Below are 72089 nucleotides of genomic sequence, written 5' to 3' on the forward strand. Positions count from 1 at the left end.
TTTGGTAATGTGATATTGCCCTTCTCCCCCAACTCCCAACCATGCCCCTGAGGGTGGCAGGGCAGTAGCATATCAAAGAAATATGCCACAGAATTCCAGAGGCTGCCTGGGTTTGTTAGACATGGGGCAGTTGAACTAGGTCTTGAAGGAGTCCAGAGTGGCAAGAAAGTAGAGAGTCAACTGAAGCTGGAATGAAGAAATCTGGGAAAGTCATGGAGCCCTCCCTGGAAGCTACAGCAGAGATGTTGGAATCCAAGGAAACATCCTCTCTGGTGAATGGAGATAGATACTTTGGTACCAGCCCCAAGAGCCCTGACTCCTGTTTCCTGCCACAATGTGGGTCAGATGTATGTATTCCTTATCACATCAGAAGGACAGTGCTACAGCAAAGGAAACAGTCAACAAAACCAAAAGACAACCGACAGAATGGTAGATGATATTTGCAAATGACATATCAGATAAAGGGTTAGTATCCAAAATCTACAAAGAACTTATCAACCTCAACACCCAAAGAATAATCCAATCAAGAAATGGGCAGAAGACATGAACAGACATTTCTTCAAAGAAGACATCCAAATAGCCAACAGACACATGAAAAAGTGCACAACATCGCTCGGCATCAGGGAAATCCAAATCAAAACCTCAATGAGATACCACCTCATACCAGTCGGAATGGCTAAAATTAACAAGGCAGGAAATGACAGATGTTGGTGAGGATGCGGAGAAAGGGGAACACTTTCTCCTTTCCCTTGCATTGGGAATGCAAGCTGGTGCAGCCACTGTGGAAAATAGTATGGAGCTTCCTCAAAAAGTTGAAAATAGAGCTACCATACAACCCAGCAACTGAACTACTGGGTATTTATCCCAAAGATACAAATGTAGTGATCCAAAGGGTACGTGCACCCCAATGTTTCTAGCAGCAATGTCCACAATAGCCAAACTATGGAAAGAGCCAAGATGTCCATCAACAGATGAATGGATAAAAAAGATATGAGATATACACATACACACACACACACACACACACACACACACACACACACACACACACACACTGGAATATTATGCAGCCATCAAAAAAAAAAACCACGAAATCTTGCCATTTGCAACAACATGGATGGAACTAGAGGGTATTATGCTATGTGAAATAAGTCAATCAGAGAAAGACATATATCATATGATCTCACTGATATGAGGAATTCTTAATCTCAGGAAAAAAACTGAGAGTTGCTGGAGTGGTGGGGGTGGGAGGGATGGGGTGTCTGGGTGATGGACATTGGGGAGGGTATGCGCTATGGTGAGCACTGTGACTTGTGTAAGACTGATGAATCACAGACCTGTACCTCTGAAACATAATATATTATGTGTTAAAAAAAAAAAAAGAGAGAAGATAGTAGGAAGGGAAAAATGAAGGGGGGAAATCGGAGGGGGAAACGAACCATGAGAGACTATGGACTCTGAGAAACAAACTGAGGGTTCTAGAGGGGAGGGAGGTGGGGGGATGGGTTAGCCTGGTGATGGGTATTAAGGAGGGCATGTATCAAAAACTAATGCTGTGGGTGCCTGGGTGGCTCAGTTGGTTGAGGACTGCCTTCAGCTCGGGTCATGATCCTGGAGTCCTGGGATCAAGTCCCGCATCGGGCTCCCTGCTCAGCAGGGAGTCTGCCTCTCCCTCTGACCTTCTTCCCTCTCATGCTCTCTCTCTACCATTCTCTCTCTCTCTCAATAAATAAATAAAAATCTTAAAAAAAAACAAAAAAACTAATGATGTAATGTATGGTGATTAACATAATAAAATAAAATTTAAAAAATAAAAGTAGAAAATGTAAAAAAAAAAGGAAGGACAGTGCTAGTGTGTCATTCTTGTGAGCATCCTAATAAATATATTCATATTCCAAAAAAAGATTTAGCAATATTTGACTTTAATTTAAAATACTGATAAGCATTAAAGTTAAGTTTGAGTGATAAGGTCTTTTTTTATTCTCTCTTATATTTTTTATTCTCTTTTTATTCTCTTTTATATCTCTCTTTTATTCTCTTTTTTTATTCTCTTTTTTAATTTTCTTTTTTATTCTCTTTCATATTACAAAATATATGCAGGCTCACTGAAGAAGACTTGAAAGATACATAATAATTTGGAGAAGAAAATTGAAAACTATCCATTCTTTATTCACAGAGAATCTTGAATCTATATTGCTAACCATTCTTTATTCCTCTGTGGATTATTTTACACAACAGAAACTATTATCTGAATACAATTTATATCTTTTATAGTCTGATATTTTATAATCAGAAGTTTTCATACATTTAAATATTTTTCAGAAACATTTTTACTAGGTGCATAATAGTCCATCTGGTGATATAACATAATTTAACTATTGCCATATTTTCAGACTTTTTTTTAGAATTCCCAGTTATAAACAAAGCTATTTTAAATATATTTGTTTATTGATCTTTTCCAGTGCTTTATTATCTTTCCCTAGGAAGAATTCCTGGAAATAAATTAGTAGGCTAAATGGTAAAAACATTATTGAGGCATTTGGCACGTGTTACTAAATTGCTCTCCAAAAAGATTCTTCCAATTCATATTCCCACCAGCAATATATGAGACTATCTCATTTCAATGCCACCGTGCTGACACTGGATTTTTCTCATTATAAAAAATAATTTAAAACTAAACCTAAAGTAAAATGGAGCAGTTTTCCCCAAGATCTTGGACTTTTTCAAATTTTTCAAAATTGGTGACAGGAAGATAACCCTCTAAGGAAATTCTCATAGAAAAGAAAAGATGTAGGCCCTTTCTCCCACTGTTCATACCCTCTCTGTTATCTGTGTATAGAACAGATAGCTGGTGAGATAATTTAGAGGAAGGACACAGAAAAAAGAACTAAATTATGTTATTTCAGTATTCTCCTCAATATAAGAAAAATGTGTGTTGGTGGAGGTATTAGCTAACACTATGGTGGTCATCATTTTGCAATATATAAGTGTATCAAATCAACACATTGTATACCTTAAATTTATGCAATGTTATATGTCAATCTCAATAAAGCTGGGGGGGAAAGAAATGTGGGGGCTGTAAGGGCATTTTGAATTCCGAAATTAAGTAATAAATACATTTGTAAGAGCCAAGATTCTCTGTGGTAATTTGCCTAGAACTCTCCACTTGAGTCAATGGTGACCTTGCCAAGATTATAGGAACATCTCCTTTTGTGGAAGTAGGGGCCAACAAAATAAATAACAGTGGCTAACATTTACTGAAGTCTTCCTAGACAAGAGACACTTTAGTACATCTCATTTAACCCACACAGCAACCCTATTAGCTAACAATTATTCCCACTTTACAAATGAGGACATTGATGATCTGAGGAGCGAACTAGCCCAAGACCCCAGAGCCTGTGTGACTTGAGGGCCAATGTTCTTCACAATGGCACTGCCAGCTCAGAGTCCTGGGTCCTCACCTTGGCAAACAACCATAAGTCAAAAGTGACCTGAAAAGACTGTGCTTCTGAGCTACATACTGAAAAGTTTCAAATATATCCATAGCCTTATTAGTTTGAAAATGGATCTACAAGTTAGAGGCTTTCTTTCTTTCTTTCTTTCTTTTTTTTTTTTTTACCATCACCACTACCCATCACCAGGACGTTTTTTTGATTTTATGTTGAATATATTTGACATAACATAGTATAAATTTAAGGTATACAATATGTTAATTTGATACATTCATATGTTGTAATATGATTGTCATTATGGTGACATTTAGCACCTCCATCACAGTATATAATTATCCAATTATCTTTTCAGTGGTTGGAATAATTAGATTCTAGTCTCTTAGGAAATTTGATTATAGTACAATATTGTTGTCTATATTCATTATACTGTGCATTAGATCTCTACGGCTTGATTACCACTCATTGCAAGTTTGTCCTCTTAAACAACATCTATCTTATCTCCCCACCCCTCATCTCCTGGTAACCACCATTTTACTTTATATTCTTATAAGTTTGACTTTTTTTAGATTCCACATGTAAGTGATACCATATAGTACATGTCTTTGTCTGACTTATCTCACTTAGCATAACATACACAAGATCCATCCATGTTGTCACAAATGGCAGGAAGTCCTCCTTTCTCCTCGATGAATAATATTCCTTTGATATATATACCACATCTTTATCCATTTACCCATTGATGGACATTTTAGGTTGCTTCCATATGTTGGCTATTGTGAATGATGCTGCAATAAACGTAGAGACTGCGCATATCTCTTTGAAATAATGTTTTCATTTCCTTTGGATATATATCCAGTAGTGGAAATGCTGGATCATATAGATGTATTTTGAATATTTTTTAAGATTTATTTATTTATTGGAGAGAAAGAGTATGTGAGCATGAGTGGGGGGAGGGGCAGAGGGAGAGGAGAGAAAATCCCAAGCAGACTCGGCTAAGTGCGGAGCCCGATGTGGGGCTCAATCCCATGACCCATGAGATCATAACCTGAGCCAAAACCAAGAGTTGGACACTTAACTGACTACACCTCTCAGGTGCCCCATGTATTTTGAATTTTTGGAGTAATTTTCGTATTGTTCTCCATAGTTGTTCGGCCAATTTACATTATTACCAACAACGTATAAGTGTTCCCTTTTCACCACATCCTCACCAGTCCCCATTGTCTCCTATCTTCTTGATGACAGACTGTCCTTTTGTAAAAAGAAAAAAAACTGCCCAGGGTAATAAGAGATGTATGGTAAAGAAAGGGTGGGCAGGAGCATTCTGGTTGGGGAGAGAACTGGGGAGATCAAGTGATGGCAAATAAGGATTTGTTCCATGCTGCTTACAAAGACAGAATCTGGACTGATATGTAAAGTTGCAGGCAAGAAAATTTCAGCTCAATATATTTTAACTAGTTTCTAATTACACTTTAAACTTTACAGAATTGTGCAATTATAAGTTATTATTAACAAGAGCTCCTCAAAAATGAGGCAGGCTCTGTCCTGAGATAATAAATAAAAATTAATTTCTGATAATTCTTTTGAGAAAGATTTACCTTCACATACTTGGGTTGCACATGTCTTAAAGCAATGCCAGTCTTGGAGAGTAACAAACATCATTTAATTTCTGTCACCTCCCAGCCTCCACTGTTAGCAAACCACTACAGCTAAAAACTGCTCCATCCTACGTGCTCCCAACAGTTGTCCCCACCCAAATGTACATCAGCCCTGGTAGACGGGCCCCAGGAGAAACTGTGCTCCAACTATGCTCTCCCACACACCCCAAATACATCTTAGGATTCACACTTTTCTTTCTGTATCACCGATTATTTTACGCATGCAGAAAATTATAACAAACCTTCTTAGACCCTCTACCAACATTTGTCAAATCTTATTGTGCCATATTTTTGTTTATTATTTGAGAGAGAAAGAAAGAGCACCTGTACTCGAGGGGGGGAGAAGGGGCAGAAGAAGGGGAGAGAGAGTCTCAAGCAGGCTCCATGCCCAGCGTGGAGCCCAACACAGGGCTTAATCTCAGAACTTTGAGATCATGACCTGAGAAATCAAGAGTTGGAGGCTTAACTGAGCTATCCAGGTGTTCCTTATTGTGCTAATATTTTAAAAGAACACAAATTACAGATACAGTTAGAGCCTTCTGTGAACCTCTACTTGTTCTCTCTTCCCAGGGCTAAACACCATCCTGAATTTGGTATTCACTATCCCCTTGTATGTGTAACTATATATATACTTTTGACTTTATATTTAGACATTAATATATCTGTATTAGTTTCTAAGTGCTGCCGTAGCAAAATACAGGCATCCCCGGTTTTTTATGGCACTTTGCTTTTACAGCGAAAACAGCGTTCAGTGTTTGTTTTGCAATGAGCCATTTTAGAGGCAATGTGAACCCCAAGCAGCAAGTGACACCACCAAGCTCCTTTGCTGGGACCTACACTCAGCGCCTCAGCATCCAGCCACCACAGCTTTGAACTGTGTCTGGGAGCATCTGTGCTTTAGTTCCACTTATTTTGTGCATCTGTTAGCGAGACGTGTCCTAACTATAAGAAAAGCCTCAGGGAGGTTATTTTGGGGGTCCACAAATGCTCAAAATGTTTTCCATTTAAATTAACGGTAGTCTCTGCTTTATGCCCTTCTGGCTTCCAAAAAGTTTCATGGGAATGCTCTAATAGCTGAGGAAACCTGCAACATAAACTTGTGGCTTAAAATAATGGATTTTTTTTTTTTTTCTCACAGTTCTGGAGGCTTAAAGTCCAAATCAAGGTGTTGGCAGGGCCACGCTCCCTTCAGTCCCTTACAAAGGATCTTTCCTCGACTCCTGCAGCCTCTGGTTGTCCCAGGTGTTCCTTGACTTGTGGCAGCTTAAGTTCAGTCCCTATCTTTTCTTACAAAGACAGCAGTCTTATTGGATTAGAACTTTTCCTAACTTAACTAATTACACCTACCACAATCCTATTTCCAAATAAGGTCATATGCTGAGTACTAGAGGTTAGGACTTCAACAAATCCTTTAGGAAGACACAATTCAACCCATAACATTATCTATAAATTATATCTGGAATTGATAGGTTGTTTTAAAACTTACATAAATGATATCATTCTGCAACTGGCTTTTGTTCTTTTATTTATAATTCTGAGATTAATCTGTCTCCATACTTGCAACTGTAGTTTGTTCATTTTCATCATATTCCATTGCATGAACATACCACAATTACATATCCACTCCCCCTTTATGGGCATTTTTGTTGCTTCTGTTATATCATGATCACAAAAGGTACTGCAATAAACTTCTTTATACATGTTGCTTGTGCACCTGTGTGCCTGTTTGTCTAAGGTATAAATATAGGAATGTGAGGACTAGGTTTGTAGGATTTGTGCATCCTCATTCTTTAGATGGTATTTCCAAACTGCTGGCCAAAACCAGTGATAAATTAAACACCCATCAGCTCTATCCTGGAATTCACACTCAGTGTCCTTGCTAATATTTGGTATGGTCCTATTTTTTTAATTTTTTGTCTGTATGGCTGGTGTGAAATTGTTTATTGCTTTAATTTTCATTTTCCTGATTCCTAATTGGTTGAATAATGGGGCATATCTAGGGGCCATCAAGCTTTCCTTTTCTGTGAATTGCTTATTTATACACTTAAGCTTGTTTGTTTTCTCTTGCTAATTTACTGGGATTTTTAATATATTTTGGGTCCTAGCTGGCTATAACTTTTGCAACTCTCTTTCAACGTGTAACTTGTCTTTTCTCCTCACACTGACACAGACACATTTTGAAAATTTTAGTATAGTCAGATTGATGGATCTTTTTCTTTATGATTTGTGTATTTGACATGTGGATTTATAAGTATGATATTTTCCTATATTTACTTTAACATTTCATTTCCAAAAAATTCAAATACAGAGAAGTTATAAGTTGCTTTTCACCCAGATTCACTAATTATCAACATTTTGTCCCATGTGTTTTATTATTCTCTCCCTCTCTATATATAATTACTCCATTGTATGTTAATATAATCAAATGTGTTGTATATTACATATTACCATAAGTAGAAAATAATATAATTACATGTGATAATTATATAAGTATAATTCACATTCTATAATTACATCAATCACTAAATATTACTTTAATTAGTATGTGTTAATATACATTTTTCTAAATCAGTTGAAAGAAAGCTGCAGACATCATGCTTCTTTAACATTTCAGTGTATATATCCCAAGAACAAAGACATTCACTTATGTCACCACAGTATAATTACCAGGAATTTTAACACTGATATAAAAGTATAATCTATAGATCATATTCAAATTTTATCAGCTTTTCTAATATTGTAATTTTTGGAAATTTTTTCTGGTATATGATCCAGTTCAGGATCATATATTACATTTAATTTTATGTCTATTTAGTTTCCTTTCATTTAAACACTTCATCACGCTTTATATCTTTACTGACATTGACTTTTTTTTTTTTAGGTATACAAGCCATCTATTTTGTAGAATGTCTCTTAACCATCTGATGTTTTCTCATGATTAGATTCAGGTTATGACAGGGGCACTTGGGTGGCTCAGTCGGTCAAGGGGCCCACTCTTGATTTCAGCTCAGGTCATAATCTTAGAGTCTTGAGATCAAACCCTGCGTGGGGCTCCACACTCAACATGGAGCCTGCTTGAGATTTTCTCCCTCTCCTTCCGCCCCTCCCCCCAACTCACGTGTGCTTTCTCTCTCTCTCAAATAAATAAATAAATAAATCTATCTATCTGTCATCTATCTATCTTTAGATTCAGGTTATGGCAGAAATGATATGTAACTCTATCTTCTTTTTTTTTTATTTTTGCTTTTCTCATTTAGGTTTATAACCAACATCTATTTTTATATATGGTGTGAGGCAGAGATGTATTATTTTTCCACATGGATAACTATTATTATTAATCAAATAGTGAGTTATTTCCCCAAATATTTGTAATGATAATACAATTTCTGCCATATATCAATTTTTCATATATACACAGTACCATTTCTGGGATTTCTATCCTGATGCATTGATTTATTTGCTCATCCATGTGCCAATATTTCCTTATCTTAATTATTACAGCTTTACAATAGGGTAAGATAACCTACTCTGTTATTTTTTCACTTCAAAATTATCTTGGCAACTTTGACCTTTTGTAAAATTTCACACACACACACACACACACACACACACCTGATGAAGTATTTACTTGACTGCATTGAATTAACAGGTTAATTTCAGGAGACCCGCCATCTTTAGAACTAAATCTTTCCATTAGTGGACTGAACATGATTTCTCTTTGTTTAGACCCTTTTGGGTAAATTTGATAAGGCTATACATAAAGGTCCTATACATCTTTTGTTGTATAAATTCGGAATTATTTTCTAGGTTACGTTTTATTATATTTTTAGATGTTACATTTTCTAAAATCCATTTTGTATTTTTTTAACTGACAGATAAGAACCACAATCAATTTGTGTGTATTGGTCTTATATCCAAAAACTTTACTAAACTTTCAAGTCAAAAAGTTTTCAAGTTTATGTATTTTGAATGTAGATAATCATACTGCCTGCAAACAAAGACTTCCATTATGCTGTAGAATAAAAGCATCTTTGTATGTTTAAAGGACATTTGCCTAACTTTTCACCATAAAGAATGTTTTTTTGCCTTGAATTTCTTTGGAATCCTTGCTTTGATGTTTTAAGACTTTACTTGTTTTTATTGTAAGTGGCCTCAAAATCCCTATCAATGAACAAACATGCTGCATTATGTTCCTTAACCCCACATTCTGCTCCTCTTCTGCCCCATTTCTCACTTCTCTTTACAGTAGATTCTGCAAAAAGTTGTCTATATCGCTATTTCCATTGGTTCTTTGCATAGACTTTCTTGAACCCATTTCAATAAGGCTTTTATCTTACCACTTCACTGAAATTGCTCCTGTCAAGATCACCAGTAATCTCTACCTGGCCAAATAAAGTTTAGGTCTCAACCTCTCAGCAGCATTTGACACTTGCCACTCAGCTTCAGAGACACCACATCTCCTGTTTTTCCTCTCTTATCACCGCCCCCCGCCTTACTCTCCGTTGCTAGATCCTTCCCCTTTTACTCAAAATTATGGGATGTTGTAATCTCAGTCCTCCCCACCATCTATTCTCACATCCTTTGTAGGTAATTTCAGCCCGTCTCCTGACTTTAACAACCAGCTCTATGCCAGCGACTCCCAAATATGTATCTCCAGCCCAGCTGCTCCCCTAAACTCCTGACTTATATATCCACCAGCCTACTTGACATCTTTGCTAGGAAGTCTAAAAGAAACTCATATTTAAAATGCAGAAAACAAGCCCTTGACTTCTTACCAACCTCTCCCAGCAACATTCTCAATCTCAGGAAATAATATTATTCCCTGATTAGAGTTATCCTTGATTCCAACTCTTTTGTTCACAATCCACACACAACCTGTCAGGAAATCCTGTCGATTATACTTCAAAACATATTTGTATAAAACCACATACTAACATATAGATGTGAGCCAGGAGCCAGTAAAAGGGAGACAGGCCACCTCTAGACAGTAAGGGGCTGCTGTTATAAGAAGAGACAAAACTAGCTCTGTTTAAGTAGATAACTCTGTGTCCTATAACTGGAGGATCTGGTAGGGATCATGCTTTTTTCTGATATGTTCTCAAAAACTGTGTGCCAAAATTCCTTTTGCATAGAGACAGATTAAATACCATACAAGCAGAGGTGTTTGCTAGAAGGATTACAGAAATCACTGCAAAGTGCAGATTTCCTGCCAAGATAGTCTACTAAGCTTATATAAGAGAACTTTAGTATATAAGAGAATTTTAGTATAGTCAAATTGATGAATCTTTTTCTTTAGGATTTATGTATTTGACATGTGGATTTATAAGAGAACCACAGGTACAGAAAGAATATAGATTAAAAAATTCTGTGAAAAGTAACTTTAAAATACATAGCCAAGTTTGAAAGAAAGAAAAAGAAAGAGAGAGAAACAAAGAAAGAAACAAAGAAAGAAAGAAAAGAAAAGAAGTGGAAATTTCTATAAATCCTAAATAAGACAAAAATCAGAGTCCATGTTCATTTTGGGGTCTGGAATTTGGGCTTGACTGGGGAAGAGAGTTTAGACCCAGGCCTCAGAAAAGAGCTTTCCTGTCCTTGAACAGAGGCCATCTTCCCACGATCCTAGGATTCTACCCTAAGCAAGCGGCCCCTAAGAAGAATGGCCCACAATAGTTCTCATTCATCACCTAATTTTTCACTCATAACCAAAGTCCAGCAGACCAATGAGGAAAACTGTAGCATGCATGAAAAATGACCAAGATTACAAATCAAACTGGTCCAGGGGAAGCAGAAACAACTCAGAGAACAGTAGAAGGTTTTTAAAATCCCAGTGAATTTCCTTAGAGAGATTTGAGAAGATGCTGAAGCTGCAAAGTAAGTTTAGGCTGCTATGATGAAGGAGCAACTAAGAAACAAGAAAGAAATCTTGGGATTTAAAAATAGGATTGTGAAATTTACAAGTGCTATAGAATAGCTGAAAGAAAAAGAAATCTGCAAAGTAAAACAAAAGACAAATGGAAAGCATGAGGAAAAAGTCAACAGAAATTATTTTTATAATGTGTATTGTATGTCTGACACATATGAAATAATGCATGTAACATAGATATGTTATGACAATTACATGAACACCAGTGAGTCCAACTCAAGCAGAGCATCACCAATCTGTTTATTCCTGCTCTATTCCCACTGCCTGCCTCCCAACTAGAGTTAAGTGCAATTGTGAATTTTATGACCTTGTTTTTGAAATTTTATTTTTTTGTACATATGAATGTATCCTTAAACAATAGTTTTACTTGTTTTTAAACCTAATAAAAATGGCCTCATACGGACAGATTTGTGAGGAGGGATAGATAGATATAAGGCTAGATTGAGAGGCTGCAAAGCACAGAGATTAAAGGTAGGACTGTCATTTCATGCCCTATCACTTCCACGCTGGTAAAGCTACACAAGTTGCTTACTTAGAGACTCAGCTTCCTCATCGGCAAAATGGAGATCAGAGGGGTGTCATGACGATTGAATGAAGTAATACACATACAATGCTTAGAATGAGGCTGCCACAGAGTAACTGCTATGTGAATATTTACCATCATCATTATTGTACTGTACTTTTTTTCTGTGACTGGTTTTTTTCCCACTCAAATTTATGTTTGAAGATTTATCAGTTTTGTTGCATGTAGCTACAGTTATTTTCTTCTACTGCGTAACATTGTATCATTAGAATATGCTGTATTTTACCTTTTCATTCTCCTGTCAATCTACATTTGGGTTGTTTTACTTTTTTGCTATTAAAATCTGTAATGCTATAAACATTCTTATGCCTATTTTCTCGTGCATGGATGCCAAAGTCTCTCTAGAATATACATTCTTATGTCCAGGTGTGGAACTGCTGGGCCATAGCATGTGAGAATGTGCAGCTTCACATAAAACCAAATCACTAAATTGTTTTCTAAAATGATGAACATTTTGCAGAAAATAAAACTTTCCATTGAGTTACACACTCTTGGTATGGTCAAAATTCCTAATTTTTTCCTCTTCAATGGGAGTAAAATGAAACTTCACTATCATAATTTACATTTCTATACTTTTGAATGAGGTTGGGTATCTTTCAATATATTCATCATTTGTGTTTCCTATTGTATAAAATCCTGCTTATATGGTTTGCTTATTTTTCTATTATGTTTTGGCTTACTAATCTTATTGATTTGTAAGAGTTCTTTATATATTCTAGAAAATGACATTTTGTCAACAATTTGCTAAGTGACTATCTTTTCCAAGTTTGGGGCTAAACTTTTCACTTTATTGATAATGTGTTTTGACGACAAGAGGTTCTCAAAGTTAAAACGATCAACTTAATCAATTTTTTAGTCAGCATTTTCTCTATCTTGAGGTAAAAATGTATCTCCTGCATTTCTGATAAAAGTTTCAAAGTTTTGCCATCACATTTAAGTATAATCCATCAGGGACTTTAAAATATATATATTTAGAGATCTAATTCCATTTTATCCATATTCTTTATATGTACACGTATATACGTGTATATATCTCAACATCCTTTATATCATGTTTATGTCTCCGCTCTCCATTGATTGGCAATATAAGTATACTAGATTCTTAGGGCTGCTGTAATAAATTAATCACTTGGTGGCTTAAAAATGACAGAAGTCTATTGTTTCACAGTTCTAGAAAATAGAAGTCAGAAATCAAGGTGTCAACAGGGTTGGTTCCTCCTAGAGGCTCTGAAGAAGAGATCATCCTTTGCCTCTCTCCTAGCTTTTGTTGGTTGCACACAATCCTTGGTGTTCCTTGGCTTGTAGATGCACCACTCCAATCTCTGCCTCCATCTCACACTGTCCTCTCCTCTTCTTGAAAGGACACCCAGTACTGGATTTAGGGCTTAGGATGATTTCCTCTCTAGATCCTTAATTGCATCTGCAAAGACCCTATTTCCAAATCAGGTCACATTCTAAGGTTGTAGGTAGACATGAATTTTGGAGGGTATACTTAGTCAACCTACAATGCATCAATATCAAGATTCCATATAATTAAGTATCTAATTCTGGGCCCTTTCTGCTGTTCCATTCCCCTGTTTTTCTATCCTTGAACCAATACCACACTGTCTTAATTGCAGATACTTTAATACTTATATAGTAATTATTGATATCTGAAAAACAAGTCCCATCTCCTCCTCCTTTTAGAGTGTTTTGGCTACTCTTGGGGCTTTGTTTATGTAAATTTAGGCTTCAGCTTGTCAAATTCCTTTAAAAATCCTGCTGATATTTTTATTGAAATTATACTGAATCTATGGAAAATTGGGGAGAAACTGACATCTTTACATTACTGGGTCCTCCAATACATAAATATGATGTATCTCTCCCTTTGTTTCAGCTTCCTTTAACATTTTTCAATAACATACTATATTTTCTCCCATACCTTTTTTCAGTAAGCTTTTCACTGTGGAATAATTTTAGATTCACAGAAAAGTAGCAAAAATAATACAGAAAATCTAGTGGCTCAGGTGGCTTCCCCTAATGTCAACATCTTACATACATCTTTTGTTAGATTTATTTATGAGTAACTTATATATTATGTTGCTGTTATAAATGGTGAGACATAATCCACATGGTTCAGCAACCAAATAATAGGAGTCTCCAAAAATGAAAACAGAGGGGAAGAAATTATCAAAGAATAAAATTTCTAAACACTGAAGAGGCAACAACCTTTAAATTGAAAGAGCGCACTCAGTCCTAAGCAAGATGAACAAAAAGTAGAATTTCACCTAGGCCCTTCCTTGTGAAATTTCAGAACACCAAGGAAAAGAGAAGCCCTTAAAAGCTGTATAAGGTTGTTTACTTTAAAATGTGTTATCCTGGAGAGCAGCTACTACATAGAACTCCGAGTCTCTGTGTTGAGTTTTTCCTTCTAAAAACACAATCTCCTTTTACGCCTTCAGTAGTTCTGAAGTGTTCTCATGTATGTCTTGCATATTTCCTGCTAAGTCTATTCCTAGGTGGCTTATATTTTTATTGTTATTTACATTACAAATTGAAATTTTTTCCTCATATTTTCTGGTTACCATTAGTGTAGAAAAGCTATTGATTTTTGTTTTCATTTATTCATATACAGTCACTTACTAAACTCATTACTTCAATAAACCTTAGTTAAATCTGTAGTGTTTTCCTATTAGATAATTATATAATCTGCAAACAATGACAATTTTGTCCTTCTTAGCTCTCTTGTTGCTTTTTCTTTTCTTATTACTCTAGCTGGAACATTCCAAAAAAATTTAATAATAGTAATGGTGGGAGTATGCTTGTCACTACTTTTTAGCTGTAATATTGCACTCTTAAAAAGTACCTTTAGTTTCAGAGTCTCTATCATCTTAGAAATAGATGAATCTTAACATATCTTTGGCATTAATTGAAATGGTCTGTTTAACCTTTTAATTTAATGAATTTAATCAAAATATTCCAACTATTGAATCATCTTTACATTTCTGGTGTAAATCCTACATAATTAAAGTGTGCTATGAACTCAGTTATGTCTTCCCCAACTTCCTAAATTGAAGCCCTAACCTCCATTGTGATGGTATTGGGAGATGGGTCCTCTGGGAGCTAAACAGGTTTAGATGAGATCCTGAGGGTCAGGCCCTTATAAGGGGATTAGTGCCCTTATAAGAAGAAACACCACAGAATTTGCTCTCTTACTCTCCTTAACCATGTGAAGACCTAGCAAGAAGACGGTCATCTATAAGACAGAAAGAGAGCTCTCACCAAAAACAGATCATGATGGCATCTTGATCTCGAACTTTAAGCCTCCAAAACTGTGAGAAAAACTTTTTTGTTTTTTAAGCTACCCAGTCTCTGGTATTTTGTTAAGACAGCCCTGGCTAAGAACTCCTCCTGCCTGATTGCCTTGAGCTGGGACATCAGTCTCTTCCCACCATTAGACTCTAACTGAAATATTGCTACTTGGGTCTCAAACCTGCCAGTTTTTGGAATGGAACTTACATTATTAGCTGCCCTGGTTCTTGGCCCTCAGACTCAGACTGGATCGACACCATTAGGTCTCCTGGGACTTCAGCTTGCTGATTGCAGTTCTTGGGACCTATCAACCTCCATGACTGTGTGAGCCAATCCCTTATTATAAATGCGTGTGTGTGTGTGTCCTATTGGTTCTGTTTCTATGAAGAACCCTGACTAATATAAGATGTATTGCCTTTTTAATACATTCCTGAATTTATTTGCCAGTATTTTATTTATACTCTGTTAACTGTTACTGTTCCTTAGTTTTTGTATATATGTATACCACTTTTACTATTAAGCTTTGACACTGGGTTCAGGTCAACCTTGCAAAATTAATTGGAAATTTCACCCTTTTTTTCAATGCTTGGGGCAGTTTAAATAGCAAAAAAAGTAGTATATGTTTCTTGCAAGTGTGCTGAAATTTTCTTTAAAAATCATCTGGGCCTAGGGCCACCTGTGTGGTTCAATTAGTTAAACGTCCCAACTCTTGGTTTCAGCTGAGATCATGATCTCAAGGGTCATGAGATTGAGCCCCATGTCAGGCTCCTCACTCAGAGGAGGGTCTGTTTGAAGATTTTCTCCCTCTGCCCCTCCCCCCTTCCCCTCCCTTCCTCCTTCCCTCTAAATAAACAAACAAACAAATAAATAAATCTTTTCTAAAAAAAATCATCTAAGGGCATCTGGGTGGCGCTGTCAGTTAAGCATCCGACCCTTGGTTTTGCCTCAGGTCACGATCTCAGGGTCATGACACTGAGCCCTGAGTCAGGCTCTGCACTCAGTGGGGAGTCTGGTTCAGATTCTCTCTCCCTCTGCCCCTCCCTCCTGTTCTCTCTCTCTCTAAGATAAATAAACAAATCTTTAAAAAAATCATCTGGGCCTGGCATGCTTATTTTGAAAAATTCTGTGGCAGTTTTTAAAATTATTATTTCTTCCAGTTATTTTTCCACTTAGATTTTCATCTTTTTTTAATCAATTTTGGTAATTTTTTTCCCCAGAAAATCATCCATTTTATCTAGAGGTTTATTAGGATCAGGTTGTACCTGGTGTTTTCTTCAAAAATTTGTTAATCTCATCTTTTTACATGGTGTTATTCCTTAATATTGTGTATTTATGTGAAGTTTCTTTTCTCTCTACCACCCTTATCACAGGTTTGTATATCTGGTTAAATTTGTATAACTGGTTGAGTTTATATAAAATAATATTTAATAAAATTAATTTTTGCCTTTTTTTCTAATGGGGGCAGTTTGAAGTACAATTGACATACAATGTTATATTAGTTTCAGATGTACAACATAGTGATTTGAGAATTCTATACATTATTCAATGCTCACCATAAGTGTAGTCACCATCCATCACCATACAATGTTATAACAATATTATTTACTACATTCCTTAGGCTGTGCTTTCCACCTCTATGAGTTTGTACTTCTTAATCCTGTTTACGCATTTTGCCCAACCCTCCACCACTCCTCTGACAATCACCAGTTTGCTCTCTGTATCTAAGAGCCTGTTTGCTTTTTGCTTGTTTGTTCTTTTGTTTTGTTTTTTAGATTCCACATATAAGTGAAATCATATGATATCTGTTTTTTTCTGTCTGACTTATTTCACTTAGCATAATACCCTCTAGGTCCATCCATGTTATTGCAAATGTCAAGATCTCATCCTTTTTTATGGCCGAGTAATAATCCATTATATATGTATACACCACATCTTCTTTATCCATTCATCTATGGATGGACTTTGGGTTGCTTTCACATCTTGGCTATTGTAAATAATGCTGCAGTAAACATAGTATTGTATATATCTTTTCATTTTCATTTGGGTAAATACCCAGTAGTGGAATTACTGGATCATATGGTATTTCTATTTTTAATTTTTGAGGAACTTCCATACTGTTTTCCACAGTGGTTGCACCAATTTATGTTCCCACCAACAGTGTATGACAGTTCCCTTTTCTCCACATCTTTCCCAACAGTTGATATTTCTTCTTTTTGATACTAGCCATTTTGACATGTGTGAAGTGATATCTTCACTGTAGTTTTGATTTGCATTTCCAAGATGATCTGTGATGTTGAGCATCTTTTCATCTGTGTGTTAGTGTTGGAAAAATGTCTATTCAGGTCCTCTGCCCATTTTTTAATTGGATTGTTTGTGGGGTTTTTTGGTGTTGAGTTGTATAAGTTCTTTATATATTTTGGACATTAACCCCTTATCATATATGTCATTTGCAAATATCTTCTCCCTTTCAATCAGATTGCCCTTTTGTTTTGTTGATGGTTTCCCTTTCTGTGAAAAAGCTTTTTATTTTGGTTTAGTCCCAATAGTTTATTTATTTATTTGTTTCTCTTGCCTAAGGAGACATAAATACATTGCCAAGGCTTATATCTGAGAGATTACTGCATATGTTTTCTTTTGGAAGTTTTATGGCTTCAGGTCTCACATTTATATCTTTAATCCATGTTGAGTGTATTTTTGTGTGTGGTGTCAGAAAGTGGCTCAAATTCATTCATTTCCATGTAGTTGTCCAGTTTTCCCAACACCATTTTCTATTTTTTCTATTCTTAATGGTTTCTTTTTTTAATTTCTCACTAATTTTTGCCCTCATTTTCCTTCTCCTTATTTTTTCCAGTTAAGCTTTCAGCCCTTTTTCTAATTTCTATAATTGAAAACTGATATTATTTTCAAACTTTGTCACTTTCAAAAGCATTTCTAGTATATTTAGGTCTATGGATTTGCCATAAATTCACATTTGGTCATATCCCATAGATTTTGACTTATAATATTCTCTTGGTTGTTAATTCCTCAATAGACTACACAGAACTAACTTTAGAAAAGTTAGAAAATGCTTGAAAAATTCTAAGGGGAGAAAACAAAAATATTATGGATACCTGTTTAGAAGGGGAATGGGGGTAAGGAATTGGGAGATGGGCAAGGAGAAAGGGAGAAAAATACATAAATCGTTACCTCAATTTATGCTAAATGAGTAAAAAAGTTCTGGCCATATTTGAGATCTTGATTTTAATCACTTCTTATTCCATGGAAACACTTCTTTTCAGGCTATGTCTGGTTTGAGAATCTTAATGAATTCGTCTAAGAATCTTTTCCTGTTGCCTCCTAATTTGAAGTGTACAGAAAACCCTTGGGATGTAAATTCTTTCTCAAAATTTTTTAGATGCTGCTCAAATATTCTCTGGTATTTAGTATTTCAGATGAAAAGCCCAGTGATTTTATTTTCCTTTTCTTTTTTAAGATTTTATTTATTTATGCATGAGAGAGAGAGAGAGAGAGAGAGGCAGAGGCAGATGGAGAAGCAGGCTCCCCGCAGAGCAGGGAGCCCAATGTGGGACTTCATCCCAGGACTCTGGGATCATGATCTGAGCTGAAGGCAGACACTTAACTGACTGAGCCACCCAGGCATCCCTTATTTTCCTTTTTAAAAAAGATTATTTATTTATTTATTTGACAGAGAGAGAGAGTGAGAGCAAGAGAGAGAGAGCACACGTGCACAAACAGGCAGAGCTACAGACAGAGGGAGAGGGAGAAGCAGGCTCCCAACTGAGCAGAGAGCCCAACATGGGGCTCCTGGGATCATGACCTGAGCCAAAGGCAGATGCTTAATGGACAAAGCCATGGGGCACCCCTTTATTTTCCTTTATGTGTTTTCTTCCGACCGTATATTTGAGGGTGGGTTTTCATTCTTGAAATTTAAAAATTTCACCAGAACTTTCAAGTTTCAATTACAAAACAGGCTTCAAATTATTCCTTTTTTATAAACATAATGTTCTCTTTAATCTCATTATAATTTAAGATTTTCTTATATTTGCTCCTATATCTTGGTTCTAATCAATATCAAAATGTACTTCTGGCCTTGTTGCCTGTTTCTGTGATTATAAGTCTTTTCATAACTTTAGTGACATTTTGTTTGCCCATTCTCATGGGAAAGGAAAGTTTGTCTAGTATTGTGAGTTCAGAGGGCTCCATCACAGCTCCAGAATAACTTGTTTCTATTTAGTTTCAGACATTTAGTCTCAGACATTGTGAACATTTTTATTTCCTGGACTTTCATGGTAACACTTGAAGGAACAGTTGGCCATAAAAAGTATGGTAGAGAGCTCCTTCTCCAGGGGTTTCTTTGCTATGTGGTGTGGAGTGCTCCAAAGACTCATAAAAGTTATTTTTCTTTTTCTTTTTTAATTTTTTATTGTTATGTTAATCACCATATATTACATCATTTGTTTTGGTGTAGTGTTCCATGATTCATTGTTTGTCATAACACCCAGTGCTCCATGCAGAATGTGCCCTCTTTAATACCCATCACCAGGCTAACCCATCCCCCTACCCTCCTCCCCTCTAGAAACCTCAGTTTGTTTTTCAGAGTCCATCATCTCTCCTGGTTCGTCTTCCCCTCTGACTTACGCCCCTTCAGTCTTCCTCTCCTGCTATCTTCTTCTATTTCTTTTTTCTTAAAATATGTTGCGTTATTTGTTTCAGAAGTACAGATCTGTGATTCAACAGTCTTGCACAATTCACAGCACTCACCGTAGCACATACCCTCCCCAATGTCTATCACCCAGCCACCCCATCCCTCCCACCCCGAACACTCCAGTAACACTCAGTTTGTTCCTGAGATTAAGAATTCCTCATATCAGTGAGGTAATATGATACATGTCTTTCTCTGATTGACTTATTTCACTAAGCAAAACACACTCCAGTTCCAACCACGTCATTGCAAATGGCAAGATCTCATTCCTTTTGATGGCTGCATAATATTCCATGCTGTATATATACCACTTCTTCTTTATCCATTCATCTGTCGATGGACATCTTGGCTCTTTCCACAGTTTGGCTATTGTGGATATTGCTGCTATAAACATTGGGGTGCACGTACCCCTTCGGGTCCCTACATTTGTATCTTTGGGGTAAATACTCAGTAGTGCAATTGCTGGATCAAATGGTAGCTCTAATTTCAACTGTGTGAGGAACCTCCATACTGTTTTCCAGAGTGGTTGCACCAGCTTGCATTCCCACCAACAGTGTAGGAGGGTTCCCCTTTCTCCACATCCCCGCCAACATCTGTCGTTCCCTGACTTCTTAATTTTAGCCATTCTGACTGGTGTGAGGTGGTATCTCATTGAGGTTTTGATTTTGATTTCCCTGATGTCGAGCGATGTTGAGCACTTTTTCATGTGCCTGTTGGCCATTTGGATGTCTTCTTTGGAAAAATGTCTGTTCATGTCTTCTGCCCATTTCTTGATTGGATTATTTGTTCTTTGGGTGTTGAGTTTGATAAGTTCTTTATAGATTTTGGATACTAGCCCTTGATCTGATATGTCATTTGCAAATATTTTCTCCCATTCTGTCGTTTGTCTTTTGGTTTTGTGGACTGTTTCTTTTGCTGTGCAAAAGCTTTTTATCTTGATGAAATCCCAATAGTTCATTTTTGCCCTGGCTTCCCGTGCCTTTGGCGATGTTTCTAGGAAGAAGTTGCTGCGGCTGAGGTCGAAGAGTTTGCTGCCTGTGTTCTCCTTTAGGATTTTGATGGACTCCTGTCTCACGTTTAGGTCTTTCAACCATTTGGAGTCTATTTTTGTGTGTGGTGTAAGGAAATGGTCCAGTTTCATTCTTGTGCATGTGGCTGTCCAATTTTCCCAACACCATTTGTTGAAGAGACTGTCTTTTTGCCATTGGACATTCTTTCCTGCTTTGTCAAAGATGAGTTGACCATAGAGTTGAGGGTCCATTTCTGGGCTCTCTATTCTGTTCCATCAATCTATGTGTCAGTTTTTGTGCCAGTACCATACTGTCTTGATGATGACAGCTTTGTAATAGAGCTGGAAGTCCGGAATTGTGTTGCCGCCAGCTTTCCTTTTCTTTTTCAATATTCCTCTGGCTATTCGGGGTCTCTTCTGGTTCCATACAAATTTTAGGATTATTGGTTCCATTTCTTTGAAAAAAGTGGATGGTATTTTGATGGGGATTGCATTGAATGTGTAGATTGCTCTAGGGAGCATTGACATCTTCACAATGTCGGTTCTCCCAATCCATGAGCATGGAACGTTTTTCCATTTCTTTGTGTCTTCTTCAATTTCTTTCCTGAGTATTTTATAGCTTTCTGTGTACAGATCCTTTGCCTCTTTGGTTAACTTTATTCCTAGGTATCTTATGGTTTTGGGTGCAATTGTAAATGGGACCAACTCCTTGATTTGTCTCTCTTCTGTCTTGTTGTTGGTGTATAGGAATGCCACTGATTTCTGTGCATTGATTTTATAGCCTGCTACTTTACTGAATTCCTGTATGAGTTCTAGCAGTTTTGGGGTGGAGTCTTTTGGGTTTTCCACATACAGTATCCTATCATCTGCAAAGAGTGAGAGTTTGACTTCCTCTTTGCCGATTTGGATGCCTTTGATTTCTTTTTGTTGTCTGATTGCTGTGGCTAGGACTTCTAATACTATGTTGAATAGCAGTGGTGAGAGTGGACATCCCTGCCGTGTTCCTGACCTTAGGGGAAAAGCTCTTAGCTTTTCCCCATTGAGAATGATATTCGCTGTAGGTTTTTCGTAGATGGCTTTTATGATATTGAGGTATGTACCCTCTATCCCTATACTCTGAAGAGTTTTGATCAAGAAAGGATGCTGTACTTTGTCAAATGCTTTTTCTGCATCTATTGAGAGGATCATATGATTCTTGTTCTTTCTTTTGTTAATGTATTGTATGACGTTGATTGATTTGCGGATGTTGAACCAGCCTTGCAGCCCAGGGATAAATCCCACTTGGTCATGGTGAATAATCCTTTTAATGGACTGTTGGATCCTATTGGCTAGTATTTTGGTGAGAATTTTTGCATCCATGTTCATCAAGGATATTGGTCTGTAATTCTCCTTTTTGATGGGGTCTTTGTCTGGTTTGGGGATCAAGGTAATGCTGGCCTCATAAAATGAATTCGGAAGTTTTCCCTCCATTTCTATTTTTTGGAACAGTTTCCGGAGAATAGGTATTAATTCTTCTTGAAATGTCTGATAGAATTTCCCTGGGAAGCCATCTGGCCCTGGGCTTTTGTTTCTTGGGAGATTTTTGATGACTGCTTCAATTTCCTTAGTGGTTATAGGTCTGTTCAGGTTTTCTATTTCTTCCTGGTTCAGTTTTGGTAGTTGATACATTTCTAGGAATACACCCATTTCTTCCAGGTTATCTAATTTGCTGGCATAGAGTTGCTCATAATATGTTCTTAGAATTGTTTGTATTTCTTTGGTGTTGGTTGTGATCTCTCCTCTTTCATTCATGATTTTGATGATTTGGGTCATTTCTCTTTTCTTTTTGATAAGTCTGGCCAGGGGTTTATCAATCTTGTTAATTCTTTCAAAGAACCAGGTCCTAGTTTCATTGATCTGTTCTACTGTTCTTTTGGTTTCTAGTTCATTGATTTCTGCTCTGATCTTTATTATTTCTCTTCTCCTGCTGGGTTTAGGCTTTATTTGCTGTTCTTTCTCCAGCTCCTTTAGGTGTAGGGTTCGGTTGGGTATTTGAGACCTTTCTTGTTTCTTGAGAAAGGCTTGTCTTGCTATATACTTTCCTCTCAGGACTGCCTTTGCTGTATCCCAAAGATTTTGGACAGTTGTGTTTTCATTTTCATTGGTTTCCATGAATGTTTTTAATTCTTCTTTAATTTCCTGGTTGACCCATTCATTCTTTAGTAGGATGCTCTTTAGCCTCCATGTATTTGAGTTCTTTCCGATTTTCCTCTTGTGATTGAGTTCTAGTTTCAAAGCATTGTGGTCTGAAAATATGCAGGGAATGACCCCAGTCTTTTGGTACCGGTTGAGACCTGATTTGTGACCTAGGATGTGATCAATTCTGGAGAATGTTCCATGGGCACTAGAGAAGAATGTGTATTCCGTTGCTTTGGGATGGAATGTTCTGAATATGTCTGTGAAGTCCATTTGGTCCAGTGTGTCATTTAAAGTCTTTATTTCCTTGTTGATCTTTGGCTTAGATGATCTGTCCATTTCAGTCAGGGGGGTGTTAAAGTCCCCCACTATTATTGTATCATTGTCAATGTGTTTCTTTGTTTTGTTATTAATTGCCTTATATAATGGGCTGCTCCCATGTTCGGGCATAGATATTTACAATTGTTAGATCTTCTTGTTGGATAGACCCTTTAAGTAGGATATAGTGTCCTTCCTCATCTCTTATTACAGTCCTTGTTTTAAAATCTAGTTTGTCTGATATAAGGATTGCCACCCCAGCTTTCTTTTGGTGTCCATTAGCATGGTAAATGGTTTTCCACCCCCTCACTTTCAATCTGGGGGTGTCTTTGGGTCTAAAATGAGTCTCTTGCAGACAGCATATGGATGGGTCTTGTTTTTTAATCCAATCTGATAGCCTGTGTCTTTTGATTGGGGCATTGAGCCCATTTACATTCAGGGTAACTATTGAAAGGTATGAATTTAGTGCCATTGTATTGCCTGTAAGGTGACTGTGACTGTATGTTGTCTGTGTTCCTCTCTGATCTTTGCTGCTTTTAGGCTCTCTCTTTGCTGAGAGGACCCCTCTCAATATTTCTTGGAGGGCTGGTTTCCTGTTTGCAAATTCCTTTAGTTTTTGTTTATTCTGGAAGCTTTTTATCTCTCCTTCTATTTTCAATGAGAGCCTAGCTGGATATAGTATTCTTGGCTGCATATTTTTCTCATTTAGTGCTATTAAGATATCTTGCCAGTCCTTTCTGGCCTGCCAGGTCTCTGTGGATAGGTCTGGTGTCAATCTAATATTTCTACCATTGTAGGTTACATATCTCTTCTCCCGAGCTGCTTTCAGGATTTTCTCTTTGTCTCTGAGACTCGTAACTTTTACTATTAGATGTCGGGGTGTTGATCTATTATTATTGCTTTTGAGAGGGGTTCTCTGTGCCTCCTGGATTTTGATGCCTGTTTCCTTCCTCACATTAGGGAAGTTCTCTGCTATTATTTGCTCCAATATACCTTCTGCCCCTCTCTCTCTTTCTTCTTCTTCTGGGATCCCAATTATTCTAATGTTGTTTCATCTTATCGTATCACTTATCTCTCGAATTCTGCCCTCGTGATCCTGTAGTTGTTTCTCTCTCTTTTTCTCAGCCTCTTTATTTTCCATCATTTGGTCTTCTATATCACTGATTCTCTCTTCTGCCTCATTTATCCTAGCAGTTAGTGTCCCCATTTTTGATTGCACCTCATCAATAGCCTTTTTGATTTCGACTTGGTTAGATTTTAGTTCTTTTATTTCTCCAGAAAGGGTTTCTCTGATAACTTCCACGCTTTTTTCAAGCCCAGCTAGTATCTTTAAAGTCATGATTCTGAACTCTAGGTCCGAGATCGTACTAATGTCCATACTGAGTAGGTCCCTGGCTGACGGTACTACCTCTTGTTCTTTTTGCTGAGGTGATTTTTTTCGTCTTGTCATTTTGTCCAGAGGAGAATAGATGAATGAGAGAACAAAATGCTAACAGGTTTACAACGTCCCCAGCAAATAGACTGTATACAAATCAGAAAAGACCTGAAACCAGGGGAAAAGAAAGGGAAAGAAAGAAAAAAGAAAGAGAAAAAAAAAGAAAAAAAAGAAAAAAACAAAAACAGAACAATACAAAAAAAAGCAGAATATGATCAAATATGATCAGGCTAGTGCATAGATCAGTGCCACACACTAGATTTTGGGCGTATTTTGGTCTGTTAGAAAAAAGTGCCTCCTAAAATTTTAAAGGAAGAAAGACATATATGTACAAAATAAGGGTTGATACAATGAAGGGATAGAAAATGACTGTAAAGATGAAAATTATAAAAGATTTTATAAAAGGACTTGATAAGATAAGAAGTTGTTTGAAAAAAGAAAGAAGAAGATTTAAGAAAAAAAAAAAAAAAAGGGAGAGAATGTGATCAGGCAGGAGACTAGAACAGAGCCATACACTAGTGATTTAGGGTATATTTTGATCTGTTAGAAGAAACTGTATCTCAAAATTTTAAAGAGAGAACAACTTATATATATATATGCCAAAAATAAGGGTAACTACTATGAAGGGATAAATATGACCCTAAAAATGAAAAATAAAAAATGTTTTTTTTTAAAAAAGAGATTGATAAGATGTTGGTTGAAAAGGGGAAAAAGAAAAATAAAAAAAAAAACAGTTAACAAAAATTAACTTTGATGAACTAATAAATCATGGTAAAAAAAAGCCATGAATTCTATGTGCAATATTCCCCTAGCGCTGGAGTTCTCCCGTTCTCCTTGATCGGTAAACTTGGTCTTGGCTTGCTGGCTGTTCCTGCTGATCTTCTGGGGGCAGGGCCTGTTGCCGTGGTTTCCAAATGTCTTTGCCAGAGGCTGAATTGCCCCGCCCTTTTCGGTCCGGGCTAAGCAAGCTGCTCGGGTTTGATCTCAGGAGCTTTTGTTCCTTGCAAGCCTTTGGTACAGCCTTGGAGGACCAGGGCAAAAATCATGGCCTCCCAATCTCCACCCAGAGGAGCTGAGAACTCTTGGCCCCCGCTCCTCAGTGCGCCCACAGAGAAAAGCAGTCACTCCCTTGTCCCCGGTCTCCGGCCGCTCTCCGCGCTCACCCGGCCTGTGACCGAGCGTTTCTATCTCTGGCACCCGACCCCGTGTGGAGTCTCCAAACCCAGCAGATCCCTGCGGTGCATTCCCACGCCGCTCCTCCCGGGGGAGGAAGGGGAGTCTCCCCGGCTCTGCCGCTTGTTGGGTCCCTGCTGGAGGAGCAGTGGTCCGACTGGGCCGCGGATCACAGTTTATGGCAACCCCAAGCTGAGAGCCCGCGTGTCGGCTCCGTCTCTGCAGCCGGCTTCCCCGCTCCGATACCTGGGAGCTCTGGCGCGCTCAGGCACCCCCGGTCTTTCTGTGACCCCAAGGGTCCTGAGACCACACTGTCCCGGGAGGGTTCCACCCCCTGCTTAGCCACTGCAGCGACGTCCCTCAGCGGGGCGGGCTTCTAACAGTTCCAATTTAGTGCTCCGCGGCTCTAGCACTTGCCAGAAGCGGCCGGCGGAGGCCCCCTCCCCCGCCATCTATCCTCCCGAATATTGCCTTGGATTCACTTCTCCGCACGTCCTACCTTCCAGTAAGTGGTCGCTTCTCTGTTCAGAGAGTTGTTGCTACTCTCCTCTTCGATCTCCTGTTGAGTTCGTAGGTGTTCAGAATGGTTTGATCCCTATTCAGCTGAATTCCTGAGACCAGACGAAATCCAGGTCTCCTACTCCTCTGCCATCTTGCTTCGCCCCCCCATAAAAGTTATTTTTCAGTGGCATGACTGAAGTTCTCAAGACTCTACTGGTCCCTGCAGAAGTCAACTGGCACTACTTATATACCACCCATACCAGCAGGTGGCTAGGGATGCATCCCATGGTCAGTACCTTAGAAAATATCCTCATTCATTTATGAAATATTTTATAAGCAACCACAACATAGAAGTTATTGGGTTAGATGAGATACAGCAGTGATTAAAAGAGACATCATACTAGCCCTTTCAGTAGAGGAGACAGACACAAACAAGTAATTATTCAACTCATTTAAATATATATATATATTTAATTCTGGAGCTCAAGGGAGAGTTCTTGGATGAAGACATAAATTTGGAAGTCACTAAGTTATAAGTAATCAAGTTTATGAGAGTGGATGCTATTACCTAAGTGGAGAGTACCAAATGAAAAATAAGGAAGCTAGGACCAAGATTTAAGGAATATTAACCTTTAGAAGTATGATAGAGAAGGGTAAATCAGAAACTAAGAACAAATCAGAGAAGTAAGAGAAAACTTTTAAAATATATTTCAACTAAATAGAATGTCTAAGTTAGACATTATTTGCTTTCTCAATACCTATTCCCTAATGATTTCTCGCTAACAAACCTCATCTTGGTTTGGCATAGCCATGTTCCCAGTCCCAAGTGAGATACTCACTTTCTTAATCTCCCTTGTTTATGGGAGGAAACATGTACCACAGTTCTGGCCAATGAAAATGAAGTTTCCTATAAGTTTTTTGACAAGCTTCTGTATTCTGATTCTTTAAAAAGAGGGAAAGGGGCTTCAGATGCTGTTGGTGCTGTTCTTTGTCCTTCTCTGCCTTCAAGATAGACTAGCTCTCTAATCCTCAGCGACCACCTTGCTACTATGAGGTAGGTAATATGCATAGAAATAAAAGTCAACTTGCTAAAACTAAGAAGGTTTGGATATGTTCCCAGTGGGATCATTTAGTAGCATAACAAATGCTAACAGCCATTCACCTCCAAATTTATTGTTAGATGAGAAGATTAAAGTTATTTTTGTTCTAGCCACTATAATGAACTTTCCTATACTTGCAATTGAACATATTTCTAATTAACAAAATTTCCATCTTAAACATAAAATAGTTTCTCCACTATAAATATAATTGTACTTACTTTCGGAAAGTAGAAAAAATAAAGTCTATGTAATTCTGAAATACTTTTTCTATGTATGCCCAGTTCATTATAAAGAATGAAAGAATAGCAGAGAACAAAACAAAAAACAATCGTCCTGTTTTCATCTGATTTTCCTTGGTAATGAAAAGGAAAACTAATTTTTTTTTTTAGTATTGCTGCCAAATGTCCAAAACTTAGTCTCTTTTAACTAAATGTGTATTGCCCACAGAGGGTGAACCGGAAAAAAAGAGTTTTCTTTGTTTCCTAACAAGCAGAGAATGGAGAGGAAAGAACATCAAGTCCTACTTAACTTAAAGATGGCAGAAATCACATATAACTGACTAGAGGTGTGAACTATTGATAGAAACACAGTGGAAAACTTATGATTTTCTAACCAGACACATCAGGCCGAGGACATTTAAATTCAAACATTTTCATCTCTGATTCTCCCCCAAAACAACTCTCTGCTCTGCCCCCAAGACTTGCCCTAAAAATGAATTGTTGCAATTACTACTATTTCAGACTTAGGATCTTATTTGACCCTTCTCTTCATTCAGAACATTTTATTAAGTTCTTACCATTTCTCAGGCTGCATACTGACATTGAGGATACGATGTCAAAAAAAGATATGAGTAATAATGTAAAACTCAGTGCTAGAGGAAAAAAAAAATCAATGAAAATAAACTTGAAAGTTAAATAGAACATAAATCCTACTCCTAAAGACCCTAAATAGACAAAAGAAATCAATAAGTATAGATTAATGTGACAAACGATATGACAGAATCTGTGAGCACTACAGCAGTGGTTCTAAAGTTTTGCCTCCCATTTGAATCACCTAGAGGGTTTTAAAAAGTTCCAATGACAAAGCCACACTAATGAGACTCTCTAAGGCTGAGATCCAGTCATTGGCTTTTTTTCTTTCTTTTACTCTTCAGATGATTCCAATATGTACCCAAGTTTGAGGACCAGTGTACTAGTGGCAATCCCAGCAAAATCAGGAACAAGATTAAGAGGTGTTCCAGAAACATTATTTTAAGTTAATATGAAATTTATGTCCAATGCAATAAGACATGAATATTTGAAATTATTTAGAACTGATATCACTGTCAACTATAAAAGCAAAGAGAAGTGATAAACTATTAAAATTAGTATGATCGATGGCTTACCTAAGTAGTCAGATATGAGAATTAGAGAAACTGGAACTCATATATTGTTAGCAATGTAAATGGTACAGCTGGCTTTGCAAAAACAGTCTGGCAGTTCCTTAAATGGTTGAACATAGAGTTTCCATATGATCCAACAATTCCATTTACAGACATATATCCAAAAGAAATGAAAACATATGTCCACACAATAATTTATACTGAAATGTTCATAGCAGCATTGTTCATAACCAAAAAATAGAGACAACCCAAATGTCTACTGATAAACTGATGAATAAAATGTGATATATTCATAAATAGAATATTATTTATTAATAAAAAGGAATGAAGTACACTACTGATGCGTATTACAGCATGGACGAACTTTGAAAACATTGTGCTAAGAAAAGAAGCCAGTGACAAAAGGTCGTATATTGTTTGATTCTATTTATATTATATGTCCCACAGAGGCCAATCTGTAGAAACAGAGGGTAGATTGGTGATTGCCCAGGACTGAGGACAATGTGGGGACTAGAGGGTAATGGTTAAAAGATGTGGGGTTTCTTTTTGGGTAATGAAAATCTTCTAAAATTCATTGTGGTGATGAATGTACAGCTCTATGAATACACTAAAAGCCATTGAATTGTACACTTTAAATGAGTGAATTTTATGATATATTAACTATATCTCAATAAGCTCAAATGCAACAGCTTTCTGGTATAATGTAATAAGTAATAAGAACTAATTAAAGCTACATTTTACTTACAGTTCTTTCAACAAAGAACTTTAAACAAAAGTTTATCTGGAATATCAAAATGTAAACAAACACGGTGCTGCTTGTTTGAAGCAGGGGTGAGGATCCTAGAGTCCAGCCTACTTGTCCCTGCCCTGTCCCTTCCTCCAAAAGACTCGTAAATATGATTTAAAATACACTGCTTTTAAGAATATAACAGGAATCTTGGGGCAGCTGGGTGGCTCAGACGGTTAAGTGTCTGCCTTTGACTCAGGTCATGATTCCAGGGTCCTGGGATCGCGCCCCGAGTTGGGCTCCTTGCTCGGCTGGGAGCCTGCTTCTCCCTCTCCCTCGGCCTGCTGCTCCCCCTGCTTGTGCACTCTCTCTTTCTGTTAAATAAAATAAATAAAATCTTTTAAAAAATAGATAACAGGAATCTTTTCTATAGTAACAACAAAAAAATAAAATAATTGCCATGTAAGAACCATATGGTAAAACTGAATAATTTTACTGACAGATATAAAGGAAGGCCTGAATAACAAGCCTCTTATATTTTTACACCATTAGTTTAATAGAAATTTAATTTTGGAGAACAAATTTTCTTATATTCAAAGCTTGCGGCATTTTTTTAGCCCTAACTATGAAATTTTAAAAGAGAAAGGGGAATACTACCTTCACTGACACAATTGCAGGAGCAATTTTGAGTAACTGGAAGTATATAACAAATATTTTCTCCTCCTCATCTTGGTTTAGCCCCTGGAAAGTCAGATCTGATATTTTTCCAAGAATACTATCACAGGCTGTGTGGAATCTTTAGATATCAAGACCCAGTTTAAGAATCTCACTTTTCTTCTATTTTTTATCCCAGTAAAAAGGGAATAGACTTAAAAAAGACAAATCCGGTTCAAATCCATCTTTGCCACTCCATCACTTAGTTTTTTCAACTATAAAATGTGGACCAAAACACCTGCCCCATAGAGTTATTATAAGGATTAGAAGTTATATATGTAAAACACCTAGCACAGGATTTAACACTTTGTGGGATTCAATAAAAATGTGAGATTATTTTTTGCTATTCTTAGTTATAATGTGGTTATAAAAATGAACCTATTACCTGAAAAAATAATTACAATAGCCTCAGACATGCCGACTAGGAAAGTTTTGCCAATGTTCAATCAATGGAAAATATGGACTGAAAGGATGTTTCTCCATAAGATGTGCTTCTCTATGACACGTTTCACTTGTCTCTACACTAGTTTATTTCAGATGCTTCTGAGGTCAGGGTTGGGTTCAGAGGGAAGTATTTCAAGAACAAGTAAGTTTGGGAAATGCTTTATACAACCAGATCCACTTCTAACATTTTCAAGAACTGGGGTAGGTGATCAACTATTTCCTGGGACATGGGACATTCAGTGCTAATGAGAGAAAGTCCTCAGCAAACCCGGACAATTGGCCACCCTAATTGGTGATATACCTACATATAAAGATTACAATCAAGCTGATAAACTGTTAAATAAAGTATGTTCTATCCTTCCACCCTGACAAAGATAACCTCAAATGACATGGAAGACCAGGTTCACATTCAGAAATTCTGGAATACTGAGTGTTTACACCAGAACATGTTTGGTGAAGAGAGGCAGTTCCTAGTCTCCGGTCCCTAGTCTACACTCATTCTCATCCCACCAGGCCAAGAAACCTATAGACACCCCAACATGTACATCCATATCCCATCCATACCCTTCTCCGCTCCAAACAGCTGCCCTTTGCCTCAGGCACACTGGTGGGACTACTACTCTCTGGAGGAAGGATTTGCAGAAGTTGCCACTCTTTCAGGTTCTAGAAGCAGGCTTGGGCCAACTGAGTGGTACATTCCAGGATCCTGATATCTGGAGCATAGCTAGAAACAGGGGTGGCTGTGGGTAGGCACACATCCTTGATTCTTGGGACTTCTTACCCCCCTAAGAGGGGCCCAGTGAAATAGCCATCTTATGACAATGCTGCAAACTGCAATATTTCCTCTGGGAGATATATAATTTACATTAGCACATTAAATGTTTTTAGAAGTAAACATACAATACTGGTTTTCATTTTTGTTTTTGTTTTCAGCCTGAATTCCACACAGCCCAAAACCTGGATATGGGCACCAGGGTACAGAGAAAGAAATCTCCAGGAAAATCCATCTATGTCTGGCTCAAAGAACAAAATAAGGAATCCCTACAATTCAGAGAGAACAAGAGAAATCCATTATTCCCCTTCTTTTCTATGTTCCTTTTTGACCCTGCCACCAACCCATCTCATAGCGGCAGCAACAGTAGCAACAAAGGGAACACTGAGTAGTAAAAATTCCAAGCGTAACCTTCCTCTCCAACAGGAAGATTCCTAAAAGAGTTGGAAAACTCCCAATACTTTTTTTCTCTCCCTATCATCCTACCACTTGGCCTGAGATGTGGCACCATCATTGGAAGTGGACACCTGAGCAAGACAATAAAGCCACAACTTTTTGGCCAAAGGATCAAAAGGGAGAGGCTTGGAGAACCAGAAAGTACCAGGGAGATCACAAAGAGCTCAGAAAATTGACTCCTTAAAGTCATTTATAAAATCCTGGGTTTACTCATTGATCGGACCTTGAATAGCATGCCTAGACTTTGACAACTGAATTACAGGATAAATCACCAACCAGATACCAGACTGGCCACTGGGTAGCACACACACAGAGCAGACATGAGGAGCGCAACAAAAGCTTTGTAATTTGAACTGACGCTGGAACCATACCCATAGAAGGTAGATCTGAAGCTGTAGCCTCAACTTAACAGGGTCAACTGCCTGCTAAAACAAAAATATCAACATTCTCCATATGATTTAAACAGGATGCAAAATCTCAAAACACAATATTAAAATGTCCAGGATGCAGAGAAGAACCAGGAAAATCTTAACGTACATGGAAAAAGAAAATCAAGACACCAGTGCTAAGATGGCATAAAGGTTGGAATTATCTGACCATGACTATTTAAAAAACGCACTAAGACTTCTACTTCTGGGAAGATGGAGTAAATGTACTTTTCCCTGCTCCCCTCACTAAGTACAGCCAAACACCCAGGACATTATATAAAATTATATAAAATCACCAAAAGTAGACTCTGAACGGTGGAGAGAAGGAAAAAATTAGGTATTTTGGAACATGAGTTGGTAAGTTTCTTGGGCTTTCTTTTTCTTCATACATTTCACTGGGTATTAGAGGCCAAAAACCTGCAAATGCCAATGAGCACAAATGAAAACAAACAACAAAAGACTGCTCTCTCTAGCCAGAGGACCAGGAGCACCTACAAAAAACCTACACCTAACTTCCTACTTAAAGATGAATGATTGGGGGCGTCTGGGTGGCTCAGTCATTAAGCGTCCGCCTTTGGTTCAGGTCATGATCCCAGGGTCCTGGGATCGAGTCCCCCATCGGGCTTCCTGCTCCGCGGGAAGCCTGCTTCTCCCTCTCCCACTCCCCCTGCTTGTGTTCCCTCTCTTGCTGTGTCTCTCTCTGTCAAATAAATAATAAATAAAATCTTAAAAAAAAAAAAAGGAATGACCGAATGCTTTTCTCCCAAATCAGGAACAAGGAAGGCAAGGATGTCTGCTCTCACCACAGCTATTCAGCATTGAATACCTAGAAGTGCAATAAAGCAAGAATAGGAAAAGAAGAACTAAAACTCCCCACTTGCAGATGACATAAATGTCTACATAGAAAGTCACCAAAAAAAACTTAAAAAAATCTAAGATCTTTAAGTGTGAGTTCATAATGGTTGCAGGATACAAAAATCAACTGTATTTCCATATGCCAGCAATGAACATGTGGAAACCAAAATTTAAAATATAATATCACTTATAATCACTCAAAATAAAAGGAAATCCTTAAGTGCAAACCTAACTAAATATCCACATGGCTTGTATGTTGATGAAAGATTTAAATAAATGAAGAGACAAACCCTGTTCACAGATTGGAAGAGTCAACATAGTAAGGATATCCGTTCTCCCCAAATGATATACAGTTTCACTGCAATTCCCATTAAAAAACCAGCCAGATTTTTTTGTAGATATAGATAATTCTAAAATACATATGGAAAAGAAAAGGAACTAGAAAGGCTAAAACAGTTCTGAAAAAGAAAAAGTGGAAAGAACCACTCTATCCAATTTCAAGACTTATTATAGAGTTACGGTAATCAAGATCGGTATTCGCAGAAGGAGAAACACATAGATCAATGGAATCTGCTAAGTCTATTTGCTATAACCAAAGCTGGAGAAGGTCTCTAGGGGAATCTGAGACCAAAATAAATGATACCTTATCCCTCCCCAAATCCTTGGCAAACTCTGTACACTCTGGTCCGAGTTTCCTAACATTCCTTGTGCACCACAATTACCAGGCTTTAGGCAGGAATCTCCTGCCACTGACCTTTGTGTCCCTTAATTAGAAAATGTTTCTGAACAACTTGCTTATTCCTGGTGGTAACAGAGGAGGTTCCAGCCTTTGTGTCCATCAACCAGACCCACTTAGGGACCAGGCCAAGAGCACCAGGTCTCAATGAGGGTCTCTGGCTTAGCCTACTCCTTCTGAGCTTCCCTTATAACTGGCATGAGACAGTGGTGATTCCCCAGGTCTTGCGGGTCCAGGTGGTAGGTGAATCTAAAGAATGCACACCGATGAAGAAAGTTGCTCAGGAAATAATGACGGGAACCGTGTGAGATAGCATTGTATGTGTGTACGTGTGTATGTGTGTGAGTGGTTATCTATTTGTGTGTCTTCCAATCTCAAGACACCACATGCATTCCTAGGTTTGTGGTTCCTTCTTCCATCTTCAAAGCCAGCATCTCAGCATTCTCCTATCTCTGACTCTGACACTGACTGTCCTGTCTCTTTCACTTATAAGGACTCTTGTGATTATACAGGGTCCATCTAGACAATCAAAGACAATCTCCCCATCTCAGGGTCAGTTTATTAGCAACTTTATTTTTTTTTTAAAGATTTATTTATTTAAGAGAGAGAGAGAAAGAAAGCATGCATGCGAGTGTGGGAGAAGCAGAGGGAGAGAGGATACTGCAGCAGACTCCCTGCCCATCGGGGAGCCCTACGCAGGGCTCCATCCCAGGAACCTGAGATCATGACCTGAGCCAAAATCAAGAGTCGGCCGCCCAACCAACTGAGCCACCCAGATGCCCCAGCAACTTTAATTACATTTGCAACCTAATTCTCTTGCCAATCACAAGTTCTAGGGAGTAGGGTGTGAACATATTTGAGGGGCTATTATTCTGGCTACCACACTACTAATGAGATTATTTCAATAAATTTGCTTTACAGTTACCTAATACTATTTTCAAGACCTCCCAAAAATCTGTGCATTTCTCCATGTGTCCTGGGAGCTTACATTGCTTGTGGTTATATCAACTACACTCCCACAACTCAAAGGCAGTGGTTCTTAAAGTGTAGTATCCAAACCAGCATCAGCATCACCTAGGAACTTATTATCAATGTAAAAATCTCAGTTCCACCCCATATCTACAGATTCAGAGACTGGGTGTGGGACCCAGGAATCTGTGTTTTAACAAGCTCTCCAGGTGCTTCTGCTGTACGCACATGTTTCTGAGAACTATTGGTCTAGAGACGGTTAAGTCTAAAGCCTTCTTACACTGTACCTAAAATATAACTCTAAAATATATTGCTTTCAAATCAGAATTATTTTTAATATCCACTGCTCGAACAAGTTCTGGTATTTGGAAACCCTATTCTATTATCCAGGAAGAAACAGAACAAAACAAAGTACACACACCACAAAGAAAAATTCACCAAAATATTAACAGTTGTTTTTTTTTTCTGAGTGGTAGCATAATTAAGGGTTTTCCCCATTGGACTTTTCTGTTTCCAAATATTTTATAATAAACATACATTATGTTAAAGTGGATAAGAAATAGATCGCAAAATGGAAGGAACAATTTGAAGTACGAACAAAAAACACATACCAAAATCCTCTGCAGTCATTTCAATAGTCAGGCCAATCAATCAATAATAATAATTTGACAGATTCTTTCTCTTTTAGTGCCTGCTGTCTCAGCTGTTTATTTGATCACTGTGTCGTAGCCATGGTCTTAATAGGTCAGTATAGAGCAGAACAAACCATTATAGAAGAGTAGAAACATCTAGAGATCCTCAGAGGAAGAAGCCCGTACCTCCCCGATGCACCCAGTCTTAGATGAGGCTGCCAAGGCACCCACATCATCACCTTTTCTCAGGACTCTGATAAGCTCTGGACCAACAAACGCCCCAGGGTTCTGCTCACAGTCCAGCAACACGCTGCACCCCCACCCGATTTTTTTCTCCAAAGCAGACAATGTGGTATTGTGATTAGATATAAACTGAAAGTGTATTTTCTGCCCTTCAGTAATTACACTGCCTTATGGTAGCATTATTCAGCGTGAAGCCTTATTATGCTGCAGAATGAAATTCTGTATAATTTTCTTCTCCTCCAATGCACAAATGGAAATCATATTTTGGTCTGAGTTGGGAAGAAAGGCTCAGTTATCACTTGTGAGCGTGGTGTTATTTTCCCCAGAATTAAAAAATCCATCTGGGTGTCCGACCTCGCTCACCCCGCTGCCTCTCCATTCAGCCTTTTGTATGCAGATGAACCTTATCAATTTCCACCGCCTCAAAAGCCCGCACCCAGCTTGGTGCCTCCCCCTGGTCCGCGCGGCTTTAATGGAAATGCATGAGGCTTTTTTTTTCTTTGATGTCTATGCAATATACGCATGTGGATAAAAACCGGTGCTTTTATATAGGGGGAGGGAGAGGGGGGTTCAAATCAAAGTTAAAGTCTCTACCCTATCGCGCCTCACTGGCGATTAGCGGAGGAGAGAAAGGAACAGCAAATCCAACACAGAAGCTGTGAAACTGGGGTTATTCAGATTATTGACTAACAAATAAAGGGGCATGGGATGTCACATTTGTATTCTAAGGGTTTTCATCCCGCCACAGGCCTCATCAACAACTTAGTGGAGTGCTACTAAATCCCCTGTGTTAACACGTGGGCTCTGGGGGCTCTGTGTGATTAATGCATTAATTGCAACCCCCTCAGGCCTGGTGCTGGTTGTGTCAGTAATTCATTTAAGGCCAGTTGGCCCTTGAGTTATTCCACAGGCTAGTGTAAACAACTCACGAAGAAGCACTCAACCGTTTACCCGGATCCGACCGCCGGTTCGCAGGCTATTAGCAACTTCCAATGAATGATCCATCCGCCAGTGACAAAGCCTAGCCCGGGAATTGTCTGAACCCGCCAGGACTGCCGGAGATCAGACCAGCCTGGCTTTCCACAGACGTGGAGACTCATCTGCCTCTCGGAAATGCAGCTTTGCCAGACCAGGGGTCGACACAGTACAAAATAAACAGCTGTTTCGAAAACAAATGCCTGGAAAATTTAGGCATCAACCCTCCCTATTCACCCAAGAAAATCGTTCAGGAAGAAGGACAAACAAGCAAGTAAACAAAACACATTTTCTTTGGCTCTCAGTATCCCACCCACTCATTACATTTGAAAGGGACAGGGATTCTATTGACAGGGCTTTTGGATTGTGACTTAAAGATGCAATTCCGTGGGAACGTAGACTGTAGTAGAGTCCAGAGTGAAATCGCCTTCCCTAACCAGCGAGAACTGGACTGTGTTAACTTCAGCGAGCAGCTTAGCTACTGGACTCTGAAATGGAAATAGTATTCGTTCTCTTTGCCTAATGAGATTGTTGTAAGGATTTTAAAGTAATGATTAAAAAAAAAACCTTATAAGTTTTCAGAACTTCCTAATAATGTAATGTACCAATCAAGTGAAAAACTAAAGCTCTTACTGATTAATATGCTAAAATAATATATCTTTGGTTTGTAGCACTTTAAATTTCGCTAAGAGTAGTCATATATATAAGAATTTATAGAAATGAATTTCAAGCTTACAGATTAACCCACCTTTTTAGGTCTTAATAATCAGGGTTAAGGAAGGAAGCAGGAACCTCAGGGTTAAAATATTTACTCTGTGCTGGCCTCATCCAACCTCTGTCTGAACAGGAAAAACTGTTTCGACAACCAACAAGGAAGTCCATTTTATCTCTGGTTGTCTCTACTTTGAAAAAAGTTCTCCTCACAGGGAGCTGACATCTGTCTCCTTGGAGTCATCACTCATTCATTCTTCCTAGCTCTGCTTGTTGAGATCCCAGAAAATAAATCTTTCTCCAAGTCAGGGGAACACTTGACCCCACAAATGAGAGAATCATAAAATCCTAAAGAGGGTTCTGGATATTAGACTCCAGGTCAGTGATCAGTCAAAACCATTGTATTTCCCTCTTTTTTTCTTCTTAAAATTTAAAAGTAAACACATTTATGGGCAAAAAGGAAAAAAAAGTTCAAACAGAATACAAAGTACAAGGTGACAAGTAAATATTCCCATCTACCCCACCCCACCCAATATTCCATTTCCACTGTGCAAATGTAACTTCTATTAAGAGTTTCTTGAGTAGCCTTCTGTCAACTGGAGTGCAATTTACAAATTTACAAGGATACACAAAGTTGGAAAGTATGCATTTTTCTGCATTTTTGAACAGTATCTCGGACATCTGAACATAATCATACGTGTAATATAACGAGATATTTACTGGAAAAGTATTTGTAATAGAATTTTGTGTCTAAATTCACGTATGAGATTGGCCAATAGCTTTCTTGCACTGTTTTGTAGGTTATGTTGTTAGGTGTGCTAGCTTCATAAAACAGTTGAGTATCTTCTCTCAAAACTCTTTTTTCTTCCTTACATTTTGGAACAGTTTATTTATTTTATTTTTTAAGATTTTATTTATTTGACAGAGAGCGAGAGCAGGAACACAAGCAGGGGGAGTTGGAGAGGAAGAAACAGGCTTCCCACTGAGCAGGGAGCCCGATGTGGGGCCCGATCCCAGCACCCTGGGATCACAACCTGAGTCGAAGGCAGACGCTTAACGACTGAGCCATCCAGGTGCCCCTGGAACAATTTATATGATACGAAAATTATCTGTTCCTTGAAAGTCTGTAAAGCTCATCGTTAAGATTGTCTGGACCTTGTACCCTTTTTATAGGTAATTGTTTTTGTTCTTCTTTTAATGTCTTCTCTGATTATTGTTCTATTTTATAGGCAAATTTTCCAAATTTAATTTCCAAATCTTTACTTGATTATTAGGATGCAAAATCCTCTATGACTCTGGAATGACTTTAATGATGCTTATTCTAATATCTTATTCTTTTTTGCTTCTAATCAGCCCAATTTCCTGCCATCAGCACATCTACTTGTTGAGTTTGGTGGCTCATTTTTATAGTTTTGGCTTTCTTCAACTGTTTAATGAATCTTGATTGTGTGCTCATGTCTGTATTTGTGATTCCCTTTGGCCTATAGATGGAAGTCTGCCTCCAGAGGTTAGAGCAGAGGCATGCCCAGCACATGCTGGGCAGTGTGAGCCAAGAGCTCAATTCCTGAATATTGGGGCCTTGTGGGAGCACCAACCTCCGGAGCCACCATCTTTCCTCTCCAAGCAAGAGCCCAACCTTCCTATCTATGGCTTGTTGCCTGCCTTGACAGAGAGAGGGGTGAGAAGTTGAAGACATTTCTCCTGACAGGTGAGGATCTCACTCTGAACCCCAGCAGCCCCTCCCATCTGAAGCTCTGGCCCCTGGAAGTTATGCCCCCCACCAGCCACATCCTCCTCCACAATGCTCTTCTGCAGACATTTCCGGCTTCTGTCTGATTTCATCTGCTTTCATGTCTCTGGGAGTCCCCATACTTTGGGATGCATCAGGGACATCTCTTATCTTCCACTCCGGTTGTGGGTTTTTCCTCCCCAGAATGATATCATTTGCCCATCATTTCTACAGATTTGGGGAGAGAGAGATGAGTCCACAATGTGTTCTCTGCCCTCTTGATCTCGTCTCTGGTGATTAATCTTAAATTGCTTACTGACTGTTGGCCCTGAAATGGGCACCTCCCCTAGACAATGTCCTTGAAACAATGGTAAAAGATGGATCTTGAGACTGATGCTGGATGAAGTGTGGGGAGAATAAATTCTTACGGTTGTTGAACATGCATTCTTAGGGAAAGTACGTGTATTTACCAGAATATTAGTGTAAAAAAAAAAAAAATTCAGACGCCAGGTGACAGGTATTCATTTGCGTCCCCTGGTGACTACTGTAGGTGGAGCCTGGGAGGGCTGGCCTTCCTGGGCTGTTCTAGGAAACAGCTGCACCTATTTGAATAAAAAAGAGGGAAGCGAAGACCCGTCCATTTACAGGTCAACAGCAGCCTCGCTATCTGATGCCTTGTGGAACTAATTCCTAATTGGGGCAGTGTTTGTCAACAGTGACAGGACCCTAATACACTGTAATCGCTCCAGCCACAGCTCTGATAGAGATCTTAATCTCCACACTGTCCCCTTCACATGGCAGCAGGCCCAGTGCCTCCCTCACCCTCTCCATTCTTGGCTCTGTCCGTCTCAGTCTTCTCCCTCCACTTCACCCCTTTTTATACCAGGTTTGTACTGTTGCCACCTCCTTTTGTCTCTATTTCCATCCTGCACTCCTTGTAGGATCCTGGATGTCCCTTCTCCATTCTTCTGTCTCTCTTGTCCCTTTGCCTCTCTCATAAACACCCAACAAATCTAAATCCTCAAGAGTTCCCAGAAAGTTTGGGCCATATTTAATTTTACTCTGTGGGTAGTTTGTAATTCAATGCCCACAATCTCTGAAATCATTAAGAAAGTCAAGTTATACCTTGGCAAATTTTCACAAATAGAAGCAGAGGGTTAAGATAAATGTTTGGGGCAAATGGAAAGAGAGTGGCTTTTTGTTTCTTTGTGGCTCTATTTTGCTAATTTGGCAAAACAACAGTCTCACCTTAGCTAGTGTCCCAGTTGGTAGGATCTGCAGCGCCGTCTGAACCTAGGAGCGACATGTTCGCAACAAAGTGAGACACACAGCGGGCACCGCTCCATCAGGATGAGACCCTTCTGTTAAATACCTGTGCTGGCACCCACATGAGTAATGACCCACTTCCAAGAAGGTCTGGAGAGAGCCGGGTAAAAAGCAGTGGCCAAATGGGCACTCCAGTCGGAGGCACTGCAAGCAGATCCAGGCCAGGAAGCAAAGGATTCATTCCATTTTATTCAATTTTCTATTTTGCCTCCAAAATAGCCCACTGATACTTGAGTCACACTGTTGGGCCTGAGTCCAAAGCTCATCACTTCCTCTGGATTCTTGCTAGAAACTTTCATCTCTCTCTGTCCTTCAAACTCCTTCTTGGAAATGTTCGTTCAGGAGATTCGTTCTTCTCAGCCTGAGGGTCTCAGTTCAAATATCATACCTCTTCAGAGAGGAGAAGCCCTGACCACTCTAGCCAGAGTATTGGTAGCTCTCCACACACCAGTGGCTCCCTATCCTTAACCTGTTTGTTTTCTCCATAGCACTTATTTCAAACTTTACTTATCTCCTTTGTTTATTTCCCTCCAGAAGCATAAGCTTCACGAAGGCAACAACTGTCTCCCTCCTCCCCAACAATACCCCCATTACATTGCCCGGCACATAGTAGGTCTTCAATAAATATTTGCTGAATGAAAGAATGGATGAATGGAGGAATGAATGAAATGAGGGAACAAAGAATGAGGGGATCATCCTCTAATCTCTCTCCTTCCTGACAATAGAAATCACAATTCCATTGCTTTCATTTTCTGTCCTCTCAAAGATCCTCAGTGGCCAATTAAATCCAAACTTCTAAATTTCTCCTTTGAGGCATCCTAAAATCTTGTACCAATTCCTCTATCCCGTCTTATTGATATATTTCTCAAAATTTCCCCTGGCAAACCCTCTATTCAGACTCTTGCTCTCTCCTACATGTCTTGCATATCCTCAGCTTTGCTCAAACTCTTCCTCTCCTGGGATGTCAGGATGCTGAGAGCAAGCCATGCTTCATGCTCTTCTGCGCCCCTAAACTCACAGCAGACTTTCCAAAACCTCTGTGCTCTACTTATTGGCACCACTGCTTGCCTGATTCTTTCGAGGTGGCTCTCCACCTGTATTATCACAGTCTTCAGACAAGAGTGCCCTCTGCCCATGTATGGGAACTACAGGTGTCATGGAATTGAACTTAAAACCAACTCAACCTTGTACCCAATTTCCCTAAAAACTCCCTCTGCATTAGAAACCCGGACTTACGGGGTTTCTTGAGGCCAGGCAATAGGAGAGAATTTCTTACACAAAGCTTCAAATGTATGGGGAGGTGGGGGCCGAGGGAGGGAGGGAAGAAGGGGTGGTAATCACTGAAAAAGAAGAAAAAGGACATAAAGGAGATTCTAAAAGTAGAGGAGACACAAGCAGATCCCAAAGCCTGGGTCTAGTGACGGGACTTGGTGACCCAAGGAGACAAGAAGCTGAGGGCTGAGTCAATAGGTAGTGGAGGGAGAGTCAGCAGGAGGCCTGGGGCCAGCTGGGCAGGTGCAGAGGCCCGCCTGGGCTGGGCCACACTCCTCCCTCTTGCTGTCATCTCTGACTTTGCCCTCCCCTCTGTCAGTTCTCTATCCTCTCCTCCTCCCCCAGCCCCTCTCCTTTTCTCCCTCCACCCCCTCTTCCTTCCACCTCCGTGTCACCCCACAAGGCCCCTCTTTCTTGCACACACACGGAAACCTTTCTCCCTCCCTTGTGCACTCTCTCAGACACTTCCTCTCCTCAGGGATGTGAAACTCTGTCTACAGATGTTGTGTGAAACGGGGCTGAAAGCACATCATCAAACCACTGCAGACTCCCACCTCCTTTGAATGGACAGAGTGGATGCTCTGCTTCTGAAGTATCCCCACCAGGCCCCCAACAAAGTCAGTCCTGACAGTCCAGCCCTCCCCCAAGTGTTGGCTCTCACACACTTTTTGTTCTTCCTTTTCCCAGGGGCTTAGAAGTCTTTCTGCTTTGGTCCCAGCCACGGACACACTTACCTGTGATTTATTGATGATAATCGTAGGAAAGCCATTTGTAATCAAACGTTAAACAAAGACATTCTCTTGCTGAGAGGGAGTGATAACGCACCATTTAGTAATTCTTGTGCACTTGGTAATTTGGAGAATGAATGATAATTTCTGAGCCTTGAAAAGCTACGTTGACAATGCCTGGTGTTATTCACCTAGTGAATAAAGACACCTTCTTCTCCATGTCTTGTGATAAATTTCTTTTATTAGGGCCACTTACGTGGGACTTTATCTTAATGGTCTCTCATATGGGGCAGTTGTGCTTGAGCCGTCAGGTTGTTTTTCATCACGCCTTAAACACAGGGCTTGGAGAAAATAAATAGCAACAGTGGTTCCAGGCAGCTCAGCTCCTGCAGAAATTAGGCGCTGAAGCTAAGGGGTTTGCCCAGTCACAACCGGCAGGAAATGTACAGAGGGAGTGGATCCCTACACTCCCGTGAGGATGGTGAGACTCCCCCATGTACCCACCACCTCACTCCTGTTTGCCCTCTCTCTCCCCTTTGTCTCCCCGTTGAAGAGACTCTTACCTTCCCTTCTTGGTCCCCACTCCCCCTCTACACCAGCATGTCCTTATGACAGCCAAATAATGCCCCATCAGTGATTTGCTTTGGTTACAGGTTCTACAGCTCACTGCATTTGGAGACCCCAGGGTGACAGAACCTGGGGACTGCCCTGGTAGAGGTCGGCTGCCTCTTGGTCCTATTCCCCTGAGCACCGTTCCTCTGAGCACCGTCCCTGGCAGAGGCAGGCTGCCTCAGTGTACTATTCACAGGCTCAGGGCCTCTCTACAGGCATCCTGGCCACCCCTACAGAGATCAATGAATACTCATGAACGCCGTCCTCAGCAGTCACTTCCTCTTTCCCACAGTCTGCCTCTCCTTAACCCCTTCTCTGACCCCCACCCAGTTCCCACCTCCAGCTGTGTCACACCCCCCAGAAAGGGCGTCAGCCATCTCTGCCTCTTAGTTCCTCCACCAGGTAGGGGGAGTGTGGGAGAGAGGGACAGAGGGGGGTTAATCTTAGCCACTGGCACACCTAAAAGATCATATACTAAGAGAGTAACTGTCCACTTCTCAGCCCTGGACTGAATTACAAACGACTCCTTTCACTGCTTTAGCCTAAACACAGGCTCCAGGAGATGGGGGGGGGGGGGGGGGGGAGGGGGATAATATTAATGAGAGCTGGCATTTAATTCATGTTTACTATATGCTAGAAACTACACCAAGAACTTTGCCATTTAACATTCACAACATCCTTAGATATAGGTACTCTTATTTTTTTTCAGCTTTATTGAAATATAAGTGACATATAACATTGTGTAGGTTAAAGTATACAATGTGATGATTTGGTACGTGTCTATATTGTGAAGTGATTTAGGTACTAAGAGTATTATCTGCTTTTCTTTGGTGAAGGAAAGGAAGTCAAGAGGGCCTAAGTTAGCTGGCCAGAGCCATAGAACTAGAAAGTCCTGGAGCTGGAATTGGAACTCAGGCCTTCAGGCCACAAATCCCTCACCCTTTTCCTCTCTGCTGTCCTGACAGTGACAAGCCCATCCGACCACACTCTTGAGTGCTCGTAAAGGGCCAGCACATGCCCTCTTCTGCCACAGATGGGTAAAGAGAGATGCCAGGTCTCTTTACCCATACCATGGGTAAAGAGAGAGTCCATCTCACTGTTCCCACACTCGAAGCAGCTGATGGCCCTGGGAGAGTGCCTCCCCTGGGCACCATGCCATCATACACCCTTGAGAGGCTGGGCGGATTTCCTGGCACCCTCAGTGGGGAGCTGACACTTGTTCTCCCTCAGAAGATGGACCAACCCTTGCTTAGACATAACTATCATCTGTTCCTCAACAATACCCTTCTCTTCACTGGGGAAGCACTGGGCGCGTAGCACAGGCTCAACTACTACTCCCCTTGGACCATGGAAGAAAGCCTGCCCTCCACTCGGCTCAAAAGCTTACTGCCTCCCCCACCTCAAAGAGTGGCCAGTCTCACCACTGCCCTCCACTCTCTACCCAACTACCCTATGTCTGGCTTCGGGCTTATTTTTATTCCACTTGGATCCCGCCTATAAATTGTCTTGGGTTTCAAAGGCCATGCCCCACAGGAGGGTAGTTGTCTTCCCACTGGTTCCTGCGTGGAGAGATTACCGTGATGTACCACCTTACCTTGAGGGATCCCCACCATCCCATCCAATCTCTGCCTGTCTTATAAACTAGCATAGATCCTAACCAGCTACCCCCAAATAGTGGGACTCTTTTCAGTGTCAAGAACCTACAAACCCTACAGTTATCTCTGGTCTGTTAATCCTGGTACAGAAACTTCTAACACAATGTCTTTTCTCTCTTGGCAGTGTTGTGTTCAACTACCAGAGTACCAAGCCATTCTTCAGCTTACTGATATACCTTTATCTCTTCTGCCTCCTTTTCTGCCCCAAACCAGATATCAGTGGGCAGCCAGGGTTCCTGCTCCAAACCAAAAACAGGGACCTCATCAGAGGCGGCAGTCTTACTGTTACTATGACCATAAACATGAATCTCATGTATCCCCATGATCTTTACAGCTCTGGGTACAGAATTTCAAGTATTTTTAAATAACGTTCTATTAAATCTGTTGATTTGTAAATTCCTCTGTGAGTGATAAGGAATTCTCTAAAGTGAAGTAAGAATGACCAACCATGATCCACCACATTCAGAGATCCCTTGTCAGAATTCCTATTGCAACAAACAGAAAGACAGACAAGGATCCCCAGGCAAAGAACAAACAGCATGAAAGAGAAAAGCAATTGAAAAATATGGTTGTCACACCCATTGTTAACCTCTGAATGGATTATGTCTCAGAACAAATACCCAATCGAGACTTTGAGACCAGTAAATCCTTTCAGTCAGTCAAAATAACTCAGAGAAGAGGATAAGGGTGTGGCTTTCTCACCTAAGCCTGATAGATTCAAGATACCCACCTGGGAGAGAGAGGCAGCTGATGGGAGAGAAAACATGTTTTTTAAAAACCGTGGGTATACATATTGGCATACAATGCTCATTAGAATCAAATACATAAGAGGCTGGACAAGTTCTATAGAGAGCTGTGTTTATTGCCCCTTCCCCAAAATGTGCCTGAGCCAAAATACCAAGGATTGCTAGAGACCTAAATCAACCCTTGGGCTTTCAATATTCTATGGAAAGGAGGTGGACTGAGAAAGCTGCTAAAACACTAAGAAGGACATATTCTCCAATGTCCGTTTCAAATGTGGTCAAGAACAGGGGAAAAGAAAGAACCTCAGAGAATAGTGGATGGGGAGCTCCTCCCTGAGCACAGAATCAGGAATATTCTCCACCTCCAGGAGTCTGGTCTCAGGTAGCAGCCACCAACAGGATTTCAGGATTGTTACAGACCTGTACTATATGCTGTGTCTCCCAGTTTTCTGCTTACTGAATAGCAGTTTGTATTTTGGTTACCCTATTTGTGTTCTGCCATTGTTAATTGAATGTAGGAGGGGACATATTGTCTTTTTTAGTTCACAAGTCTCTGAATGAAGAGGCGTGTTTTAAAACAATCGGTAGAGTGTATCATTTGTTTTTACCTTAATGCTAGAAGCATACTTCATACATGAAGTATGAAGTACTTCATACTTGACATGTATGAAGTCATACATTCATGGCTCAGTGATCATTGCACTGAATGGATAGAGAAGGAAATAAAATCCTAGACCACTACTTGGCCCCTCAACATTCAATATGCATGTAGTAACAATACTAACAGTATTTATTGCTTCATGTTTCCAAGTCATTCTACGGTCAAAGCCCAGAAGACTTGCTTGTGATTTCAGGACAAAACATAAATATCAGCAACCATGACAAAGAAAAAGAGAGCTTATGGAAGGAGGTAGAATTGGGGAGAAAGTGTGAAAGTAAGTCTAGGGCTGCCATTATCCTTACCCTACAAAGTTTGTGTGGAAAGATACTGTGGAATGTTGGTAGGACAAGATATGACAGTTTAGTATATTATTTGAAGTTATAAAACAACAACATATAAGAATAAAATTATAAAATATTGGAGAGAGTGAAGGGGGAAATTATCTATGTGATCCAAATCTTTCATTCATAGTGAAAAGCCCATTAATCTTACCTAATATATATTAATCAAGAAACTAAAGTGTAAATATATTACTTAGGGTTAAAGAATTAAAAGAAGAAATTGTTTTTAAAATTAAATCTGGCAATGAGTACTAGAAATAAGGAGAGGTGAAACAAAAGATTGTCCGTTTTCATCCTAAATTTTTCTATCCTATTTTAATTATTACCACATGGATATATTTATTTCATGAAAACCAAATAGAGGACTTGCCATTTTTTGTGGGCAACCTTTTAAAAACATTTGTACTGAAGTGAAACAAACATATAATAAATAAAGTGTACAAATCTCAAGTGCACAGCTCAAGATCAAGACATAGAAACTTCCAATGCCTCCAAACCCACATACACCCAAACAACCACTATTCTGACCTTCATCAATCTATGTCAATGTCACTTGCTTTTGAAAATCATATCACTGAAATCATACAGTATGTACTCGTGGCTTTTCTTTCTTTGCTCGGTATTATGTCTGTAAGATGAATTCATGTTGGTGTTAGCTGTTACCAAGCAGTATGAATATAACAAAATTTACTTTTATGTTTTGTGGATGGACATTAGGTTGTTTCTAGTTCAAAGCTACTATGGATAAAGCTGTTAAATCGGCTATGATGATTTGCATACTTGTCTTCTGGTGGATATCCGCACACATTGGCTATATACCTAAGGGTAAATTTGCTGAGTTATAAGGTAGTTGTATGTTAAATACTGCTAAACTGTTTTCAACATGGTTCTATCAATCCCATGAGCAATATATGAGTGTTCCAGTCACTCATCATCCCCACCAACACTAACGACTGTCAATCTTTTTCATTTTAGCCATTCTGAGGCATAAAGTGTTATCTTGTCAGTTTCAATTGGCATTTCTCTGATGACTGAGGTTGAACATCTTTTTTTATGTTACTGGACACTTGGATATCCTCTTTTGTAAAATACCTGCTCAGGTTTTTGCCCATTTTTTTAAAAAATTGGTTTGTCTCTCTTTTACTTGTTCTTTATGTATGTTGAATATATAGCAAATATCTGAAATACCTCTAATTTTTCTTCTCATGGCTTATCTTTTCAGTCACACTATAATGCTTTTGGTAAACAGAAGTTCTTAATTTTATTGAAGCCCAACTTATCAATCTATTTTTATTGTTATTGCTTGTTGTGTCTTACTTTGTAAACTTTATCTACTCCAAGGTCATGAAGATATTTTACAAATTGTCTTCTGGAAGCCTTATTGTCTTACCTTTAATATTTAGGTATATAATATAGCAGAACTGTCTCTCTTTTTTTCCCTCCTCCTTTTTCTCTTTATTGAATCCAAACAGCCTTCATTTTGGGGTAGGGTGGGGACCCCAAGACAAGTGGGAGACAGACTCTAAGGGAAAGATTTTTTTTCTACTTACTTGCCTACAGCTACCACATGAGCAACCCAGGCTCAGACAATCTGATGATCTTGCCTAAGAGCTGAGTTGACAGTGAGTGCCACGAAGCACAGGGAGAATCAGAGAAAGTTTCCAGGGACTCTGAGTAAGCCAAGGGCCCGGAAACACAGGGGTCAGAGCAATCCAATGGCACAGGGATAGTTGCCTGTTAACAATGGTACCAGAATGGTGTCCCTAGCAGACTCTCCAGTGTGGTCTTGGTCGCCAGTTTTTCAAGTATAGTTTTCCAGCCCTCCTGTAGATTTTGTAATCTACCCAATGTCCTTCCAATAGATTCCCTTTTCTGCTCAAGTTAACTTGGGTTTTATTTGCAAACAAAATCTCAATCTGGTAAAAGCAACAAATTTAAAAAACTCCACAAGATGACATGTCAAGAAAACTACATGCACACTAGACGCTAAAGAGGTATACTCACTAGCTGGGATTAAAGCTTTTCTCAAACATTTCCCTAAGGTTCTCTGTGGCTGGAGACAGTTAATCGAAGCCTGTCCAAGGGCTGGTGGATATGGAGACCATTGGGGCATTACTGGCAAATGACCTTGGAAGTACCAGTTTACTCTGCATGTGAGACAGTGGCTAATTTGGAACGCAAAACTCTAACTCTTTACCCCTTCCCCCAAACATTGCCAGGGGTTGCTGCAGACGTTTTGCTCTATCTGTTCTTCTTGAAGAAGAAATTGGCAAAATAAAATTCCTTAAATGATAAACTGTGTTTAAAAAGTAACAGAAGAATCCAAATGGTGTGGAAATTATGTCTTAATTGTAAGGCCATTTTTAAACTTCTCTTTATGAGGGAGAACTTTGGGGCATTGATATCAAGCAGGAGGAAGTAAAGACCCTTGTGAAGGGAAGGAAACACCCTGGAGTCCTGACTTTTTTTTTTTTTTCTTTTGCTAAGGGATTCTTTGAAGTCTGGGATGTGATGTAGTCAAAACTCCATTCTTTGTACGTGCCCAAATTCTTTCCCCTTCTCCTTTCCCTAAATTATTATCCTAATATATTAACATCATAATGCCAGTGTTTTCTTGGCACCTATTCTGGAAAGCCTTTTGTCCCCTCGCCAGATTCATCTGTACCCCTTCAATCCCCATGCACACCCTTCATGCTGTTTATTCTCTCTCCTCTCTGTCCTTTGCTTTCCTGTGGCATCTTGGGTTAACCGGTGTCACAGCCCTGATCACATTATTCTATCATTGGCTTACTATATGTCCCATCTATTGGACTATGAATTTCTTGAGTGGGGATCATATGTCTTTCAGTTCTCTGGCCTCAGGGCCTGACCCAGAGGAAAAGGTCAATATTTGTTGAGTAAAAGGCCAAGTGAACTAGCAGGTAAATGGAGTAACTCAACCAACTATCTATGCTCAAATAGTCCTAACTAAGGTGATCAAATACTTTATTGTCCTAACAGTGATACCACTGAAAGTGAAAGGACACTGGGACAACATGCATTATCTAGGACTGGTCTAAGCTGCTGGGGACAGCTGGTCATTCCAGCTTTAGCCCCTCTCACCCAGCCTGCTTCTCCCTCCTCTGCCACTGTACCCTGGGGAATGAACCACTAACACTACACTAGACTGTCTCTGAAAAATGAAGGTTGTGTCCTTATCTTTGATACTGAGCATGCTGGGTAGTAAGTTGGGGCTGACACTTGGGTTTGAGGTCAGGGTTAGAGATAATGATTGGAGAGTCAGGCTCATTCATCTAGCAGGGTGAAACGAAGCCACAGGAAAGAATGAGATCCAGAAGACTGGGTGTCAGTTGAGATGACAAGCGGCTCAAATTTAGAGACTTTGACATAGGACACACTTGGAGGGAAGAAAAAGGGGTTGAGTGGAGGCCTTCCTACATTGTCTCATGTATGTTATCTCATTTAATCCTCACCCTGTGAAGCTCTGTGACATAAGGAGTAATATTATTCCTTTTTTATAGATGAGCAAATTGAGGCACAAAGTGGAAGTGACGGCTTCCTAGGTCAAAAGTCAGAAAGTGGCTGAACAAGGATCCAAAGTAGTTTGGACTGACACTAAAGCCCATGATCCTAACCAGGATAGGCATTCAAGGATAAGAGAAGGAGGGTTAGGAAGAAGGGGGTGCTCAACACTATCAAATGCTCTGAGGAGTCAAGGACAATAGAGAAATAGAAGAAGTCATTCATCAGACAATGGGGAGACTAGCCATGACATTTCAGTGGCCATATCACAGGAGATTAATAGAATGAATTGATAGGGAGCAAATGGAGATAATAAATCAATAAGAGACAACTGTAGGGTTGTAACTTCATAAAGTACTATATATATCTATAAATATATATTTATACATTATAACTATATATGTGTGTAAAATATTTCAGGTAAATTACCTAGCTTGATGGTAAGATTTTGCTGAACAATTCTTAATTTTTTTGCCATATATCAACAAACTGGAAATTGTAATATAAAGTAGAAAACTGTGAGCAATATAAGGGCAAGAGTCGTGTATCTTTTTCACTGCTATATTCTGAATTTAGTACTATACCCAGATGTCCAATATATGATAAATTAATACATGAAGCATGAAGAAAATGAGAAATAAAGGAGTGAGCCCAAGTCAAGGCAAGAAGAATGGCTCGCATTCACTTCTTGCTTGCTCTTTACAAATAGTACAGCTCCACCATTGATCCCTATCTACTAAAGGAAGGAGAACCCTTTCTGTATTTTAGCTTAGGGCCTTATAACTTAACTCATGCCAATGAACAGAGTATTTCATCTTTTACACTTTTTTCTCAAATTCTTTCCTTACCTACCATTTATTTTTTTCCTAAGTTAACTTTAATTCCTTCAATATTCTTCTTTCCCAGGCCTCTACAAATGGAGAGAGTCATCTTTCTGTGTATGTACACTTCTGTTAGGAAACATTTTCAAGACTAAATTATAATAGGAAATCAAGGGTCCCCAGAAGGTACAGTAATGCACAGTGGTAAGTAACCCACCTTTTGAGATAGAGAACACTTACTCTTCTATGTTAGGGACTTAGCAACAGAGAAGTCACAGAAGAGATCATTATTTCATGAATCTGGTAGTAGGTCCCAAACAAGCCCACAGAAATGGAAGATCTTAAATACAGTCCCAGCAACAATGAGTGAGAGGAAATTGACAGAAACTAACTCTTACTAAGATACCACATGCCCAAAATCAATAAAAGGGAAGCAGGAATTAAACAACTAAGCTTTAGGACAGATCACCAGGAAGTCTGGGTTTTGAAAAAATCTCTAGTGAATGTAGCCTACCAAAAGATACTCAGTGGATCTGGTTTTCTTAGAAATTCACCATGTTTGGTTAAAAAAAAACTCTCTATATACCACATCCACTACCCCTACTCACATCAGCCAGCCCTCAGCCAACAAGACACTTTTTATATAGTACTTATCAATTTCTTGTTTATACAATGTTTTTATTTTTTTAAAGATTTTATTTATTTATTTGACAGAGAGAGAGAGGGAACACAAGCAGGAGGAGTGGGAGAGGGAGAAGCCCACTCCCTACTGAGCAGGGAGCCCGACCCGGGGCTTGATCCCAGGACCCTGGGATCATGACCCGAGCCGAAGGCAGATGCTTAATGACTGAGCCACCCAGGTGCCCCTATACAATGTTTTTAAATAAGCACAATAAATATTTTTAAGAAACTAATGTCAGTGCCCATTTCTCTAGACAGAAAAGGATGACTTTAATAGGTGAAGGCACGAGGGACTCTTGGATACACCTGCAAAGTTTCTGTCCCCAGTTCCTCTTCCAAGAAAATCAGCCTCTACCCCAGAGGTCCACAAGAATTTGCAGAAGGTTTAATCTTCCCAGGAACAGATTTTTCCCACCTCCCTGCCACCTTTCCCTACCCAATGGAACAGAAGGGAGAATCACAGGAAAAATAAGTTTTCTTAAAAATGCAGGCCTTTGGAGATGGATGTGCTTTTATAATATTTAGATTATAAAAGCAAAATAGTGTTCTTTTTTTACACCATACAAATTCTTATTGGCCAGGACTTAAATGGGGAAGGAATTCTGTCATTTAGAGATGCAGTATAATGTGGTTACATTTCAGCTCTAATAACCAAACCACTGGGTTTGAATCCAAAACTTGGAAATGAGACAAAAGGATAATTATATCTGTTTTTTTATATGACAGTGGAGCATCATCTAACAGGCCCACTGGAGGACTATTTAATTTGCTTTTTAATTTTTTTTTAATTTATTAAGACCCAGAATCTCTCTGGTTATGTGTTAATTCATAAATTATTGTCAAGAAGTGCAAATAGTTTCTGTATTATAGGGAAGATAACTCCAAAGATTATAGTTTTATTGACTTATAAGACATTAACCAGTTTGTCTCTCATTTAGCAAACCTATTTCAGTATGCCTTTCCCAACTGATAAGATAAATATCTGTTCTCCAAATGCTCTTTGAACTACCTTTACTGTCCTGCTGGTCCCCTCATTAATGAGTCACATTTTGATACATATCTACTTTATATGAGATGTTTTAAGTATTTTTTCATATATATTTTGACCTTAGCTTGTGACTTTAGGTATGTGAAATCTGTGTCTCAGTTTCCATATCTGTAAAATTAGAATAATATTAGAGTACCTACCTCAGAAGGTAATTGTAAGAATTAAATTAGTTAATATTGGGAAACAAAAGGAAAATTAAACTATTGGAACTACACCAAAATAAAAAGTTTTTGCATAGCAAAGGAAGCCATTAACAACAACAACAAAAAAAGACAGCCTACTGAATGGGAGAAGATATTTGCAAATGATGTACCTGATAAGGGGTTATATCCAAAATATATAAAGAGCTTATATAATTTGACAGCAAAAAAGCCCCAAACATTCCAATTAAAAAATGGGCAGAAGACCTGAATAGACATTTTTCCAAAGAAGCCATACAGATGGCCAACACACACATGAAAAGATGCTCAGCATCACTCATCATCAGGAAAATGCAAATCAAAACCTCAATGAGATATCACCTCACACTAGTCAGAATAGCTAGTATCAAAAAAACAAAAAATTAACAGTGTTGGTAAGGATGTGGAGAAAAAGGAACCTTTGTACAATGTTGGCGGGAATGTAAGTTGGTGCAACCATTATGGAAAACAGTATGGAGGTTCCTCAAAAAATTAAAAATAGAGGGCACCTGGGGGGCTCAGTTGGTTAAATGACTGCCTTCAGCTCAGGTCATGATCCCAGAGTCCTGGGATCGAGTCCCACATCAGGTTCCTGGCTCACCAGGGAGCCCACTTCTCCCTCTGACTCTCTCCCCTCTCATGCTGTTTCTCACTCTCTCTCTCAAATAAATAAATAAAGTCTTTATAAGAAAATTTTTTTAAAAAAATTAAAAATAGAAATACCATATGATCTAGTAATTCCACTATTGGGCATTTACCCAAAGGAAATGAAAACACTAATTTGAGAAGATAAATGCACCCCTATATTTATTGCAGCATTATTTATAATAATCAAGATATGGAAGCAACCCAAGTGTCCATCCATAGATGAGTGAGTAGAGAAGATGTATACACACATGCACACTAATGGAATATTACTTATAAAAACATATAGGTGTTTGTCAAATAAACTTAAATAAAAGGCTTTAGAAGTCACTTTTCAGCATCCAGACTAGATCATAGTGTGGGTTATTTACCCCCTCTTCTTCTTGGGTCTTTGTGTCACTAACAACCTGAAGTAGAGATCTGAGCATCCTAGAGCAAGGGTTGGGAAGTTGCCAAGCATTGGGATGACCCAGATTTCAATGGGGAAAGGGTGGTGTATGTTTAAGGTAACTATCTAAGTTTTCTGTATATCATGGGCCTGTTCAGAGCAAGGATCTGTTATAGGCTTTCTGATAAGGCAGGAAACATTTAATTTTGAATGGAAATTATGCTACTCTGTCGTTTTGCAGATGAGGACAAAGACAAAGAGTTGCCTGAATCTTCCCAAGAGCACTCACATAGATTATGGTGGAGTTGAGGTGAGAGCCTTGGCCCAAGGGGACAAAGCTACTTCCTCACTGAACTTCAAGTCCTGCCCCAAAGGGTAGTAACTACAAAAGATACTAGAAGGAAGAGGAAGGGGAATGAAGGAAGACGGGGAAGTAAAAGAGGTAAACTTCTCTAACTTTCCTACTTCATTTTTTTGCCAAAGGGTGGTTTCATGGATACAACCTGATAGGATTCACAGAGTGCCCAACAAACAGTTGAGAACTCGTATGCTAGTTCATTTTCTAATAAAGATGATGTCCTCTTTAGCCTCTTGCAAATATCCTAAGCTCTTGCTTCAATGATATAGCCCTAGGGTGTTCAGCAAACTCCTTTTTCAGAAAATAGCTCTCTTGTAGTAATCTTTTCAAGATTACTCTTGCCTGTCATTTCCTAAGGCTTCCTTGCAGCCCATAAGGAATCTCACAAACCCTTGGCCAACACTGAGTGAAGTGAAAGTCACTCCCTCAACTGCTCTCTCTTTCTCTCCCATTAGTCTTCCCTTTCATTTCCTGGATAGCGACTTCCAGGCCCCTTGACTTTAGGTGACTTATGAGGGTCGCCTAAGAACCCTCTCAAACCACACTCTGCCAACAGCACAAGGAGTGAAGAGAAGGTCTCTCCTCCTCTTCAGACCCTAATCTCTCTATGTCATTCTTTTGAGTTGCTCCTCACTTGGCTGAGGAAGGAGAAAAGCACTCCTGACCCTCCTTTCTGAAGCCTCTCTGCCTACATTTTCCAAGATTCTTCCTCAGTGCACTCTCCAAGCTTCTATTATATAGGCTGTTGGAAGAGATGGTTACTAGATCAGTTTGGCCACCTTCTGGCAAGTCCTTTTCAGATCTCTTAAGATAGATCAGCCATATGTCAACTACACGTGTGTGTGTGTGTAGTTGACTTAGGGGTGACATACACACACACACACACACACACACACACATACATCTCAGACATATATCTCAGACATTTTCCCCCACTTTGTCAAACAAAAAGGTCACCCTGCCACTCTCACTTCTAATCCCTACCATACCCTGCAAAATGCATATCCTCTTTAGGTAAGGAAACGTGCTTAGAGACTTGCCCAAGACCATTCAGCTTGCAACTGGTGGAGCTGGGATTTGAACCTGAGATGCTTGACTTTAGAGCCTATACCCTTTGTACTGTGGTTCCATCAGTCCTGGCTCACAAATTAAATCAATCAAAAAGCATTTTTTTTCATTTTCAAGATAAAATATTGGACACTCCTCTGATGAGTTGCACGGGACTGCTTTGAGTCCTGTTGCCAGAAAGATATAGTATCCACAGTCAAACTGTCAAATTGCTGGAACAAAAACAAACAAACAAAATATTATCTGCCAAGGAATACAGCAGCAGATTAAGGGCAGTCATTTCTGTTCTTCCACAGCATCTGTATGAGCAAGATATTGAGAATATTAACCTTCATTCTATAAACCTTCATCCAGAAAGTTGCCTCATGTTTGTCCTAGCTCTCGTGCTCTGCCTCCCATAAACACATCTGGTTACATGTCGGTGGGGTCTTTAGAAACTAGAGGAGGCACTCCCAGGACACAAGGGGGTTAGGATCCCCATAGTTCCATTACAGCAGCTCAGGGGGCCCACAAGAAATTCATACATCTTGCCCCCTAAACTCCAAGAGTCTGACCACTCCCACTGCAACCCTTTCTCCTCACCCAGCCATCCCAGACCACTCCAGGCAGGCTCCCACCTTAATCCTTTCAAGCCAAATCCAATGCCTTTCACCCCAAACTGTTCTGCCATTACACCCTTCCTAAATGAATGGCACACAAGAACTGGCTACCTAACTTATGAGGTCTGGTCCAAAATGAAAATATAGGGTGCCTTGTTCAAAAACCATTAAGAATTTCAAGACAGCAATAGCAGAGCATTAAACCAAGTGCAAGGCCCTGTGTGACTTTAATTAAGTTCTTCAACTGCTCTGTTACTGGCATTTATTGCCTTCTCGTCCATTGCCCCTACTTCACCATGAATAACTTGAGAGAAGAGAACGCGCCTTAATTTTGTGTCCTGGGGCTAGCTCCATGGTCTTTCAATAAGGGTTGAAAGAATGAATAAAAGAGCAAGAAGATTGTCACCTGTCCTCCAGAACTTTGACACTTCAAGGTCACTCTGCCTTTGGAGAACAGAAGGAGCAGAGCAGCCTACCTGGATATTTGTTGGGACAGGGCCCTGTTAGGGGGACATGAAGCATGCTCATGTAACCAGGCCTGGGAACCACCATCCACCAGTCACTCCAACCAGAAACCAAGATTTCTCAACTCTTCTGTCTGCCCTCCCCATACTCTTTACTCTCACATATATAATAAACTACTATATTCTGTCAATCCTAGCTCCTTAAAAGTACTCAAATCTGGCTCCTTTCTCTCCTCACTGCCAACATCTCACTTCAGGCCTGAATCATTTTTCACTTGGTGTATTAGGGTAAAGGGCTGAGCTGCTGTAATAGAGAGACTCAACAATGCAGGGATCAGAGTTTGAAACCAGATTTGTCTCACTCCAAAGCACAGGTCCTTAACCTGTAAGGGTATTTTCTAAGAAGTTGAAAAGTTCTTAGAAGTAAGAATAGAATAGTATATTATTCAGGGCTCTTTTGGATGCAAGTGATAGAGACTCAACTTAAACTAAAAAAGGAAGAGAGGAATGGATTGGTCCCCATAATGGGAGAGTGCAAAGCATAGTTATTTTCAGGAACCAGCTAGATCCAGGGCTTTGATCAATGTTATCGGGGACCCAACCCTTGACTCTGCTTTTCTTTGTTTATTGGTCTCACTCCTTTCTATTTCAAATGGCTTTCTTTAGGCAGCAATGGAAGACAAAATACAAGCAGTTCTGGCTCACATGACCCAAAACCTGGGCCTCATCTTTGCTATCTTAGATACTTAATTTGACTAGAGTCAGGAGTTGATGAGCTTCCGGGAAGCCAATTATGCCAGTTTGGAGGCACATGTGTTGCAGCAAGCTACAGGCCATGTCCACTTCTCTGACTGAGATGGGGTCCCTGATGCCCTCCTATAAGTGTGAGCATACTTTCCCCATAGACTCCCCCTGACTTCCCGGCAGACTTCCAGGCAGGCTGCTCTGCTCTGCATTCTCTCAAAGTAGCTCGAGTTTGCAGTGTCAGGGACCCTTGACACTCCTGAGGGTACTGCTCATTTATTCATTTCATTTCAACCCTATGGAAAGCCTACTTTAGAAGGCACATTCTCTGCCCTCAAGTTGCTCACAGTGTAGTGGGGGCAAATGAATGAGAAAATAATAAACTCCACTACAGAACAGTTGAAGGTCTTACTAAAGTTACATAGAAGGAACAGTGGAGAATGCCCAAGATGATGAGGTCCTGGGCTGTTATAACATTTACCATGCTGAGTTACCATGTGTTCATCTGTTCCCTTATAAGAATGTAAGCTTTTTAAAGGAAAGGACATATCCTATTTCCCTCTTTATCCCTAACATGTAATACTCAGTATGGACATAGTAAATGCTTGATCCAAATAAATGAGGATAAGAATATAAGTGAAAGGATTTTCAACATTTCCTAAACGCCCACTACATTCAAGGCTTTGTGATGGAGGTGAGGGAAACAAGGATGATTAACTTCCTGTTCTTACAGGGAGATGGTCCAGAGGAAAGGATTCTTAAAAAGTTAGCTGAGACTTCTTAAGAACTGGACTGTTGTATCTAAAGACCAAAAGTTCCCTCCTACTGACTCCTAAAGCAATGGAGCTTGAGCCAGTAAACTCATTACCCTTCTCTGCCCTGCAATTGAATAGACAAATAACTCTTTAGTTAGTCATTATGCTCTAATCAGAGTAATTTCCATACAAGAGGGTGGATTGAGTTTGTTCCCCTATTGTAATATTTGTGAAATTCAACCACAAGTCCATTTATTAATGGTAATTAGTGGTCTATAAATAAAGCACAATCCTTTAGATACAGAAACCAAGCCATGAGCTTGTTTGAAATGTAAACAAGATATTCATGGATTTGCTAATTGTAATTCCCTGTTTGGCCTTTGGCCAACCTTCATTCCCTGGAAGTGGCCACTGATTGAAATGTTAGGTGTTCTCTGATGATGAGTCCTGAGGGGTCAGAATCTAGGATTTGTGGGTTTATAATCCAGAAGATAACTACCTTCTTACTCAAATATTTATTGAGTCCCTGCAGTGTTTGGGTCAATGGGTTATCCAAATATGAATACAGCACAATTCCAGGAAGGTAAGAACTTAAATTTTGCTGTTAGATGTGGACTCAAATATTAGGGGTGCCCAGTGGGACCACAGAAATGGCCCAGGGATCTCTAAAGTTTGAGGGGTAGAGGGGAAAGAAGAAGCCTTCCTAAAGGTAGTAACATCTGAGAGGGGATAGATTGAAAAATGTTCTAAAAAGAAAAAAAAGTTGGTATCAACAGTTAATTAGCATAAAAATTGAGCATTGTAAAATATTCCAATTTGTAACTTGGGAGATTTTTATATAAATGTCCGTATTTCTAACTTATCTTGTAAAGTCAGGAGATCCAACGGCACTAAGCCCACCCTTCATTCCGTCTGACAACAAGACACTGAGTCTAGGTTTCAAAATTCCCCATAGATGTTAATCTTTGGGCTTCAGGCACACGAGAAATTAGAATTCCTGAAAATTCTTGGAAATTCCTCCAAATCATAAGGTGTTCTTAAAATATCTTCCAAATTCTTCAAAACTGTTACTTATTATTGTGGCTATTTTAAACCATTTTGTTTAATAAATACTAAATATGAAGCTTAGCAGTATTTACAATTAAATGTAGGCTACAATAAACCCTGGAACAGACTAAGGAATACCCCTGGTGGTGTTCATATAGATCTCCTAGCAACGTTGCCAACACTATATAGAATCGTGTGTCAAACTGTCGATTTTGCTTCCAAACTTGTTCTTTTTTAGAACGCCATTTACAGGATTTGTATTAAGTATACTATTGATACAAATTTAATATTTATTTGCAAAACTGACTCACGTATATAACCTTCAGTTCCACATGTCTGGGTTTCCTGCTTGTTTTCAGCTTGACATCAGTGGATTCATTTTTTTTTCTTCTAAACATTTTATTTATTTATTTGAGACAGAGACAGAGAGAGAGACAGCAGAGCGAGAGAGAGAGAGAGAGAGAGAGAGCATGAGCTGGGGGGGGTAGCAAAGGGAGAGGGAGAAGCAGGCTCCCCACTGAGCAGGGAGCCAGACAACACAACACGCTGCTGGGCTTTATCCCAGACCCTAGGATCATGACCTGAGCCAAAGGCAGACGCTTAACCAACTGAGCACCCAGGCGCCCCTAGTGGATTCATTTGACCCAGAAATGTCTCCATGTTGACGGCTAAACTTTAATTCTTGCTGAAATATTATAATACTTTTTATTTTCCTTATTTCTTGATGGATTTTTCTTGGGATTCAAGGTTCACAGAGACATACACATTTTCTAAGAAATGCTGGGAAAGAATACCAGCATGGAAACACTAGCTGGGTCTGAGTAGCCCCCTGACTCCCTTGGGATGTGTGTTGTCTGATTCTCCAAAGTCTACAACAGCTTTGCTTTCCCCCCCCTAAATTGAGACAAGTGTTAGATACCATTTATCATTTTCCCTTTAGTTATATGTCTGCCTGGCCCCAAACATATTTTGGTCTTGCCTCTGGGCTTAGGTGGATGAAGGCCAGGAACATTTGAAAGGACAGGGGCAAGAGCAATAGTTGGTTTGAGTCTAGATGATGGGGAAATGTTGCTGAAATATCATTGGATAGCAAGCTAAGATGTTTGTCTTACTCAATGGGAAGCTAGCAGAGGTTTTAAAGAAGGATGACACCACCAAAGCCACATATTAGGAAGATGAATCTGGTAACAGCATAAAAGACAGTCCCAGAGGCCATGAGCTGAAGGCAGGAGGCTCATGATGGGGTCCCTTGAAGGAAAGAATGAGAGCTTGAAACAAAGTGTAGGCAGTAGATGCAAAATGAAAGTAGACACCAGGTACATTGTGAGGGAGGGTGAACAACACTTGGCCACTCTTTGGAAGGTAGTACTAGCAGAGTAGGCTCTGAGGTTTTAAATCTGCAGGGTCTGAGCCATCCAGCTTGTCCAAGAATGAGAACATCAGGGAAAGAAGTAGGCAAGACCATAGCTGAACAAAGGTCCAGCTGCCCAGGATCCCACTAAAATACATTCACAGGTAGAGAGGGATGAACAAGAAGGTATCCTCACCTTTTGCACACCTCTGCCCCTTTATAAAGCTCTCAACTTTCAGGGGACACCAGCTTTGCATCTGCCAGCCATAGGAAAGGAGATAAACTTTGTTTCAAAAAAAAAAAATGGGGGATTCTCACAGGGCGCCTGCGTGGCTCAGTCGGTTGGTTGAGCATCTGCCTTGGGCTCAGATGATCTCAGGTCCTGGGATTGAGCCCCGTGTCAGCAGGGAGTCTGCTTCTCCCTCTCTCTCTCTGTGATAGCTCTTACTCTCTCAAATAAATTTTTTTAAAAGTTAAAAAAAAAAGGTTCTTACAATTGCTTAAAATTGTGTTTTGTTGTTTTTTCCCTTAATATGGCCTCTGTTACAGCCAGGGGAAAAGGTAGGATTCTCTTTGCACAGCAAGGAGTTGCCTTGTCTAGATTTTTGTATAAAACTTCCACCAGTGTGCTGCCCTCCAGACCCCATCACCCAGGCCCACAGCACACTGCTCCCACCTGGGCTGCCTACATCAGTTAGCCACTCTTTGAGCACTCCCTCACCCTCCCCAGCCCTGAGTAATTCAGGCCTTCCCACGGCCTGAGCTGCAGCTACGCATTACCTAGGAGAGTTAATAAGAAATTCACCTTCCCTCCCTGGCACAAATGAATTCCAGTCAGTTCATTCTCACAGGAAATAAATTTTAAAATGGAAATTAAACAAAACAATTGCTAGGAAAGGTAATAACGTGTCGCCCCTGAATTCTGCCTCTGAGAGGAATATATTACAATTCCCAAGATCATGGCAGGCTCAGAGAAACACAGACATAAGGCTTTTGTAGTGGTGGAACAGGCAGGCCCCATGCCTCTTGTGTCCATTCTCTGGTGCCCCATCAGGCTATTAAATGGGTCTCAAAACCACATATCTACCCCTCAAAATGCAGGGGCCACATGGAGGTAAGAGCCTCTGCACTCACTTCAGAATTCTTGGTGGCCTGGAGTCGCAATGTCTTTGTCCCCAGGACTGTTTCCACACCAATCAATACACTGGGCACTCTAATACAGTGATTAAGAGACAGGTTTGTGGTGGATACAGTCTCTTCCATTTTACTACCTGCGTGACCTTGGGCAAATTACTTAAAACACTCTAAGCTTTGGTTCCTTTATCTGTTAAATAGGATAAAAAAAAAACTTAAAAAAAAACCAACCTCTGCCTCATAGGATTACTGTGAAAGCAAGTAAATTAATTCTTGCAAAGCCCAGTGCCTCACAGATCATAAGTGCTCAATAAATGTCAGTTTTTATCATTATCCTATTTTTTAAAGGTCTTCAGGGATGAGTAGATATTCTACAACTTAAAGCAGGACCCTTGTGATTTATTGTTTAGAAGTGTATATTCTGTTGAAACAGTTAATGTGTTCCCTTAAAAGGCATTTTAGCTTTAAGCAAAACTTATAGAGTTAGAAATCTGAGTCAGGAGTTTAATAACAAAATTCAGTAACACTATTTATTGAATAGTTTAGATCCCATTGACCAGGAAAATCACAAAATTCTGAATTAAAACACTTCTACAGGTAGCTCCAGGCTATATACACAAATGTGCAGGCAAGATGCTTCTTTTTTGCTGGAGGAGAAAACCAGGGATAGTACTGATAAAAAGAGACAGAGACTGTAGTAAAATCGCTAGACGGAAACACTAAGAAGGCAACCTAACTCCTACACTTTTATTCATATAAGGTAACTAAAGAACACTGAAATAGTAGAAAGAATCTTCAGAAGGATGTGGATGTCAGACTTCCCCTACGTCCCAAAGTGCTGGCCCGTGAGTGTTTTTGTTCTGCAGGAGAGTTTCGTTTCAGCATGAATCAAGGTTGTGGTTCACTTAACCTTGAGAGAAAGAATCAGAGTTAGTTTGAGAAGAAAGATTTAAATAAAAGCCAGATGAAACCATGAAGCTGGACATCAGCGTATCTCTACCTTGGGAGGAAATACTATGCAGCCAGTAAAAATGATGGTGGACGGGTGCCTGGGTGGCTCAGTTGGTTAAGCGACTGCCTTCAGCTCAGGTCATGATCCCGGAATCCTGGGATCAAGTCCTACATTGGGCTCCCAGCTCAGCGGGGAGGCTGCTTCTCCCTCTGACCCTCTCCCCTCTTATGCTGTTTCTCTCTCTCAAATAAGTAAGTAAATAAATAAAATATTTAAAAAGAAAAAATGATGGTGGACCTGTTGGTGGGAATGTACATACAAATTATCTGGAGGGCAATTGAACAAGATATATTTACGGTCCTCATAAATGTTCATATATTTTGTTAAACATTTCCATTAGTTAATTTTAAGAAAATAATCTTGACAGTGTATGAAGAAGTACAATGATATCAAGATGTTTATTAGTGTGTTGTTCATAGTAAAGTTTGTCTTGCAATTAGATAATGAATATTAAAACGTTTTAGGAACTGTTTAGCTCTGTATAGATGTGTTTTTATTGCATTATTTGAATTTTGAGTTTTCTCCAGTCATGCCCTACCTTTGTGTTCGATCTTGCTCAGTTCTACCAAGTGCCAAGCAAGGAGGTATTTTAACGCAATGGTTAAGAGCTCAAGCTCTGGGGTCAGGTGGCCGTGGGTTTGAATCTTGCCTTTGCTATTTATGCTAAATTGTCTGGTGCCTGTTCCTTAACTTCTCAACTTCTTCACCTGCAAAATGGGAATGATAATAATACCTACCTAATAAGGCCATAAAGAAGATTAAATGATATAATCTAATACCAGTTACATGGATTAGGGTCTAATATTTAGTGTGCTTTCAGTAAATGTTAACTATCCTCAATAGAGCTTATTTCTATCATCATTACACCGAACACATTTGAACTCTAAATCCATGGGCTCTCAATTAATACTTAGCCAAATCACTTGTGAAATCATCAGGAACATGAGCACAGGCACACCTGTCACTCTTAACTACAACCCTGGTGATTCTTCAGTGCTTAAACTAATGTCTTAGAATTGGTGACACTTGAAAGGAATTCAAATGTGACAACTCCCCCCCATACCTCCTTCATAGAGCTCAACCTTCAGAAAAACCTCAGGCATTCCTCAGACCCAAAAGACCTAAGCCTGGGATCTGCAAAGCATGGAGGGACAGGTGCAAAGCCAAGGGACAGCATGTTCAGCCTGTCCCTTCTAGAAACCTTCTTCTGGACCAAATTCTGAAAATAAACATCAATCCTTTAGAACAGGGGCCCCAAAGCAGCAGCCCTAGCCAGCATGCACCCTGCCTATTTAGCCCGTGCTGTTTTAAATTTTTTTCTAAATTGGTTGTCAGCAATTAGTGGGTAGGCTCCACATTAAATTTCAGGTTTTCTTGAAATATCAGAAGAGTTGGCCACATTGGGCCCACATTCCCGAAAGGCAGCAATCCTTGGAAGTTGGGTAACAGCTGCCCCCTCCAGGCAGGGCATGGGATCTCCAGTGTGCCACAGCCCCATCCCACCAGAAATAGTTACCTGTATTTCCTGCCTACCCTGTGGGCACTTGGTTCTCTGACCTGCTCCACTGCTCCATACCATGCATGAGCGTGCATGTGTCTGTGTGTGCGTATGTGTGCATGCACATGCCTGTGCTGGAGGAGGGTGTGAGCTGGAGGATATTTGCTGGGAATCTCTTAGGACTCAGGAATGTTTTAAAAGATGGAGGCGGGCTCTAGCAGTACCAATGGAAGTGTTCTTAGGTAAGCAGGGTGTTTGGGGCTGCAGGGTTTCTGAACACTATTTAGAGGTTATGCCTGTTTGGGCCAGGCTGTAGGCAGCCCCATGAGGCTGGCTAGAAGTTACAGAATTCCTGCACTGTCCCCTGTCAGCAAAGTGCTGAGACAACAAACTTAACCTCTCTGTCCAGCATGAGCCTATCAGCCATGGTTATTAAATCCCACAAAAGGGAGAAGAGGAGAAGTGAATAGGGCTGAAAGAAAAAGCACTTTCCCCATTTGGATAGCTGTGCAGAACAGGAGCTGCTGGAGAAAGGCAGGGAGTGTAATTGCTGGCCTGAAAGAAAAAGAAAAACTATAAAAGGACAGAAAGAAAGAGGGGGGGAAAATTGATAATGAACAATTTATCCTCAGAGCTAACAGTTAATTAATTCTGAAAATATCTGTCAGGCTAATAGAAGTGTGTGGGGGGGAGGGCTATGCCACATACACAATTAATAAAATAATAACAAAAAAGGAAAGAAAAAAGATTTTTTAAAGGTGTTACTATCTTCTTACAGGCTGGGCCCTTGGCTTCCCAATGTCATTTTCAACACAATTTTTTTCCCCTCCGTCTCTTTTCAGAAATTGTTCTCATGAATGATTTATATATGTCTAGTTATCTGGAGTGATTTCTATGGACCCCGGCGCATTGCTGCATAATTGTTAATTTTAACGCCATAATAGCTTCAGATGGAGGAAGAGATTAGGCATTTATTGCACAATTAAATGAAACATACTTGAGAATCACAAAGGGTTCCGTAATTATTTCAGACCATTAATAAAATGGGCATTAAATTATATGGGACACAAAAGGGAAAGGAAATAGATTTTCATTACAGCAATAGAAGCTGAGAGTAGTAATAGATCCTTGTTGAATTATCTTTCTCTCTCTCTCTCTGAAATTAATTGTTGCCCAGCTTATTTCAAAGCAAAATAAAGGAGGGGGGAAAAAGTGTTTTAAAGAACCTCTGATGAAAAGGCTTTGTTTGATAGGGACAATAGCCACTGATACACTCCAAAAAACAAGGTAATCTTTGATTCTGGCTCCTTGCCTTTGGTTCCGAAGACTTTAAAGGCAGTTTTTCAGCAGCATGGGGTTTCCCCACCCCTACCCAACTCCCAACACGTGCAGATCCAGGTGGGAGAGGGAAGAGTGGGAAGGTCAAGGAAGGGTGGGTCCCTGGCTTCTCTCTTCAACCACTCCTGACAGAAGAACTCAGACCACTGCACACAATCCCACATGGCTTGACAACATTAAGACCATCCAGCTTGAACTTCTTGAAAGGGAATAAAAATGGAAGGAAAATACACCTCATTCGTTGCATAATTCATTCAGCATGCACTGATCTTCAAAACGACACTATGAGGTAGGTACTATTATCATCATCCCCATTTTACAGATGAGGAAACCAAAACTTGGAATAATTGAGGAAACTGCCCAAGGCCCCACACCCACAAGGGGGGTCGTCATGATTTTAAGACAAAGAAAACAGTGTCCCTGCCCTAAAAATACTCTTATTCTAGTGGGGAAGATAGAGAAGCTCATAGAAAAGTCTGATACCACATCATTTACTCCTGGACAAGTAAGTTGCACCCAGGCACCAGCATACATCTACCATTGCAGCTGCAAAAAATGCAGTGAGATGAAACACTTCCTCTTTTTTCTTCCCTCACTCATGTCATGTCATCCCAACAGAATTCAAGCAAATGCTCTCACCTAAATGTGGTCTACCTTTGTCCTTTGGGGGCCCTGTGATCAGGATCCCTGCCCAATTCTCTGTGGCAATAATGACAAAATTACAAGAGGAGGCCAGGTTCCCTAGAGTGGCCAGATCCTCTTGACCCTCCCTTCAATCTACATAGGCTGCCTCCGCTAAGGAGTAATAACCATGAGGAAACCAGTGTGGCCACTGCTTTATACTAGAGGTCGTAGGGTGAGGCATAAAGCTAAAAAATGCTAAGCTTAAAAACAAGAGCAGGTCTCAAGCAACCAAGAAGCTCCTGCCTCGGACACTGTACTATTCAAGCTTTGGGTGTCACTACAGTATCCAGTCACCTATGTGGCTAGCTCTACCTGAAATCTGATGGAGCTCAACCTCAGAGTCCAGGACCATAGGCTGAATAGTCTTTGTCCTTACTTTGCTGTCCAGCTTTGCAGAACCTGTCCAAGCTGCCCACACACACTAGCATTTTATTCCTAAAATTTCAACTGTTGTGCCCCAGACCAGAATCTTGTAACACTTAGCAGGAGCCCCAGTTTTTAGAACTCAGATCTGAGAGCCCCCAGGATTCCACTGGGGGACCAGATATCAGGAGAATAGAGCACACTCTTTCTTTAGGAGAAACTCACCTAGAAGTAGAACCCAGAAAGGGAGGCCCTTTGTGCAGATACCCTGGAAAACTACCCAGATGTCAACATCATGCAGAAGGTCAAGTTAGGAAGGAGACACACCAAATTAAATGACTTAGAACCATATAAGCATAAGACCCATAGCCTATAGATTTCTCTTATTGGCAAGATAAGCCATTTACAAGGTAATGCTTCAGCTGCTGACTTTTCTACAATTTGTGTATTAACAAGACCTCTACCTTTTCTGTTAAGAGGAATAATCTTCAAGGCAGTGGTAAGAAAAACTGAACTCTAGGAGAGTTTTGGAGATAATATGAGAACACGTTCAGATCCAAATGAATTACATAGAAGGGGCTTAAGAAAACAGAGAAGCAAATGCCAAACAATTGCACCAATTGATAATTTTTATGGAATTATGGAGAATAAGAAAGGTGTCAAGAGATTAGAGATAGCCATATATGGTCTCAGTTTTGACTAAGAAGGTAGATTCTGGAAACTGTAAATCAATGATTTTGAAATGATTTTTCCCTGGCTTTCATCCACACTTAGAAGTTCTAAATTTGTTTTTAGCTTGAAAAGAAACTAATAAAGAAATGGTTTATAAAATGAGAAAGTCTAAAACAAGAGACTTTCCTTCTAATAGCCTGGCAGACTAGAAATTCCAAAATGCCCTTCCATTATAATATGACTAGATCCTGAATGTGTTACAACAAGCATATATTTAAACATATAACTGAGCTCAAAATAAGGAGAAATTCTATCTAAAGTCGAAATAGAGGTGCCTGGGTGGTTCGGTCGGTTAAGCGTCTGCCTTTGGCTCAGGTCATGATCCCAGGGTCCTGCGATCAAGCCCTGCATCAGGCTCCTTGCTCAGTGGGGAGCCTGCTTCTCCCTCTCCCTCTGCCTGCCACTCTCCCTGCTTGTGCTCTCTCTCTCACTATTTCTCTTTCTGTCAAATAAATAAATAAAATCTTTAAATAAAATAAAGTCAAAGTAAAACAGCACAAGCTGAAATTTAAAAACAAAAACAAGCCATAAGTGATAGCAAAAAGGAAAATTTTGTGAAGCTGTAAGAGAAAATGCCAATTCAGAAACCAATGCCTTGGGAATTAAATACTGTGCAGGGAAATGGAAGAATAAATCTCTGGCTCAAGAAAATGGGGGAAATATGTCCAAGTATCTCATATCATGCCAAAACCCTTGAAAAAAGTGACATCATTGGTGAAACAAGGGGTAAAATTATCCAGCTGCCAAGCAAAGGAAGCCTGGAAGAACTGTTTGCTCTGATGGTTCTCTGTAGAAAAGAACAATAGCAGCAAAAATAACAATAATAATGGTAATTATATTAGTCTCTCCAGAAAAGTTCTGCTCAAGGCCCTCACACTCAGATCTGGAGTTCAACTATATAATATTTATAGGTCAGCAACCCACTCAGTCTAGAAATTAAAATAGTTCAAAATTGGGGCACCTAGTTGGCTTAGCTGGTTAAGCATCTGACTCTTGATTTCAGCTCAGGTCATGATCTCAGGGTCTTGAGATTGAGTCCTGAGTCAGCTACGCACTCAGTACAGAGTCTGCTTGAGTTTCTCTCCTTCTGTCCCTCTCCCCACTCATGCAACCTCTCTCTCTCTCTCTCTCAACTAAATACTCCTTTAAAAAAGTAGTTCAAAATTTATAAAACTCTGCAGTACCTGGTAAAAATAAAAGGAAACATTCTCTAATTCCTCAGGATTCATACAGATTAAGTTGGAGGAAACATGAATTGACAATTAAAAATGAAAAAAAATCACACAAAGAAATGAGTCACCATGAGGGAGATTCGGCAAAAATAACAAACCATAAATTTAGACATCCCTCCCTGCAAGTAAGTCAGTTATTGAAATTTTGGATACAGCTTATAAAGTAACTATGTATGAAATGTTTTCTAAAAAGGAGATAGACATTTTAAATGATCAAAGGACAAGAAACTATAAAAAAGGATTTAATAAAGGAATGGAATAAAACATTAAAATCTAAATATAATCAATTTCAAAACTCACTGGATGGATGATTATAAAGCAGTTATACTTTGAATGGGAAAATGAATGGGAAGATGGATCTAAAAAATATTACCCAGATTGAAACACAGAGAAACAAAGGAAGTAGAACTTATAAAAGAGAGGTTAAGAGATTTGGAGGAGAGAATATGCTTAACCAGAGTTTCAGAATGAGTAAACGGAATGGTAAAGAGGCAAAAATCACATGAATTTTCTAGACCAGCTGTAAAATATGAATCTATAGATACAGGAAGCCCAACATATACCAAGGCATATAAATAAAAACTTCATGTTTAGACACATTATGGTGAACTTATAAAACACCAAGAGCAGATATTAAAAGCAACAACAGAAAGAGATCACCTTCAAAAGAATGGCTGTTATATAAATGGAACACACTTAAACATCAACAATTAACCCAGAAAACAGTGAAATGATACTTGCAACGTGTTCAGAGAAAACATTTATCAATCTAGAAATGAATACCCAGAAAAACTACTCCAAAAATAAGGACCAAATAAAGACATTTTCAAGTAAAGACATTTTTGAAAAAACATTTTCAAATCCATGTGTTAGCATGGATTTCTTATTTGTATGTCTTAATTACATGTTGGGTTTCCTGTATTTGTAGATTCATGTCTAATTTTCTTTTTTTTATAATTAAGTTTTGTTTTTTTTATTATGTTGTGTTAATCACCATACATCATTAGTTTTTGATGTAGTGTTCCATGATTCATTGTTTGCATTTAACACCCAGTGCTCCATTCAGTATGTGCCCTTTTTAATACCCATCACCAGGCTATCCCATCCCCCCACCCCCTCCCCTATACAACCCTCAGTTTGTTTCTCAGAGTCCATAGTCTCTCATGGTTCATCTCCCCCTCCGATTTCCCCTTCATTTATCCCTTCCTACTATCTTCTTTTTTTTAACATATAATGTATTATTTGTTTCAGAGGTACAGGTCTGTGATTCAACAGTCTTATACAGTTCACAGTCCTCACAATAGCACATACCCTCCCCAATGTCATCACCCAGCCACCCCATCCCTCCCACCCCCCACCACTCCAGCAACCCTCAGTTTTTTTCCTGAGATTAAGAATTCCTCATATCAGTGAGATAATATGATACATGTGTTTCTCTGATTGTCATATCTAATTTTCATTCACTTGAAGGTGATCTCCCATTTCTCTGTGGCTGTTTTTAAAATCTTCTCTTTATCTTTGATGTTTTGTAATTTCACTAGGAAGTGAAGGAGGAAAGAAGACCTGACATGTAGGAAGAAATGTTGAGTAAATAAATTGGTTAATATGTAAATAAAACTAAACAAATACTGATTCTATGAAACAATGATAGTGATAACAATGTTTAATTTGTGAGGTTGAGAAAAAGCATTAAACATAGCTAAATATTGGATATTAGTAGCTTACATGTCAGCAATGGGTGATCAGAATTATTGTTCTAAGTACTAGGAAGAGAGAATAAAACAAAAATGAAGTATTTAGCTTTCAAATCTGTGGAGAGGAAAAGAATGTGGGTATACCTTTATTTAACAAAAAGAAGACAAACAAGAAAGGAAATGAGGAAATAGTATAGGAAAGACAAATGGAAAAAAACTAAATGATACAGCACAAATTTTCAAGGATTATGAAGAGTCTGAGATTTTACCCCACTTGTAAGCTGATAAGTTAGCCTGCCACAGTTTCATGGATTCTGGTAGGAGACATATGACTCCGAGATCAAACACAAGAGATGATTTATTACTTACAGCAGTAGCAGTAGCCAGTTTATCAGCAATTTTGTGCCTATTCTCCAAACCAGAATTCCCACAGCATGACAGGAAGATGGCCAGGTGACACTTGCACATGAAACAGGTTGTATTATGGACAGGAACCCTCAGCCTAGGAAACCCGAATCTTTTATGATGGATACTAATCATTCTTGCTCTTTGCTCTGGAGAAAGAAGCCATTTCCATCTTCCAAAGGTTAAGTAAAACTACGCTTGTCTCCAGAGGGAAACATTCTCAATCTTCTGGGGCTATTCACTTTACAAATATCCTTGAAAAGATAGTTTGGAACAAAAAGCACTCAATATCTCTCTTGAAAGATATGCAGAAACAGAAGTAGAATTGTCTCCCAGCAGTAATAAGTCCAAATATAGTAGTAATCACAAAATATATTTATCAATTAAATTCAGAGATTATCACACTAAATAGAAAAATAATCTAACCAGTATTATTTACAAGAGAGGAATTGTACATGGCTCACAAAGCTGAAAGTAAAAAGATGGGAAAGAGCATCAGAAGAAAATTGAAAACAAAAGTAAGCCAGAGTATCAACAGTAATACCAAATGAAATAGATGTTATACACAAAAATATTTACTAGGGTCTTACATCACCACATAATAATGAAAGATTTGATTCAGCAGGAAGATATAACATACACCCAGAAAAACATGCTCAATTACATAAGCCAAAAAGTGATAGAACCACGAAAAGAAATTGATAAACACACTATCATAGTTGCAGATTGTTTTAATATCTATCAAAGATATGTCAAGCAGATTAAAATATCTGTGAGTATATGAAAGACAAATTACCTTTAATTAATAAAATTAACTTTAGAATTAATAAAATTAATAAAAGTCACCATGGTGACTTTAATAAAATTAATAAAATTAACTTTAGAATTACTGAAAGAATATGACATTGGTGCAAAGACAGACAAATACACAAAGAGAATAAAAGAGAGAGCTCAAAAACAGACCAATGCATACCTCGAAACTTTGTATATGATTAAGATGGTATGACAATCACAGGGAAAGGGAGGACTATTTAGTAAATTCAATCCCTCTCTATATACACACAAAACTTAAAGTGAATTAAAGATGAAAATTTTGAAAACTTTACATATATATTTTATTTAGATTCAATTAGCCAACATATAGTGCATCCTTAGTTTCAGATGTAGAGTTCAGTTATTCATCAGTTGCATATAACACCAAGTTCTCATCACATCATGTGCCCTCCTTAATGCCAATCACCCACCTCCCCTCCAGCATCCTTCAGTTTTTTTCCTATAATTGAGAGTCTAACATGGTGGGTCTCCCTCTCTGATTTCTTCCCATTCAGTTTTCCCTCCCTTCCCCTATGATACTCTGTGCCATTTCTTATATTCCACATATGAGTGAAACCATATGATAATTGTCTTTCTCTTATTGACTTATTTCGCTCAGCATAATACCCTCCGGTTCCATCCACATCAATGTAAATTTTTAAGTATTCAACCTTTTTGATGTCTGAGTAATATTCCATGGTGTGTGTGTGTGTGTGTGTGTGTGTGTGTGTGTGTGTGTGTGTGTGTGTCAAACCCTCTTTATCCATTCATCTGTCGATGGACATCTGGGTTCTTTCCACAGTTTGGCTATTGTGGGCATTGCTGCTATAAACATTGGGGTGCAAGTGCTCCTTTGGATCACTACATTTGTATCTTTGAGGTAAATACCCAGTAGTGCAAGTGCTGGGTTGTAGGGTAGCTCTACTTTAACTTCTTGAGAAACCTCATACTGTTTTCCAGAGTGGCTGTACCACCTTGCATTCCCACCAAAAGTGTTCCCCTTTCTCCACATCCTCACCAACAATGATCTCCACATCCTTGCTGTTTCCTGACTTGTTAATTTTAGCCATTCTGACTGCTGTGAGGT

At 39.3% G+C, this 72089-nt stretch overlaps 1 long non-coding RNA gene across 1 annotated transcript; it reads left to right on the top strand.

Moving 5' to 3' along the window:
* The first annotated feature begins 37059 nt into the window (after positions 1 to 37059).
* LOC113916170 lies at positions 37060 to 54127 on the top strand. Its single transcript, XR_003517856.1, has 4 exons — positions 37060 to 37182; positions 38848 to 39068; positions 50856 to 50974; positions 53953 to 54127. It is a non-coding gene; the product is annotated as an uncharacterized LOC113916170 (long non-coding RNA).
* Positions 54128 to 72089: the final 17962 nt, after the last annotated feature.

This window comes from Zalophus californianus, chromosome 1 (assembly GCF_009762305.2).
Source record: "Zalophus californianus isolate mZalCal1 chromosome 1, mZalCal1.pri.v2, whole genome shotgun sequence".
Lineage (NCBI taxonomy): Eukaryota > Metazoa > Chordata > Mammalia > Carnivora > Otariidae > Zalophus > Zalophus californianus.